The following is a 72,089-nucleotide window of genomic DNA, read 5'->3' as shown; positions in this document are numbered from 1 at the left end:
TGTCGCAAAGATAGCTAGACATAAGCACTTGCCCACGGGCTCTTCCACAGTCAAAGCTACCTATCACTGGGTCTTTGTTGACACTATCTTACGCAAACATACGAAGCATCATGCCCAAGCGCGAATTAGTTTGCTCCCTGCTTGACGATAACGAATCTAATATTCTTGTTCTTACCGAAACTTGGCTAAATCCTGACATTACAGACGACGAAATTCTTCCTGATAACCATTCTTATAATATTTACCGCAAAGATCGAACTAGCAAGAGAGGCGGTGGCGTTCTGCTCGGTGTTAAAAAATCATTATCTTCTCTTATTATCGACTCGAACTCATCTCTTGAAATTGTGTGGGTTGAACTAATCATAAATACGACCAAACTACTGGTAGGTGCCTGTTACCGTCCACCTGACTACAGCACTTCTTTCGTTACAGAACTACGCAATAGCATAAACACGGCCCTCCAGCTCTGTCCAGCGCATTCTGTTTACTTATTCGGTGATTTTAACTTTCCGCTCATAAATTGGAGTAATCTATCATCATCCTGTCGAACATCAGTGGATTTTCTTAACTTAACTTTAGATCTTAACCTATTCCAGGTGGTTAACAAACCTACCCGTGGTACTAACATTCTAGACCTTATACTCACCAACACTCCTGAAACGATTGAATCCGTAATTCATCTAAACGGCTTTAGTGATCACGATCTACTTCAGGTAACAATCAGTGTTCCACTACCCTTTTCAGGGATCTCAAAGAAAATAATACGTGATTATAACAAAGCAAACTACTCTAAAATAAACGATGAACTTGAAGTATTTTTCAACCGCACGCTACTTCCTTCTTTTTATAGTCGCTCGGTGGAAGATAACTGGGTATGTTTCAAGAATAAAATGTCTGCTCTAATTAACAAATATATCCCGTTGATCTCGATAACAAATGACAAAACAAATCCTTGGTTTACTAAGGCCCTACGTAAGCTCAGGAATAAAAAGAAACGTCTGTAGAATACCGCTAAACGCGTCAATAATGCTCCTTCGTGGGAAAGGTACAGGATTTGCTTAAAAACGTACTGTTCCGCCTTAGCTGCAGCTAAAGATAAATATTTCTCCACAGATTTACCTTCTCTCTTACATTCGAATCCGAAAAAGTTTTGGCGGGTTATATCACCTGACCGTGACTCAAACCGGATAGCCTTACATAGCGATACAAATACTCCTCTCTCTGACAATGAATGCCCCTCTGCGTTTAATACGTTTTTTTCATCGATTTTCAGCCGCGAGGATCATACCAATGTACCTGATGTTGCTGATTATGACTGGCAATTCATGGAAGGTATTGAAATCTCGGTGGAGGGAGTTGCATGTCTTATTAATAATAATTTGAAGTTATCTACTTCATCTGGTATTGATAATATTAGTTCCAAGATATTAAAAAATACCATTTCTATATCCAGTAACATTCTGTACCATATATTCAAGCAGTCTTTGTCATCGGGACAGCTGCCCAATGACTGGAAAATGGCCAAAATTATACCCATATTTAAAACTAGGAATAAAAACTCCCCGGAAAATTACCGTCCCATTTCATTGACCTGCATTTGCTGCAAGATGCTCGAGCATATAATAGCTTCTCATATTTATAATCACCTAGAGTCCAATAATTTCTTTTTTCGCCATCAACATGGTTTCAGGAAAGGATTATCATGTGAGACACAGTTACTCGAATTCACGACTGACCTGCACCTTAACATGAACAATAACCAGCAGACCGATTGCATTTTTCTTGACTTTTCCAAAGCATTTGATCGTGTAGCTCATTGTCGCCTTATTGCAAAATTAACTGCACTTCGAATTGACTCCTTCACTCTAACATGGCTTCGTAATTTTCTTTCGAATCGTCAACAGTTCACAGTAGTTAACAATATCGCTTCGTCTCCTACTTACGTTACTTCTGGTGTGCCTCAGGGCAGCGTTTTGGGCCCTTTACTCTTCCTAATTTACATAAATGATTTGCCACTTAATGTTTCTTCTCACTTACGTATTTTCGCTGACGACTGCATTATTTACAGATCAATTAATAGTACTGACGCCCACCTGGCCCTTCAAAATGACCTTAGCCTAATTCATAATTGGTGTAACACCTGGTTAATAGCTTTAAATGTATCAAAATGTCAGGTAATTTCTTTTAGTCGTAAGCGTGACAACTCACATTTTTTATACAACGTCAATAATAAACAATTGTTACATACAGTATCGTATAAATATTTGGGTGTTCACCTAACCGAAAACCTCTCCTGGACAGACCACATTGCAGCCGTTTGCGCAAAAGCTTCAAGGACTTTGGGTTACCTACGTCGTAATCTGGGTAATTCACCTTCCAACATTCGCAAATTGGCTTATCAGACATTTGTTCGTCCACAGCTCGAGTATGCATCATCCATTTGGTCCCCGCATCTTACATACTTAATCGACATGCTTGAATCAGTCCAAAACCGAGCTGCCCGTTTCATTACACGTAATTATAGCCATCACTCCAGCGTAACGCAAATGAAACTCGATCATTCCATACAGCCTTTAGTTCTTCGCCGTAATATCGCTCTGTTATCCCTGTTTCACAAATATGTTTACAATGCCGCACAATCCACACTACATATCCAGATCGCCTCGAACACGTCTCGCCGATTGAATAACCACTTCAGTTTTGCGCGCATGTACGGTACGACACATGCTTTTAACTTTTCCGCGCTCCCTACGGCCATTCGCTTGTGGAACAATCTGCCTGATCACATTGCTTCCGAGTCAGATCAAGAAAAATTTCGTCATCTCCTACACGAGCATTTTTCATAATAGCACTTACAAATCACTTTATCTTGTTTCTTACCCTTGGCAATGTGCTTCGAATTTCTTGTGATTTTTTTTTATTGATGCATTGCTATCTCGCTCCTATGAATTGCTATTTTATGCTGCGCCACGTGTTCACTTGTATGCCTTGTATATATTATAGCTTTTTTTGCGTCTATTTCCCTAAATATCCCTTCAAGAATTGTACTCCCTGATATGTTCATTTGTCGTGTATTTTACTTTATAGTATTAGTACCTTACTTTGAGTTTTACTCGTGTTATTTCCTTAAGCGTACCTTTGTGGCCCTTCATTACTTCAGTTGTTCCTTTTACATGTTTTTGGTAGTAATGAGCCCTGCATTGAGGCGTATCTTTTGTATTACACTTTAGAAGGCTGTTTACTCTTTCTTTTCCCCCTTGATTTTGTACCCCCCTTACACAATGCCCGCATAGGGCCTGTAAGGTATTTTAAATAAATAAATAAATGTGTCTGTAACTCACACCCATCGGGTGTCGCTTACATAGATAACACCCCAAGGGTGTCAGTTATAGATACATTTACGCCCTTTTTCACTTTTCAGGGTGTAAATTATTTTACAGTGTAGAAGTGGTACGTATCGTTAGTCTCGACGTTAACCATTCTGGAACGGGATTCAGCTGGTTATGAAGAATCAGGAAAAGGCATCAATATCGACCCTGCAACTGAAACGAAGAATTGCCTCTCAAAATGGAAGAGCCCGTCCGGAGACGATAGACGAGATTGTACGATCTCTGCAGCAGCCACGAATGCCCCCACGAGGCTCACTTTCACCGGCTCACGCTGAAAATAGTGCGTGGAACTAGACTGAGCACATTCATCACGGCGTGATGAGGCCCCTCTCCCAGTCATTACTTTTCCATCGACTCAAAACAGGCGCAGCTGGATACCATAGCGCAAATGGCAACCCACCGTGAGCGTGCGCGCGAATTAAGGCGATAACACATAAAATTTGATATTCAACTCTTAGCCTACATGCACGGCACATCAATAGCGGTAACAAAACTCGATGAATGAACCACGCATTTATTATGTCTGAAGGCAGGCTGATGGAATAATATATATATATATATATATATATATATATATATATATATATATATATATATATATATATATATATATATATATATATATATATATATATACATATATATATATATATATATATATATATATATATATATATATATATATATATATATATATATATATATATATATATAAACGAGAAGAAAGGGGGTTAACCGAGGGGCCCGATTTTTGTAAGTCATATCATAAGAAGCCAACAAACACTGACACCAAGGGCAACATAGGGGAAATTACTTGTGCTTAATAAATGAAATGAAATGAAGAAACGATCAATTAATGGAAATTAAAGTGGATGAAAGAACAACTTGCCGCAGGTGGGACCCGAACCCACAACCTTCGCGTTTCGCGTGCGATGCTCTACCAATTGAGCTACCGCGGCGCTGTTTCCATTAATTTCCACTGCGCCATCCCCAGAAATCACTGTGCGAGCCGGAGGAGGCGCGATCCCGGTGGTGACCACCATCCGTGTACTAGGCCTCTTCATGCAAGCTCACGGGCGCAACGGCAACACAATTCATAAACTGGAAGCATGCGTTCAGCAGACGATGCGACTCATTTCAAGAATTGCCAACCGACACTCTGGCATGAAAGAAACCAACCTCATAAGGTTGGTACAAGCCTTCGTTCTCAGCCGCATCACCTACATCACCCCGTACCTCTGCCTCAAAGCGGCTGAGAGAGAGAAAATAGAGGGGATTATCCGGAGGGCCTATAAACAGGATCTTGGGCTACCTATAAGAACGGCCAACGCTAAATTGCTAGCCCTAGGTGTTCACAACACCCTCGATGAACTAGTAGAAGCGCACCTTATATCTCAATACGAAAGGCTAGCTCAGAGTGCCGCCGGGCGAAACATCCTCCAGAATCTCGGCATCAACTACGAGTCGATGCAAAGCATTAAAGTAGACATTTCTCACGATCAGAGGCGCCATCTCAAAATTAATCCACTCCCTAAAAACATGCACCCCGAATTCAACAAGGAAAGGAGGGCCGAGCGGTCCAAAGCCCTACATCAGAAATTCCACTCCTTCAAAGACGTAGTCTATGTCGACGCAGCAGAATACATAGAACGCAACTGTATGTCCCTTGCAGTGGTGGACTCCTCAGGTCAAATACGCGCTGGTGGTTCAATTCGCACCAGAAGCTCCGAAACAGCGGAAGAGGCGGCTATCGCTCTGGCAATAGCCTCCACACATTGTCATTACATTATTAGCGATTCCAGAGCAGCAGTACGCAATTTTGCGAAAGGTCGGGTCTCGGCTCCCGTAAAACGCATAATAGACACAAACCAACACCCACGACCAATCCAGATCATTTGGGCACCAGCACACTCCTCCCTACCCGGCAACGATGCCGCCCACACCGCCGCTCGAGGACTCGCCAACCGAGCACCCGGACGGCTCACGCTAGGGTCAGGGAGGGATCGCATGGTCAGTTACCAGGAAATAACTCAGCACTACAGGTTAGCCAGGGCAGAGTACCCGCCAGCACACAAATCGCTTAACAAGCGACAAGAAGTAGCTTGGAGACGACTTCAGACGAACACCTACCCCAACCCCGTAGCCTATCACTACTACTACCCGGACCAATACCCTAATACATGTAAGCATTGTAAGCAAAAAGCGGATCTATTCCATATTATGTGGTCGTGCCCAGCCGAAAATCACACAAATCACGAAATAAGTAGTACTGAGCAGTGGGAGGCCGTGTTGCTCAGCTCCGACCCTGACCTGCAGGCCAAGGTCATCCGTCAATACCTTGTTTTCAAATAAAGTCTTTACTCACTCACTCACTTCTTCATTTCATTTATTAAGCACAAGTAATTTCCCCTATGTTGACCTTGGTGTCAGTGTTTGTTGGCTTCTTATGATATATATATATATAAATATATATATGTGTATATATATATATATATATATATATATATATATATATATATATATATATATATATATATATATATATATATATAAGCGCAAAGCACCGCTATTCATTGACGTTATTTGGACAAATGCGTGGTATGCGCAGACACTTCTGTTACACATCATAGTGGAGGGAGAATTTTCATAAAAGACAAGAGATCAGCAATTAAACTGAAAGAGGCAAGTGATTATCTTGCAAATTTAAGCAGACAGACGTTTTGCGTCGGTAATGGATTTATAATTGAAACAATGGACCTGCAGACTCTACGGTGTTCCCACGAATTCCTCATTTTCCTTGCCGTGGCGAACTATCATCATCGTCATGTGCGCGTGAACGTGGCCTCGACCTCAAGACGTTCGATTTCGCTTCGCTGTCACCGTCCCTCTTGACTGCGTGCCACTTGCCGAAGCCCACTGGATACTTCAGGCCTGCCGTCGACGTGGCGTATGAACAAGGCTCTCCGACCAGCTTCACGATCAGGAGGACGCTATAAAGGCCTTGCAACCGCCAGCGGACGGGATCCTTAAGCGATCATCACGTTCAAGCAGCTAGGCTAGACGTCTTCCGCTGCAAAGCTTTGTTCCCTATTGCCTGCCACGGCTTGCAAGAAAACGAACCACTGGGCAATAAGCCATGAATCCAGGCAACATCAAACGATTGCGTCGAGGCTGTAGCTTGCCTCGATGTTCGCGCTTAAAGATCCGGCGCCACATCGCTCGGAGCCAGCTGTGGGCGGTGGCCGGATTCCGGAGCTGCCGACGGCGTTACCCTGGACAATGGGGGACAAATATCGCGGGTGCCAAGAAGCCAGCCTACGGCAGCAGATTTGGGTTCGAGATTTCGTCGCTGCTTTTGTGGATGAAACCCGTTTTCCACGGCAACGGCTCGCAACTTGAGGGCACTCAACGCCAAGCTAGAGTGAGAGTGCCACCCTCGCCGTACAAGCTACCACGCTGTTTTCAGAGCCTCACCGACCCACAGTTATGCTTCATGAAAAAGAACCTGCATTCGCCTCTAGAAAGTGGCCTCTATGAGACACCTCATCACATGACCGACTCACCCTCCGTGCAGTGGGGCTTTCTTCGGCTACGCGACAGGTCTCGGATGCCGTTTGCGACCAAAAAAGCTCCAGACGCTGCGGGTGTCGCCAACTCTGCAGAACGCGTTACCGTCTTTCCGGGCGAGATCTTCAAGAGGCGCGAGAGGAAGCCAAGGCTAGAAGACAACCAGACTACACAGGGTGCCGGAACGCTTGGATTGGAGACGACGCCACGGCTTTTGTTGTTTGTTTCGGGACCCGACAAGATGTCCCATTCTGTCTCCGTCAGCGCGTCGTCTGCCCTCGTGCTTCGAACCGGCTGCTTCCAACATCGAGGCGCTCGCGACTGCCGCTGCTTGTGGCTGCAGAGGAAGCACCCGCGTCGCTGCGCGCTGCTGCAGCGCATACGTCTCGTTCCGTGCCAGCCAGCCTCTGCGTTATCTGCGCCTTCAAGAGGGCTAGACTCCGCAGAGGCAGCCAGACGCTTCCGGGTGGCGCTGCTCCTGGCCACTGTCGCCGGCCTTCACGCCGCCGGTTTGCTTTGACGCAAGTCCTTCGGGTGCTGATTGCTGCAATTGATAGAGCCGGGCCGGCGCCGCGCAGGTGACGAATTCGCGAACTATGGCTCGTCTGTTCGCAGCATTGACCAGCAGTTGTAAACGTTGCAGCGGTTTCCATAGTACAACTTACGTTGGATTTTAGTGTTTCGAATTCGCCAAGATGTAATAAATGCTTTACGTAGCACGTGCATCGCTTACTTTGTGAACTGCACGCACCATCGACTAGACTGCGTTCTAAATACACTAGAACACATTACGAGTTAAGTTTAGACGCCATGGAAAGGAGCCTCTTAGTGAACCACGTGCGCTCGGCATGGAGAACGAGGAACATTAGAAGCGACAACTGTTCTGGCCAAGCTCCTTAAGGAGTTCCCGACGTTCAGCAACTTAACCTTCGCTGGGGCACTTCTCGCTTCTAGTATTTTCGACCCAGCCAGACAGATTCCTGCTCAGAGATGTTTTACACTTAAGCGCGAGAAACTGGTGTCACCAGGTAACAAAATGTGTCGCCCTCGCATGTATAGAGTCACGCGAAAGTAAAACCGACCTTCTGCAAGCCATTGGGAACAGACAGACCCACAGTGATAGCTCAGTGATCGCGTCGTTCTGCTTCCGTATATCTGTAAGAGTGCTTCTTGGGCTTGAATTTTAAGATCCCGATGCGTCCATGCTGCTTGCGCGACACGGAAGCGCTGCTCTCAAACACGCAGTCAATGCAGTGGCGGAGCTGCATGCGAGACGCGCTTGACACACCGATTTGACGGGGCGTTTCATATCCTGGTGCGGCTGACAGTGCGATCCAGGCTCTAACCTGTATACCTTAAATCATGGGCGCTCGACAGTTTGTGATCGCGATAAACAGCCAGACGACAACCGACTGTTCAGGAATCGCGAATCAAGGTCGTTTACTTACGACTGGAAGGACAGGATTCAAACTTAGAACACCGAACTATGCGTGAAACAGTAAACATTGCGCAAATTGAGAAGAAGTTAAAATTGAAGGTTTCTGATGTAAAATAGCCAAAACACACAATGAAAGAATAATGAAACATCTTGGTAAATTGGACAAAAGTAGTCGCCTTGTGTCCTTGATAAAGCTGTAAATGGCAACACAGGTCCTCGTATCGGTACATTATACGTGATTCGTTACGTTTTCCTTCACTGATGGCTTCTAGCCAGGCTTCCTCCTTTTCTTTGCCACGACAAGCTATCGTCATCGTAACATGCAACATGCTCCTTCTCCTGGTGGTGCGCGTGAACGTGGAACGAGACGTTCGATTCCACTTCACCGGCCAGGCTGCGTGGCGCTCATCCGAGGTCAAGGACCGCTGACGTCGAGTCCGAACAAGATCCTCCGAACACCGTCAGTATCAAGTGAACGTTGAAAGCACATCGCCATCATTACGCGATCCTTAGCAGCCACGCAAGACGTCCTTCGCCGACGAGTTCTGCTCTACTGCTCTGTTGCCAACTTACAAGGGTTCGGGACCTCGTCAAGCTGTCCAAGGTTTTAGTCCTGTACTCCTCCTTCTTTAAGGAAATAAATTGATTGATTGATTGATTTATTGATTGATTGATTGATTGATTGATTGATTGATTGATTGATTGATTGATTGATTGATTGATTGATTGATTGATTGATTGATTGATTGATTGATCGATTTCCACGGCTTGCACGAGAACTCCCCACTATGCGATCCCCGATCAAGCCATCTGGAAACCGCAAAGGAAAGGACTACCGCCAGGCGGAAGCCTGTTTCGGTGTACGCAGCTGAAGATGCGGCGCCACATCGCTTGGAGCCAATTGTGGGCAGTAGCTGAACGCCGGAGCTGCGCAAGGTGCTACAGTGAACGACTGGCAACTGCTTCCATGGGTGCTTCGAAAGTGTATGCTGGTGAATATCGCGTCGACACTCCATCGCATCCTCTCTGGGTCAAATCGACCACTCTTCACAGCAGCAGTATGACTCCACACAGTCTACGTGGAGCTTCGGGTAAAGCCACGACTTCGGGAAACGCGCTTCCGCGCTGTGTGCGGAGATCAACCACAAAGTTTTGCTTTCCTAAAGTGAGCACGCCGCCAACTCTGAAGCATGTGCTTTCAGCAGACGACCAACTCATTCTCCGATATGCGTGGCTTTGCTCAGCCAGCAATGCCAGGGAGACACGGCTCAGACGCAGCCGGTGACCGACTGCTGTCCGAAAAAGCACGGGACGCCGCGTGCGTCGCCATCTCTCTTGATACGTCATCAGTTTGGCGAGAGAGGTTGAGAAACGGCACGAAAGAAGCCAACAAGTAATGCTCGCCAGACAAGCGCAGAAGCATCACTTAGGGCTACATTCACTTTAGGCACACGACGAGCAAGCAACAAAGCCGAAGCCATCCAGACTGCACAGAGTGCGGGAGCGCTCGGACGTGCGAAGACGCCAGGACTGCTGCCGTCTGCTTCGGGCCACGACCATAAGGTAGATCCCGTCTGTATTGGGCAGCTCTTGTGCGTCGAGCCGGCTATTCCCGACTGCCGTACTCAAGGCTCGTGCCACTTGCTGCTTTTGGCACCAGGGCATGGCACGCGCGTCGCAACGATCAGCCACAGCGCATGCGTCGTGGAACCCCAACCCCTGCGTCTTCAAGAGGGCGAGACTGCGGAAGCCGCAAGAGGCAGCCGGGAATCGCCGCATCTCTTGGCCGCGGTTGTCAAATGAAGCTGTAGTGGTCTCCGACATAGTGACCAGCTGATGTACAGCGAGCCTAGGAACGGGCCGATCGGAACGTGCTTCCCATCATGCGCGATGAACTCAACATCCGCGATGAACTGCTTGCTGGTCGGGATAGAGGCATGTCAGCGCTCTCCGGACGCCGAACCCACGAACCACGGAGCGGCGGGACTCAGCGCCCCCAACGGTTTTGAAGACTGTACGTATTGATGTTTATAGTTATGTTTATCGGGAACGCTACGTTTACGTGATTTGCTGGATATAATAAACGCTTTGCTAAGCACATCCATCTTTCACTTCGTGAACTGCATGCGCAATTTACGGCGTCGCGCATATGTAAATGTGCATGCACGCCTTGTTGTAAAAGTGCTGTAACGGGAGCGGTATTCGTGAACCCTGACGTCCTGGCTGATAAAAAATGTTTGGCTCGTGTCGCTAAGATGCACATTACGAAAGGAATGGCAGTGCATTATAAGCGGCGTATAGTTTTAACTCCCGCAATGCAGTCGGAACAAAGTAAACTGCGACGTCACCCCAGTCATAACTCAGCGCGCTATCGCCGGCAGCTTTGATCGTGTTCTATTATTGACGCACGCTAAGGTTTATTCCTCAAGTAGCAAGCATGTCCATATTTTCCTATAGCGTTCCCGGGTCGCAGGCGAGAAATCACAAATTGATGTGATCAAGGGTTGGGAGTTTTAGAAACCGCGTCATTTCGAGGCCCTTGGTTTTTGCACAAACGCTGTATCATGGACAGCCTCTCACTATAGTGATGCCACCCAAAGTCATATTATCTGGGCCTGCCTGAAAGCCTCACCCACCAACACCCACCGCACTAATAATACACGCGTCATAAGTACAGCCGAGCAGTGGGAGACTTCGCTGCTCAGCTTGGACCTAGGAGAGCAGCTCTGGGCAGTCCGGATGGCCGAAGACGCCGCCACAAAGCAAGGACTAGCCGCCGTATGATCTCCCAACCCCGGCCACTCACGGACCCCATCAAGGATAAAATACAGGAGGCAAGCGCAAAAACCAGGAAGACGAACAGAGAAAGATCAGCAAACGTTCTGAGAGAATATGCCCACTCCTGCTGATCCCTCGTACCGCTTGTAAGCATGGGTAGCAGCTATATATTCAGTCTGAAGATACTTTTTGTGGACTGCTAAAAGACCACAAAGATACCTACTGGGCAGAAATTTAGCATTTTTTTAATGTATCGTGGAAACGAGTGCTGTGCGTTGTCGACGAGGTAACTTGAGGGGCGGCTCTACGTATATCTATGTTTATTGTACGTAATTGGCGCCCGCACAAAAATGACCTGTGGAAGGCGTAAAATATTTTTACTAAATATTAAGGTTTAATTCTGTGGTGTTACATGCCAAACCCACGATAGCATGATGAGGCATGCCATATTGGGGGACTGAATTAAGCTTGACCACCTGGGTTTCCTTAACGTGCACCCAATGCACGGTAAACGGTTGTTTTGCATTTCTCCCTTATCGAAATGTGGCATACTTGACCGGGATTTGATCCCGCACCTTAGCAGCACAACGTCTATAAGCCACTGCGCCTCCACGGCAGGCGGGTTGTGACATGTGCAGTCTTGACCATTTTAGATCAAGAATGTCATTCTATCATAATAAACACATATTTCGGTCTTCCCTGAGGATGTTCCTACCATATTTTAAATGTTTGTATAGTGAGTGTACAGAATCGATCTTCTATGGTATAGGTAAACGTGCTTCCTCGTATAGCACACTATTTACCGCAAACTCAGGAAGTCCCAGGCAAACGAGCAACAGTTGTTTTCTATTACTGCATAATTCGTTTCGTTTTCCTTTTTTGATGGCGCGTACACAAAAGCTCTGCCTCTTCTTTTTCTTCTCAAAGTAGTCACGCAGGTCTATTTATAACATAACAGCCCTTGGTACCTTCTCACGGGCAATCTTTGTCCAGCGGCGTGCCCCAAGCAGAGGACACGAATACGTTGCCGACGCCAGGAGCAGAACACTTCGTACGTTACACGTGTCCTTCCAGTATGGCGGACCTAAGGTTCAGGCGAAGTCCTGACCCGCATTCTCTTTAAGCAGACTTCGTTGTAGTTCCGAACTGCACCGCACTGCCTCCAGGTTTCCACCGCGTCGAACAAGTTTGCTTTTCGGCTGCAGTGTGGCTTCGCCCTCACGCCAGGCATGCTATAAACAAGCGTCAGACTTACACAAGATATCGAGCCGAGGCAAGCCAGCAAGACGTTTACGCTGACGGCGTCGCACATGCATGGCGGCCCCAAGTGAGCCCACAACTGCCCCGACTGCGAACGATCCGTGCGACCCACCGCCAAACACCTCATTTCGAAATGTCCGGCAGACGGAACGGCACGAAGGAAGGAAGTCTGTCAGCAAGAGATATACCGAGCTACGGCGGGCGACCTAGAGAATAGTCGCGCCACCCTGGACTCTATCCTGGCTTTTTGCCAGGGAGGTAGTGTCATGAAATTACCTACTAGGGGAGACCAAAAAGTTTTGCAACTTGGCTATAACCAAATATATCATATACCTTTTGTTTAGGTCATATCTGCAGCCTAGCAAGGTCTGAACATCAAGCCTTCCAGTTCGTTACTTGGTCTGCATCGGTCAGTCAAACACGGCAACCTCCCACGATTTCAAGCTCGAGTACCGAAGCGTTATCAATTTTTTTGTGCAAAGCGGAAGTTCGGCCAAAGAAATCCACAGTAGGATGGTGAATGTGTATGGCAGTGAATGTCCTTCATATGCGACAGTGACTCGGTGGTTCAATGAGTTTAAACGTGGCCGTGTGTACGTGGGAGACGACCCAAGGTCAGGGCGGCCGACCACTTCAACCGATTTGGACCATTCAGCTTTAGCAGAGAGCCTTATCGTATATAATCGCCGAATAAAGGTGTACGAAGTTGCCGGAGAATTGATCATTTCTTACAGCAGTGTTTTCACCATCATCCACGATGTTTTGGGTATGTCGAAGGTCTTGGCACGATAGGTGCCACGGAACCTCTCAGCGCAAGATCGACACCACCGCGTGTATTCATCAAGGGAATTTTTGCACCTCTATTCAAGCCACCCAGAAATTTTTTTTCTCCCGCTTTGTGACTGGTGATGAGACGTGGCTGTATCAGGGGAACCCATAAACAAAACAGCAGTCTATGCAGTGGAAGCATTCGGGATCCCCTCCCCCGAAAATATTCAAGACCCAACGCTCAGGGAGGAAAGTCATGGCGACACTATTTTGGGGCGCAAGGCTCATTGAGTATCTTGAAAGCAGTAGAACAGGTACAGGCGAATACTATGCCAACGTTCTTCGAAAATTGCGTAAAGCCATCGTGGAAAAAACGCCGAACATTGGTGACAAGAGCTCTCCTTCTCCTACACGACAACGCCCCGGTTCACAGGTCTCGTGTTGCCCAGGCTGCCATTCGAGAGTGCGGTTTTGAACAGCTGGACCACCCACCCTACAGTCCCGACCTGGGCCCGAGTGGCTTTTATTTATTTCCTAGTTTGAAGAAAGACTTCAATGGAAAGGGGTTTGACGACTTGAACTCGATTCAAACTGCGGCAGAGTGGCTCGGCAACGAGGAAGAAAGTTTCTTTTTGCAAGGTATCAAAAGCTTTCCAGGAAAATGGGAGAAGTGTATTAGTGTGAGGAGGGATTATGTTGAAAAAAATTGTTTCTGAGGTCTGGCAGTTTTCCTCATATGCGAGTTGCAAAACGTTTTGATAATCCCTCGTACCATGAAATTAAGGCTACCACCAAAAATTCAATGACTGTGAGCTGTGCAATGCGAATGAGACTATAGGTCATGTGCTGCGTGGCTTCCCTCAGTACGTGGAAGAGCGACAAAACTTGAGCAATGACCTTACGGGCGTGGACAGCCCGCCGTTGTCCGAGGACGTTATTTTAGGCCCTTGGTCAGACGTTAAATCTAGTTTTAAGGCCATGCAGGCCTTACTTTACTTCTTAAAAAATTATCAGCCCAAGCACTCCGTAGAGATTGGTAACAAGCGAAGCTGGAATGTGTGGCCTTGTTGTTTACCACTGGATAAATCCCGAGGGTGCAGCGGTGGCGTAGAGGTAGAACATCCGCCTCGCGAGCAAGAGGACCATGGTTCGAATCCCGGTGCCGCGCAATTATTCACTGGATTAAAAAAATCCGCGTGCTGATAAACTTGCATAACGAAGCCTGGAGTGTGGCCTGATCTCGGTGACCAGAACCGGTAACGCGCACTCTCTCACCAGAGCACGATTGGCCACCCTGGTGCAGTTTTTGGCCACAACCTCCTATATGAACACAACAATCAAAACCCGGCCCCTCAGTCCCCAGCAGCTGCGAAGCAACTGACCACGGCGGCGGTGAGACCTGCGACGCAGCAGGGGGTGCTAAGAATCCCTGGTTCCGGACAGGCCGCCATTGGAATCTGACCCTGGCAACGTTTAACGCTAGAACGTTATCTAGTGAGGCGAGTCTAGCAGTGCTATTGGACGAATTAGCGGGCAGTAAAGGGGATATAATAGGGCTCAGCGAAGTTAGGAGGACGAAAGAAGCACATACAGTGCTAAAATGCGGGCACGTCTTGTGCTATCGGGGCTTAGCGGAGAGACGAGAACTAGGAGTCGGATTCCTGAATAATAGGGATGTAGCTGGTGACATACAGGAATTATATAGCATTAACGAGAGGGTTGCAGGTCTTGTTGTGAAACTTGATAACAAATAGAAGGTCGCACAGGTACACGCCCCTACATCCAGTCATGATGACCAGGAAGGTGAAAGATTCTATGAAGACGTGGAATCGGCAATGGGTAAAGTCAAAGCAATATACACTATACTGATAGGCGACTTCAATGCCAGGGTAGGCAAGAAGCAGGCTGCAGTCCTCGATGTATCCAAAGCCGACGTAGTGCTGCTCGCTCAAGCCCTGCAGCCATGGCGGCAGCCCTGCCTGAGCAGCAAGCAAAGGAAGACACTGTGTGCCCAAACAAGGTACAGAATATTTTTAATCCTTTCCACTCCGCACGCCTCTAATGCGAAGGCCTATGCGATACTAAATAAAATCCATACTAAGTGCGGAGCCTACGAAGTCTCGGCGTACATCGCCGCCCCCGAAAGTACGTGCAAAGGCGTAGGCACATCGACCCCTGTCACGACGAAGGCACGCTTAGAAACATCATTGTGAACGAAAGAAATCCCACCGCACTAGAAGCCGGACGAATCAAGAACTCGCACGTAGTCGTGGTTTTATTCAGAGGCATGCGTGTGCACAACCATGTGATCTGCGGCACGGCCTTGCTGACATGTTCTATATACCGACATATATGGTCGAGGTAATAGCACCGACCTCCTGCCGCTGTACCTGTTATAGAGGCGAGCTGCTTATAGCGTAGTTAGTGTTATGGCCATGTATGCTATATTGGAATGTAACAATTAGGTTGGCGCTGAGGCATCACCGTACGGTAATATGGACTTGAAGGGTCGCGCATTACCTCCCGTGTGTGCAAACTTGTCGTGCGAAGTGGACTTATCGCATTGCTATCCCGGTTCGTCTTTTTGCAAGGAACGCCTGCGCAGGATCAAAACAAGTGGACTCAGTTGTGAGAAATTCACCATCGTAGTTTGTTTTTTCTGGTTAAGTATTTTCACATTGCGGGTGTTTTTCTGTGTACATGATGAATGAGCTGAAATAAGTTAGCCTCAATTTTTTTTCTCGAAATAAACGACTACTTGCGGAAACCTTTGTACAATACTGAACCTCAAGAACAGCCAGGGTTACTTCAATGGTAAGCAGCATACAACTCCGATCTCGTAATGTACAAAGCTAATTTTTTGGGGGTATGCCGGTCGCGCTTTCGAAACAGAGCAGATTTTTTTTGTATTTTTGCCTTTCGCGACGCGACAGGCTTGTTGTCTTCCGCCACAGTCGATTCCGGGAGTATTGACTGTCATACTGCCAACGAATGACAGCCGTGATCATTCAGCGACAGGATCTATAGACACATATGCTTCTTTAGCGTACACTTCGTTAAAAGTTCCAAATATCGCAGTTAAGATAGAGACGCAAGGCACTCACGACAAGTGGTAATATGCTAGCTGCATGATTTGTGAATGAGCAGTCTGCGATTTTATGTGTTTTCTCAGGATAACGGTGGATGCCGATCCTGTTGTTGAAGGACACGTGTGATAATGTAATGAAATTACAGCTGCTGTTCCTGTTGTACATGTGCTATCTGATGACTACGAATAAAGGAGAGAGAGAAAAAAAAAGCGGACTTGACAATCAATGACGCGTTACTGTCCCGACAACCTGCATCGCTATTTTTGAAGGGAAAAAGTGATATAGGAAATCTTAGCAACAGGAATTCTTTTTTCGGTTGGGGACTAGGCTTCCTGCTTTACTTTTGCTGCTTTTTTCCCTTTCAGCAATAAAAGAGAATCGGTAAGCTTGAAGAAAAAAAATGCAACTTAATAACTGAGTGTTATAGAGCGTCTAAAGAAGGAATACCTACTGTATTAATTTACAGTTCAGGCGAGACGGTTAACTTTCTTTTTTATTGAGGTTTGCATGCAACCATTCTATTCAGAATTCATTGGTATGACACAGAGCATTGTAAAATATATGATTGCTTTTTCTGGCTTTAAGTGGTACTAAAATATTCAATCATTAAAGTTACAAAATGTGTTTTTCATGCCAAGTTTCCGAATTGTAAACTTGATGGCTGAAGCTCTAGGAAATTGCAAGCCGTAGGCAACTTTTGTAAAATTAAAATAGCAGAAGGCCAAATAATCTGCTCGCAGAGCCATTATAATCTAACATTTTCGTGTTTTTTGCTTGCTTTTATTGTAGCAATATTATTTCTTTCATATACATGCAAAAGCACATTGGCTGGAACAGCTGACATGAAGTGATTCCTTCGCAGGCACAATACAAACACGAATGCTGCTAAGCGTGCCTAATCAAATTCGAACCTGCTGCAATCCAAGCGTCAGGCTGTGACTACGTAATGCTTGGTTATGCCAACGCCTCCTAGATGGCAGGACTGTGCACACTGCTTTATCACGGCACGCTACTTGGACTGAAATTTCTATTGCCAATTGGCAATGGAGATTTCGTCACGCCGGGCAACGAAAGCGGCGACGTCTAAATCGGCGTGGCTTATTCGGGAGCATCCCAATTAGACTATATGGCAATCAGGCAAGGTGACATGACGTCATGAATCGAAGCGCACCGGTCTTGTGCTACCAGGAAGGCGTTGGACACGCTGCCTACCTTGCCTCTCCCCCTTTCCATTTACATAGCTCCCAGTCGTCATAATCAACACTGCCGTCAGCAGCACATTTTACCCCACACCAGGACGACGACGCCCCCTCGACTGTACCAGGCTTCTGAATGGCAGCAGGCGTAACGGACCGCCCAAGCACAAATTATCTGCAGAAGTAGTACATCCTCTCCAGAAAGAAAGTTGCGGGGACGGGAGCTAGATATCGTTTTCCAAAATTATAGCTGTTGTGGCGGTTTCCATGCAACACTCATTCTGTCGTTCTAGCGCAGATACAAGCATTTCTCGGTTCCCACTTTCTTTTCAGCAAAGTTCAAATCAAGCTTCCTTCACTGACCCCCTTCTACGCCATCATCATCATCGTCACCTCCAGCTGCGTTGTTCCCCCTGGTGGTGCTCGCGATCGTGCCAAGAGACGTTCCATTTCGCTTCGCTGTCATCGCCTCTCCCGACTGCGTGGCGCATGTACCACAGGGTCACCGAGGACGTCAAGCCAGCCGCTCTCGTCACCTCCGAACGAGTCGCCACAGTAAGGTCGATAGCACGCTGTAACAGCCTGCACTCACCAACACCAGCGGACGGCGTCACCACGTAATCGCCACGCTTGATCAGCCACGCTTAAAGAACGTCCACCGCCGGCAAGTCGTGTTCACCGACCCACTGTGCTCGCACGAGAACACGCCAGCAAGTAAGCGATCCTCCATGGAGACCGGTGGCCTTAAGCGATTGTCATGGAACTCGAGCCTTCTTCGGGGTTCGCGGCCGAAGATCCAACGCCGTACCCCTTGGCGCCAGCTGTGGGTGTCCGCGGGATTCCGAAGCTGCCGACGGCGTTACCCTGGGCGTTACCCCCAGAGGCCCGTACCGTTGCGGTTCACCATGAAAGGAAAAGCGCAGTGGCCTCTGCAACCTGGCATGTACGGGACACATCAGCAGACGACCCACACGACGCACGGCTTTTCTCGGACACCGTGGCGAAGGCGACAGACATCGGGCGCCGCCACTGGCCAGCTGCTCTGCGTGCAGGCACGGGACGCCAAACGAATTCCCGATTGGAGACGCGTCGCTGCCTTGCCGAGTGAGATTACCGAGTCGCCCACGGCAAACCAACGCCAGAAGCCTCCCAGACTGCCCAGGAAGCCAGAACGCGGAGACGCCAGGGGACGCCAGGGCTGCTGTCGTCTGCTTCGGGGCAGGAAGACAAGATTCATCCTGGCTGTCTCCGCCAGCACGTCGGCTGCCCTCGCGCGTCGAACCGCCGTTTCCCAACTGGAGCGCTCGCGATTTCCAGTCGCTTCGCGCTTCTACAACGGATGCGTCGCGACCTCCGAGCGTCTGGGCCTTCGTGTGCGCGAAACTCCGCACAAATTGCCAAACGCCGTGAGGTCTCGCCGCACTTGGCCACTGCTGTCGGAGGATCCGAAAGTTGTTTCGAACATTGCTGACCAGCTGACACCACACGAAACCAGGAACGATCTGGGAAGACTGCATCCGGCGGCGCAGGACAGACTCGTGCTCGAACTACCAGCTCCCGGGCGAAGCACGTCTTCGTCAGACGCTCGCTCAACGCGGCTGGTCGCATGTCATGCGGTGGGTGCAGGTTTCCAGCAGCGAAAGAAGCATGCCCGCGACGTGGAGGTGACGAACTGACGACCTATAGGCCGGAGGCGCTCTGCGCTGATCGGCTCAAGTAAACTGTGCCGGGTTTTTGATCGTAGAACGCTTATGGAACGTTATGTTTTCGTAGTTGCGTAGTTACAATAAATTGTTAGCGTAGCACATGCAGCTCTTTCTTACTGACCTTGATGCACGATCGACTGGATCGCGCGTCGATGTAGGCCAGAGTAAACGCTTTCAGTTTCGACGTCCTGCACGGGAGAAACGCAAAACGTGACCTCACGCGAGCCACGCGAAACGACAGAAAATGACGGTGCACCGGACGTGGTCACTCGCCGGCAGAGCACGAGGTGGCTGGTTCAATTGCCGAGCGCGGCGGCTGGATTTCTATGGTTGCGAAGTGCGAGGCTATACACAGCGAACGCCAGTGGTTAAAAAAGTCCTTGAACAGATTTTCCCTTAACTAGAACCTGTCTCTCTACGCCCTCCACGTTCCACTGGTAATGTGGACAGACGCATGCTATAGATGTTTAGGTATTAGTACGATTGGCATAATTTCAGAACAATGGCCCATCTTCGATTTGTCCGTTTGCATGTAACCTATCTCACCTATTAAGCCTTGTTGTCTACTAGATTGTGTGCACTAGGTATGCGCTGGCGGCTGCCATTCCGCGCAGACAGCATGGCCTAATGGGCGTGCGCTCGAACTAGCGACATCGGTACGGCGTATGTGCGACCTTGCTATGTACCGATTATTAGGGAATCCTCTACATTGGGTGGGCCATGGTGGCCACAAGGGGTCAAAATTAATCAAGAGCCCCTTACTAGCGCGTGCTTTATAATCAGTTCGTTGTTTTGGCCACGTAAAACGCCAGAATGTATAGCTTTGTAATCACAGCTGCAATGCCCGTTTGTTTCAAAAGCGAACTGAATACCCGGAGGAAGCTTTACAGCGAAGCTGAAGGCGAGTTTAGTGGCAGTTTTCGGGGGATGAAAGCCTGGCCTGTGAAGACGTGCTGGACGCGCTTGGTATGAATCAACAAATTTTAGGTATTTATTCTTTTTTGACCCACCGCCGCCCGATTCATGCCCAATCCCCCGTATAGTGGGTTGTGCTATAACTACAGGCACCAAACCAAACCAAACCAAATCAACCCATGGCAGTGTCTCGAATTTTCGCTTTGAAACGTAACTACCAATAACTATAGGTATGTATACACCGGGTATTTCTACGAAGATTTTAGGTAATATTTTAAGATTACCGGGTGATACGCGGCAGTTATTCGCTAGTTAAGAAATACCTAATAAATGATTTTAACCTTTCAGTCGCAGCGGGCTCATGGTAATTTGGAAATTGAAGCAAACTCTCTCTACAAGCCATATCAACTTTCGCGTCTGGAACAATGCGCTTACCCGCGGAGCTACGACACGACGATACTTCAGCTATCGCAGCGCGTGAGATCGAAACTATGAAGCTGCAGCGAGCGCAAACCTGCGGCCCCTCGAGGCGACGTTCTGCTTACGTCACCCGGCAGGGGGCAGCCTGCGCGCTGCGGCTCCTTTGGGCTCAGTCCTAGCATTTTCACGTTTACAATGAATTGGTTCATCAGGTTGTCCAAGGATAACATCTCTGCGCCCTACTTGTGCCTCCGAATCGGGGGAAAGAAACAAAACACAGATGCGAAAATTCGGGAGCCTGACGTGGGTTGCTTTGCTGATTGATACCAAGCACGTCCAACATGTCTCCACACGCCGGGCTTTCGCCCCACCAAAACTGCCGCGAAACTCGCCTTCACCTTCGCTGTGAAACTTCCCCCTAGTATTGAGTTCGCTTTTGAAACGAACGCGTACATTGCAGCAATTGCAAATTTATACCTTCTGGCGTTTTACCTTGCCAAAACCACGATCTCATTATAATGCACGCGGTACGTAAGGGACTCCCGATAAATTTTGACCCCATGCGGTCATCATGGCCCATCCAATCTGAGGGATTCGCAAATAATCGGTACATAGCAAGGTCGCGCATACGCCGTGCCGATATCGTTTGCTCGGGCCATTGGCCCATTTATATATACCCCGAAAGGGAGCCGCCAGCGCATGCTTAGTGCCCATAATCTAGAAGACAAGGAGAGCGATAGTAGGTGAAGAGGTTAAATTCAAATGGACAAAGCGGAAAGGGGGCATTATACTAATTATATTAATAGCTAAGCATCTAGCAAGCGTCTGTCCATTTTACCGGTGGAACGTGGACGGCATAGATAGATCGTTAGGTTCTAGCAAAAGGAACATCTGACCAATGACTTATTGAACCACTGGTGTGTGCTGTGTCCCTTCTAACGTCGCTTGCATTGAAATCCTGCCGCCGCGCTAGGCAATCGAACCAGCCACCTCGTGCTCTGTCACAGAGTGACCACGATAGGTGCAGCGTCGTTTTCTATCGTTACACATAGCTCGCGAGAGGTCGCGTTTTGTGTTTCTCCCGTGCAGGACGTCGAACCTGAAAGCGTTTACTCTAGCCTATATTGATGCCCGACCCAGTCGATCGTGCACCAAGGTCACAAAGTAAGAGACGCATGTGCTACGCAAACAATTTATTGTAACTAAGCAACTACGAAGATATAACGTTCCATAAATGTTCTACGATCAAAACTCCGGCACACTTTGCTTGAGCTGATCAGCGCAGTGCACCTTCGGCCCAGACTTGGTTGATTCGTCACCTGCGCGTCGCGGGCATGCTTCTTTCGCTGCTGGCAAACCCGCACCCACCGCATGACTTCCGACCAGCTGCGTTGAGCCTTAGAGCTGCAGCGCGCAGGCATTCGAGGGCGTCCGACGAAGACCTGCTTCGCCCGAGAGCTGGTAGTCCGAGGACGAGTCTGTCATGCACCGCAGGACGCAGCCTCGTCCCAGCCCGTTCCCGGTTTCGTGTGGTGGGTCTGCGATGCACGAAACCACTTCCGGATACTCCGACAGCATTGGCCAAGAGCGGCCAGGCATGACGGCGTTTGGCAACTTGTGCGGAGTTTCGCGCACTCGAAGGCCCAGACGCTGGGATGTCGCGACGCATCCGTTGTAGAAGCGCGAAGCAACGCGAGCACTTCCTCCGGAGCTGCGAGCTCGAGCGACTGCAAATCGCCAACGGTCCAGTTGGGAATGGCCGGTTCGACGCGCGAGGGCAGCCGACGCGCTGGCGGAGACAGACGGGATGAATCTCGTCGTCGTGCCCCGAAGCAGACGAACGCGTCCTCTGAGGTCGACGCGTTCTGGCTTCCTGGGCAGTCTCGGATGCTTCTGGCGTTTGTTTGCTCTGGGCGATTCGGTAATCTCACTCGGCAAGGCAGGGACGCGTCTACAATCGGGAATTCGTTTGGCGTACCGTGACTCGACGCAGAGCAGTCGGCCAGTCGCGCCGGCCGATGTTTGTCGCCTTCGCAACGCTGTTTGAGAAAAGCCGCGTGTCGAGTCGGTCGTCTGCTGGGGTGTCCCGTACATGCCAGGTTGCAGAGGCCACTGCGTTCTTCCTTTCATGGTGAACCGCAACGGTGCGGGCCTCTGAGGGTAGCGCCCAGGGTAACGCCGTCGGCAGCTTCGGAATCCCGCGAACACCCACAGCTGGCGCCAAGTGGTACGGCGTTGGATCTTCGGCCGCGAACGTCGAAGAAGTCTCGAGCCCCATGGATATCGCTTAAGGCACCCGGTCTTCATGGACGATCGCTCACTTGCTGGCGTGTTTTCGTGCGAGGACTGTGGGGTGGCGAACCGGAGTTGCCGGCGGTGGATGTCTTTTAAACGTGGCTGCTTGAACGTGGCGATGGCGTGGTGACGCCGTCCGCTGGTGTTGGTGAGCGCAGGCAATTACAGCGTGCTATCGGCCCTACTGTGGCGACTCGTTCGGAGGTGACGAGAGCGGCTGGCTTGACATCCTCGGTGACCTTGTGCTACATGTGCCACGCAGTCGGGAGAGGCGATGACAGCGAAGCGAAATGGAACGTCTCGTGGCACGATCGCGAGCACCACCAGGGGGAAGAACGCAGCTGGAGGTGACGATGATGATGATGGTGTATAAGGGGGACATTGAAGGAAGCTTGATTTGATGAAAAGAAAGTGGAAAGGGAGACATTCTTGTATCAACACTATAACGACAGAATGAGTGTTGGAAACCGCGACAGCGGCTATCATTTGAAAATAATCATTAGTAAAAGGAAGACCCGAAATATCTAAATTTATGCAAGTGTCTGCTACCTTCCCCGAAAAAAACCTTGGCCGCCCAAGCGCAAAGTGTCTGGATAGGGTGCGCATCCTCTGCAGACGATTTCTGTTACGCCTGCTGTCATTCAGAGGTGTGGTGAAGTAGAGTGCGCGGCACTTGCTTGTGGAATTTGTCCCAGGTCAACAACCTCACGAGTGTAAATTCAGGACGACCTACTTTCATCAGAGGTCGGGCTGCTTCCACCCTAGACTTGACTTTCGCAAGCTGAAGCATGTCCTAGTCCGCCTGGTCGACTGTTGATTATGCGACAAATAGACCCCATGCCGGTCATTTTTGATTTTATACGTCCAGTAACCTCCTCAGTTTCTAATACGCGTACTTTCAAAATAACCGTAAATTTCAAAATTCCTTCCGATCCTCATTGGCGCCTTTGACAGATTGATGCTAGTTTCAGATCGAAAGCATTGGGCATTTGTTGGGCTTTAAGAGGGTCCCGTGAAAAACCTGAATCTGTGGCACAATCAGTTAAATAAATTTCACAATTCCTTGCGATCCTCCTTGGGCATTTGTTGTGCTTTAAGAGAGTCCCGGGAAAAACCTGAATTTGTGGCACAATCAGTTAAAACGAATTCTTCTCTTTGGTGGAATAACGATTGTTCGCATGACTACAGGCGAAGGAACGCAGCTTGGCAGAAACTATTTCATGATTAAAACTGTCAAAATTGGATTGACTATAAATTCTTTGCAGGTACTTTCAGACGTACAGTACTGAAGGGAAAGGATGAGTACGACATTCAGCATTTCGAATTTCTTTCTAAATCAAATAATAAACGCACACTGTATAGATTTCTGCGCGCCAAGAAAGTGATTCCGCGGCCGATAAATGCAGAATGCGCAGTTTTGTGTCACGAAGAAACAAAGGATTCATTTGAGGTAATCTCTAGAGGGTTAGAGCTTGGATTTTATCCCAACTTCCATTACCTACGTTGTTATCACCAACTAACGATGATTTGACGGAGATCCCCAAGTCTCAATTATCAGATGTTTTACAAGGCTTCCCATCAGCGGCTCCGTACCCCCACAGTACCACTTCGTCCACGTTGAAAATCTTATGCAAGGAATCACAAGTTTATTTATTAGACATCATCAATTGTTTCGTCAGATGGGCATGGCTTTCACTCTAGTGCAATATTGCCGAGGTCACCGTCACCCGGACTTGCATTTGCAAAGTCCGGGCGACGGTTACGTCTTAGATAATATTAGGCCCATCGCGTTACCCAAGTAGCCAGCAATTCTGGTCCAGAATGCGTACTTCAAGTTAATTTTTCACACCTTCACGGGAGGTGCCCCGTTGCCTCAAGTACACTGTAAAATAATTTACACCCTGAAAAGTGAAAAATGGTGTAAATGTGTCTGTAACTCACACCCATCGGGTGTCGCTAATATAGATAACACCCCAAGTGTGTCAGTTATAGATACATTTACACCATTTTTCACTTTTCAGGGTGTAAATTATTTTACAGTGTAGAAGTGGTACGTATCGTTAGTCTCGACGTTCACCATTCTGGAACGGGATTCAGCTGGTTATGAAGAATCAGGAAAAGGCATCAATATCGACCCTGCAACTGAAACGAAGAATTGCCCCTCAAAATGGAAGAGCACGTCCGGAGACGATAGACGAGATTGTACGATCTCTGCAGCAGCCACGAATGCCCCCTCGAGGCTCACTTTCGCCGGCTCACGCTGAAAATAGTGCGTGGAACTAGACTGAGCACATTCGTCACGGCCAGATGAGGCCCCTCTCCCAGTCATTACTTTTCCATCGACTCAAAACAGGCGCAGCTGATACCATAGCGCAAATGGCAACCCACCGTGAGCGCGCGCGCGAATTAAGGCGATAACATATACAATTTGATATGCAGCTCTTGGCCTACATGCGCGGCACATCAATGTCGGTACCACAACTCGATGAATTAAATACGCATTTATTATGTGTAAAGGCAGGCTGCCGTAATAACACACACACACACACACATATATATATATATATATATATATATATATATATATATATATATATATATATATATATATATATATAGTCATATCATAAGAAGTCAACAAACACACTGACACCAAGGACAACATAGGGGAAATTACTTGCGCTCAATAAATGAAATCAAGAAACGATAAATTAATGGAAATTAAAGCTGATGATAAAACAACTTGCCGCAGGTGGGAACCGAACCCACAACCTTCGCATTTCGCGTGCGATGCTCTACCAATTGAGCTACCGCGGCGCTGTTTTTCCATCCACTTTCTTGGGTATTTATGTGTATCCCACCTGCGTCAAGTTGTTTTGTCATCCACTTTAATTTCCATTAATTTATCGTTTCTTCATTTCATTTATTAAGCACAAGTAATTTCCCCTATGTTGCCCTTGGTGACAGTGTTTGTTGGCTTCTTATGATATATATATATATATATATATATATATAAGCGCAAAGCACCGCTAATCATTGACGTTATTTGGACAAATGCGTGGTATATGCAGACACTGCTGTTACACATCATAGTGGAGAGAGAATTTTCATAAAAGACAAGAGATCAGCAATTAAACTGACAGAGGCAAGTGATTATCTTGCAAAGTTGAGCAGACAGACGTTTTGCGTCGGTAATGGATTTATAATTGAAACAATGGACCTGCAGACTCTACGGAGTTCCCACGAATTCCTCATTTTCCTTGCCGTGGCGAACTATCATCATCGTCATGTGCGCGTGAACGTGGCCTCGACCTCAAGACGTTCGATTTCGCTTCGCTGTCACCGTCCCTCTTGACTGCGTGCCACTTGCCGAAGGCCACTGGATACTTCAGGCCCGCCGTCGACGTGGCGTATGAACAAGGCTCTCCGACCAGCTTCACGATCAGGAGGACGCTATAAAGGCCTTGCAACCGCCAGCGGACGGGATCCTTAAGCGATCATCACGTTCAAGCAGCTAGGCTAGACGTCTTCCGCTGCAAAGCTTTGTTCCCTATTGCCTGCCACGGCTTGCAAGAAAACGAACCACTGGGCAATAAGCCATGAATACAGGCAACATCAAACGATTGCATCGAGGCTGTAGCTTGCCTCGATGTTCACGCTTGAAGATCCGGCGCCACATCGCTCGGAGCCAGCTGTGGGCGGTGGCCGGATTCCGGAGCTGCCGACGGCGTTACCCTGGACAACGGGTGACAAATATCGCGGGTGCCAAGAAGCCAGCCTACGGCAGCAGATTTGGGTTCGAGATTTCGTCGCTGCTTTTGTGGATGAAACCTGTTTTCCACGGCAACGGCTCGCAACTTGAGGGCACTCAACGCCAAGCTAGAGTGAGAGTGCCACCCTCGCCGTCCAAGCTACCACGCTGTTTTCAGAGCCTCACCGACCCACAGTTATGCTTCATGAAAAAGAACCTGCATTCGCCTCTAGAAAGTGGCCTCTATGAGACACCTCATCACATGACCGACTCACCCTCCGTGCCGTGGGGCTTTCTTCGGCTACGCGACAGGTCTCGGATGCCGTTTGCGACCAAAAAAGCTCCAGACGCTGCGGGTGTCGCCAACTCTGCAGAACGCGTTACCGTCTTTCCGGGCGAGATCTTCAAGAGGCGCGAGAGGAAGCCAAGGCTAGAAGACAACCAGACTACACAGGGTGCCGGAACGCTTGGATTGGAAACGACGCCACGGCTTTTGTTGTTTGTTTCGGGACCCGACAAGATGTCCCATTCTGTCTCCGTCAGCGCGTCGTCTGCCCTCGTGCTTCGAACCGGCTGCTTCCAACATCGAGGCGCTCGCGACTGCCGCTGCTTGTGGCTGCAGAGGAAGCACCCGCGTCGCTGCGCGCTGCTGCAGCGCATGCGTCTCGTTCCGTGCCAGCCAGCCTCTGCGTTATCTGCGCCTTCAAGAGGGCGAGACTCCGCAGAGGCAGCCAGGCGCTTCCGGGTGGCGCTGCTCCTGGCCACTTTCGCCGGCCTTCACGTCGCCGGTTCGCTTTGACGGAAGTCCTTCAGGTGCTGGTTGCTGCAATTGATAGAGCCGGGCCGGCGACGCGCAGGTGACGAATTCGCGAACTATGGCTCGTCTGTTCGCAGCATCAACCAGCAGTTGTAAACGTTGCAGCGGTTTCCATAGTACAACTTGCGTTGGAATTTAGTGTTTCGAATTCACCCAGATGTAATAAATGCTTTACGTAGCACGTGCATCGCTTACTTTGTGAACTGAATGCACCATTGACTAGACTGCGTTCTAAATGCACTAGAACATATTACGAGTTGAGTTTAGACGCCATGGAAAGGAGCCTCTTAGTGAACCACGTGCGCTCAGCATGGAGAACGAGGAGCGTTAGAAGCGACAACGGTTCTAGCCAAGCTCCTTAAGGAGTTCCCGACGTTCAGGAACTTAACCTTCGCTGGGGCAGTTCTCGCTTCTAGTATTTCCGACCCAGCCAGACAGATTCCTGCTGAGAGATGTTTTTTAAGTGCGAGAAACTGGTGTCACCAGGTAGCAAGATGTGTCGCCCTCGCATGTATAGAGTCACGCGAAAGTAAAACCGATCTTCTGCAAGCCATACAGAAAGACCCACAGCGATAGCTCAGTGACCGCGTCGTTATACTTCCGTGTGTCTGTAACAGTGCTTCTTGGGCCTAAATTTTAAGATCCCGATGCGTCAATGTTGCTTGCGCAACACGGCAGCTCTGCTCTCAAACACGCAGTCAGTGCAGTGCGCGCTTGACACACCGATTTGATGGGGCGTTGCATATCCTGGTGCGGCTGACAGTGCGATCCAGGCTCTAACCTGTACCTTAAATCGTGGGCGCTCGACAGTTTGTGATCGTGATAAACAGCCAGACGAAAACCGACCGTTCAGGAATCGCGAACCGAGGTCCTTTACTCACTAGGGTGGTTGCTTGGGCTAGTTGGTAATTCATGATCAAAAATAACGTACAGCGCGAAGGACAAGGACAGCGACAGACGACATACACAGCGCTGACTTCCAACAATATTGTATTGCGTTGCCACATCGTGTGTATATATACAAGAAGAGGCATGCGCAGAAAATGTGTCGCTAAGATCGTGTCGCTAAGATGCACATTACGAAAGGAATGGCAGTGGCACATACATTATAAACGGCGTAATGTTTTAACTCCGCGCAATGCAACGGAACAAAGTAAAATGCGACGTCACCCCAGTCATAACTCGCCGCGTTATCGCCGGCAGCTTTGATCGTGTTCTATTATTGATGCACGCTAAAGGTTATTGCTCAAGTAGCAAACATATCCATATTTTCTTAGCGTTCCCGGGTCGCAGGCAAGAAATCATAAATTGATGTGATCAAGGGTTGGGAGTTTTAGAACCCGGGTCATTTCGAGGCTCTTGTTTTTTTGCACAAACGCTACATGATGGGCAGCCTCTCACTAGCGATGCCGCCCAAAGTCACATTATCTGGGCCTGTCTCAAAGCCTCACCCACCAACACCCACCGCACTAATACTACACGCGTCATAAGTAAAGCCGAGCAGTGGGAGACTTTGCTGCTTAGTTTAGACCTAGAAGAACAGCTCTGGGCCGTCCGGATGGCCGAAGACGCCGCCAGAAAGCAAGGACTGGCCGCCGTATGAGGAAGGGGGGGGGGGGACAGTGGGTTAGTCGCCCAAACACCGCCAACCGTGGACCCCATCAAGGATAAAATACAGGAGGCAGGCCCAAAAATTAGGAAGACGAAAAGAGAAAGATCAGCAAACGTGCTGAGAGAATATGCCCACTCCTGCTGATCCCTTGTCCCTCTAGTAAGCATGGGTAGCAACTATATATTCAGTCTGAAGGTACCTTTTGTGGTCTTCTAAAAGACCACAAAAATAACTACTGGGCAGAAATTTAGCATTTTTTTAAATGTATCGTGGAAACGAGTGGTGTGCCTTGTCGACGAGGTAACCTGAGGGGCGGCTCTACGTATATCTATGGTTATTGTACGTAATTGGCGCTCGCACAGAAATGACCTGTGGAAGGCGTAAAATATAGTTTTACTAAATATTAAGGTTTAATTCTGTGGTGTTACGTGCCAAACCCACGATAGCATGATGAGGCATGCCATATTGGGGGACTGGATTAAACTTGACCACCTGGGTTTCCTTAACGTGCACCCAATGCACGGTAAACGGTTGCTTTGCATTTCTCCCTTATCAAAATGTGGCATACGTGACCGGGATTTGATCCCGCGCCTTAGCAGCACAACGTCTATAAGCCATTACGCCTCCACGGCAGGCGGGTTGTGAAATGTGCAGTCTTGACCATTTTAGATCAAGAATGTCATTCTATCATAATAAACACATATTTCAATCTTCCCTGAGGATATTCCTACCATATTTTAAATGTTTGTATAGTGAGTGTACAGAATCTATCTTCTATGGTATAGCACACTATTTACCGCAAACTTGCGAAGTCCCAGGCAATCGCGCAGCAGTTGTTTTTCTATTACTGCATAATTCGTTTAGTTTTCTTTTTTTGATGGCGCGTATACACAAAAGCTCTGCCTCTTCTTTTTCTTCTCAAAGTAGTCACGCAGGTATATTTCTAACAGGCCTTGGTACCTTCTCACGGGCAATCTTTGTCCAGCGGCATGCCCCAAGCAGACGACACGAATCTGTTGCCGACGCCAGTAGCAGAACACTTCGCACGTTACACGTGTCCTTCCAGTATGGCGGACCTAAGGTTCAGGCGAAGTCCTGACCCGCAGTCTCTTTAAGCAGACTTCGTTGTACTACCAAACTGCCTCGCACTGCCTCCAGGTTTCCACCGCGTCGGACAAGTTTGTTTGTTTTTCGACTGCAGTGTGGCTTTGCCCACACGCCAGACGTGCTAAACAAGTGTCGGACTTACGCAAGACATCGAGCCGAGGCAAGCCAACAAGACGTTTACGCACACGGCGGCCCCAACTGAGGCCAGAACTGCCTCGGCTGCGAATGATTCGTACGGCTCACCGCCAAACACCTCAATTGGGATTGTCCGGCCGACGGAACGGCACGAAGGAAGGAAGTCTGTCAGCAAAGGACATACCGAGCTACGAAGGCCGGCGGGCGACCTAGAGTATAGTCGCGCCGCCCTGGAGTCTATCCTGACTTTTTTGCCAGGGAGGTAGGGTCATGAAATTGCCTACCATGCAGGCCGGAGATCGTCATCAACCAATAGAAGATCAAGACATCCGGCGCGACCGCTGAATTACTCTTTCTAGAGTAATAATGTTTACTTCCTCCTCCTCCTCCTACGAGGGGAGATCCAAAAGTTTTGCAACTTGGCTATAACCAAATATGTCCTCTACCTTTTGTATAGGTCATCTCTGCAGCCTACAAAGGTCTGAACATCAAGCCTTCCAGTTCGTTACTTGGTCTGCATCAGTCAGTCAAACATGGCGTCCTGCCACGATTTCAAGCTCGAGTACCGGAGCGTCATCGAATTTCTGTGCGAAGAAGGAAGTTCGGCCAGGGAAATCCACAGTAGGATGGTGAATGTGTATGGCGGTGAATGTCCTTCATACGCTACAGTGACTCGGTGGTTCAATGAGTTTAAATGTGGCCGTTTGCACGTGGAAGACGACTCAAGGTCAGGGCGGCCGACCACTTCAACCGATTTGGACCATTCAGTCTCAGCAGAGAGCCTTATCATGAATAATCGCCGATCAAGGTGTCCGAAGTTGCCGGAGAATTGAATATTTTTTACGGGAGTGCTTTCACCATGATCCACGATGTTTTGGGTATGCCGAAGGTCTTGGCACGATAGGTGCCACGGAACCTCTCAGCGCAAGATCGACACCACCTCGTGCATTCATCAAGGGAACTTTTGCATCTCTATTCAAGCCACCCAGAAAATTTTCTCTGCCGCCTTGTGACTGGGGATGAGACGTGGCTGTATCAGTGGCAACCAGAAACAAACCAGCAGCTTATACAGTGGAAGCATTCGGGATCCCCTCCCCCGAAAAAATTCAAGATCCCATGCTCAGGGAGGAAAGTCATGGCGATACTTTCTTTTGGGGGGGGGGGACGCAAAGGGGATCCTGCTCATTGAGTATTTTGAAAACAGTAGGACAGGTACAGGCGAATACTACGCCAACGTTGTTCGAAAACTGCGAAAAGCCATCGTGAAAAACACGCCGAGCATTAGTGCCAAGAGCTGTCCTGCTCCTGCTAGACAACGCCCCGATTTACATGTCTCGTGTTGCCCAAGCTGCCATTCGAGAGTGTGGTTTCGAACAGCTGGACCACCCACCCTACAGTCCCGACCTGGCCCCGAATGACTTTTATTTATTTCCGAATTTGAAGAAGCACCTCAAGGGAACGAGGTTTGATGACTTGAACTCACTTCAAACTGCCGCAGAGGAGTGGCTTGACAACCAGGAAGAAAGTTTTTTTTTTTTTTGCAAGGTATCAAAAGCTTTCCAGGAAAATGGGAGAAGTGTACTAGTGTGAGGAGAGATTATGTTGAAAAGAAATACTTTTTCCAAGGTCTGGTAGTTTTCCTGATATGCGAGTTGCAAAACCTTTTGATTACCCCGAGTACCATGAAATTAAGCCTGCCACCAAAAAATTCATAAACTGTGAGCTGTGCAATGTGAATGTGAATGTGAAATGTGAATGCAATGTGAATGTGCTGTGCGACTGCCTTCAGTACGTGGAAGAGTGACGAAAGTTGAGCAATTACCTTACGGGCCATGCCAGCCCACCGTTGTCGAAGGACGTTATTTAGGGCCCTTGGCCAGACGTTAAGACTACTTTTACGGTCAGCCAGGCTTTGTCTTTTTAAAAAATTATCAGACCAAGCACTCCGTACAGATAGGTAACCAGCGAAGCTAGAACGTGCGGTCTTGGTGTTTATCACTGGGTAAATCCCGACGGTTCATTAATGTACTTCTCAATTATTGGTTGCGTCGTTGTGTTTCTTAATAATTGATTAATCAATTAATGACGACGACGAAAGCGGCAGCAGTGGCACGAGCGCGTTCCCGCGGTAGCGCCTAGGGGTGCCAACGAGCCAGCTGTGGAAGAGGACGACGACGCTGGAACCAATCCTGATGATGATAGTTTTTTTCTGGATGGGGACACGATACTGGGGAAACTAGCCCTTAACAGCTTCGCTGTAAAAAGTGTGGGCTTGGAGTATAGGCGTTGAGTAGACCAAATTGCTTGCTATATGTTTTACAACCTCCTCCTCCTTTCGTCATCGTCACCCATCATGGGCCTCTTTCTTGCCTCTTTCTTATCCTCTTCCCCTTTGCCAAGAGCGGAGAAGCTGGCTAGAGGAAGGTACCTCAGGCCGACCTCTCTGCATTTCCTACCATTAAACTTTTCTCTTTCTCTCTTGCCAGGGAATGTCCAGGCCATTACACCTGTTGTAAACACTGCTCCTAGCATCGCGCCTTCCAATTCCGACGAACTTTTTCTCCCTTCCCATTCCTCGTAATAGGCCATAGAGCCATCCCGTACGTAAAAGATGTACTAAATCCGTCAAGCAGACTACATCTACACGAGAAAGACCTTGCGGTACAGATGGCAGTGGAGCCGCTTGCCTCATTTTCAGGTATTTTGCGAACAATTAAAATACCCTATTGAGGTTTGCATTTTTTGTCTACCACGCATAAGCAAATATTTTTATGAGAAGAACTCTAAGGGTTCCCAGCTCTCAATCTGCTTCCTTGACAGCACTACAAGTAGTTCTGGTTTCCAGTTTTAAATAATCTGCGCAGATCAGTCTTTTCTTTCATTTCTTTGCCGGGGCGAAGTAGCACCATCGTCATCCGCAACAACCTCATTCTCTCCCGGTGGCGCGCTAGAACGAGCCACGGGACGTTCCATTTCGCCTCGCTGTCATCGTTGCTGCAGGCGTCCGAGGCCACACAGCACTTCAAGCCCCTGCTGCGCGCGCTGCGTCGTAACCAGGCCTTCCGAGTCAAAAGGACGCGGTAAAAGGCGCGCCTACCACAGCCAGCGGATGGTATCTTTACGCGAACTCATCTTGAGTAAGCACGCGAGGCAGCTGCCACAGGCAAGTTCCGTTCTTCATCACTTCCCGCGACTTGCACGAAAACGCAGCCAAAGAGAGGTCCACGAACGATCCACCAAGAAGTCGGGGAACCGCAGACGATTGCCTCCAGGCTCCAGCTTTCATCAAGGCTCGCGGCTAAAGATACAGCGCCGTATCTCGTGGAATCGGCAACTGGTGGCGTCTGGCTTCTGCAGCTGCGGACGGCGTTACCCTGGACAACGGTTGGGAATTGCCATGTGTGCCACGAGGCCAGCGTACGGTGCTGGACTTGGCATGGAGACTCTGTCGCTTCCTGCATGGTTCAAATCAGTTCTCCACGGCAACAGCTCGCCGCGAGCGTGCACTCTACTCCGAGCTTCGAGGAAAATGGAGATACCGTGGGTCGCGCTACCACGCTGTCCTCAGAGACCCGTCCCGACGCAGTTGCGGTTCTCAATCAAAGTGAATGCACAGTCGCCTCCGAAATATCACGCGTACGGGACTCCTCAGCAAGCGACCGACTCAACCTCCGACACGCTCAGATTTGATGCCAAAGCGGAGGTATCGGACGCCGCCGCCTCACCCTCGGAGGAAGCGTGCAGCTGCGGGCGAGTCACCGAATCTGCTGGACGCGTCACTGTCTTGCCGATCGAGGTTATCAAGCGTCACGGAAGAAGCCAACACCGTGGGCCTCCCAGACTGCAGAAGGTACCGGAACGCTTGGAGGTGGTACGACGCCAGGGCTGTTGTCGTCTGCTTCTGGCCACGACCAGAAGGACGACGCCGTCTGTCTACACCAGCGTGTCGACAGCCCTCCTGCGTCCACGGCCGGTCGGAAGGGTGCGTCTCGCGTTTGCGCGCTCATTACCGGCCGTGCTGCATGTAACCAGCCATTTCCAGCGACAGTGGCAGCGACTATCGCCGCCTGCTGCCTTGACCTCCGCAGGAAGCAGCCTCGTCATTCTGCGCGGCTTCGGCGAATGCACCGTTCAGTACCAGCCTCTGAGTGTTCAAGTGGGCGAGACTCCGCAGAAGCCGCTAGGCGCCACCGGGTTGGGTTGGCTAGCCGGGTCCCGCTGCTCCTGGTCACTTTTGCCGGAGTAATTGAGTGTCGGCTCTGACGCCTCCGACCAGCTGCTGGTTTTTCAAACCGTGAGCGACCCCGGACGAGAGTGCGTCCTGTGACGCGCGACTGACTCGCCCTCCAACCGCCAGTCTCTGGGCGAAGCACATCACCGACAGGCACCCTCCGGAGCCTGCGCGTTTCAGTTCAAAGCCTCAACACTGATGGACGCAGATACTCGGTGGGGCGGTTGCTGGCAGTGGCAGAGGCAGGTGCGCGCCGTGCAGGTGACGAATTCGCGAACCACGGGCCGACGTGACAAAGAGCGCGCAAGCGCTTCTGATTGGTGTAGTGATTTTGATTGTTTAATTTTGCGGTGGCGTTAGTGTTTCTTTTTTTGTTAGATGCAATAAAGGCTTTGCGGAGCACCACGCGTCCCCTCACTTTCTTAAATGAATGCCGGATCAAAGCGATCGCATATCGAAACGCCAGAGTATCGTGTTCAGTTTAGACGTTCTGTAGGAGGTATATTTGTTAACCATGCTTGCTTAATGGACACAGGGAAGATGCAGAATTTGTGTCGAAAAGACGGAGATAACGAAACAAATTACGCTTGCACAAGAAGTCGGCAGTGACAGTGACAAGAACATTATTAGAGTGTCCTGAGGAACTTGATTGGGGGGAACCGAAGGCTCCCCAATCACGTTGGTGGCTCCGTCCACGACGGGACAGGGAGGTGGTGACTCTCCGCGACATCGCGGGCCCTCTGGACGGCCTGTAGTTGGTTCGTGAAATCGGAGCTCTTCAGCAAGGCGTCCCACTTGGACTTGTTATGAAAGTTGGAGCCCGCGAGCATGTGGTCGAAGGAGCAGCATGCGTGACCGCATTTGGAGCACGACACCGGGAAGTTGTGGTCTATCCAACTAAGCCCTCTGGGGCTGAGGTAGGATTTCGTCTGTAAAAGCCTGAAAGTAACAGCCTGAGCCCTATTCAGTTTCGGGTAGGGGAAAGGGAATTTACTCCGACTGTGTCTGCAATGCGACGTAATTTCACGAAAGGTGGCAAGATGATCTTTGAAGGGGCAATCCTGTGGGACAGCCGGACCGTTAGCTCGGGCGCGGTTTGTGAATTCACGCGCCAGGCAGTTGGCCCGCTCGTTAGGGTTGCAACCCGTTTGGTTAGTTACATCGTTCATGTAGACCGGGAACCACGCTATGGTATGACCTCCAGTTTCTTCTCCAGCAGTAATACGAAAGGATCTGTTGAAGATGCCGGCTGCGCGTTTAGAAACTAAAGCCAACGAGAAAGCCCTGACCGTCGTGAGCGAGTCGGAGAAAATGGTCGCCGGGCCTTTTGCGGCTTGAAGAGCCAAGGCTATCACGGTTTCCTCCGCCTCGTTCGCGTATTTAGTGTAGATTGACGCGGCGCTGATAAGTGTTCCGCGCGCGTCAACGACCGAGATTGCAAACCTGTCTTCGCTGCCATATTTGGCGGCGCCAACGAAGAATGCATCTGCCCCGTAAGGATTGATTCGTCGAAGGATGGTTCTAGCCCACGCTCTTCTGCGACCCTCGTTATATATTGGGTGGATGTTCATCGTTACGGGCTCAACCTTTATACCTTGCCGGGCTAATTTAGACAGCGGGCGTCTGTCGAGCGGTGCCTGTATAGGGAATATACCAGCTTGATCAAGTATATATCTTAATTCCCGGCTTAGTTGACGAAAGCCTGGAGATCTGTGCAATAAACTGTGCTTCAGTTATTTCGTTTGTGGTATTGTGAATTCCGAGTTCAAGTAGTTTTACCGTGCTAGCGGATTGTGGAATACTGAGTATTATTTTGACGCCAGACCTGATAAGCGTGTCGAGTTTGTTCTTTGCGATTTTGCTCCATTTGAGGTACGGTGTCGTGTAAGTAATATGACTGATGAAGAAAGCTTGGAAGACCCTGAGTAGATTGTCCTCCTTGAGTCCCCCCCCCCCTCCTTTTGCTTGCCATTCTGGTGATGAGTCTTAGTATATTTTGGCCTGCGCGCCTAGCTTGTTTAGAGCTTCTGCATTACACCCTTTGGAGTTGATTAAAAGTCCTAAAATTTTGATGCAGTTCGCCCTCGGAATGGGGTGCCCTTCTCGTGTTCTAATTTCGACTGGCATCGTTTCCAGAGGCTCGAGGTTCCTAACGCCCTGCCTCGATTGTCTGTATATAGAGGGAGTTCGGATTTGGTCGGTGACAGCTTGAGACCCGTGCATGTAACAAATTCTTTCGTTATATCTATGGCCGGCTGGAGAGATTGCTCCAGATCGGCCAGAGATCCCCCCGGGGACCAGATTGTAATATCGTCTGCATAGAATGCGTGGCCTATTTTTGGTAGTGCGGCCAGCCTTTCGGAGAGTTAATGCATGGCGATATTAAATAGTAGCGGGGATAGGACCGAGCCCTGAGGGGTTCTGCAGTTGCCCAATTCGTAAGGACCGCCCGAGATCGTGCCCAGTCGAAGAAAAGCTTTCCTTTCCGATAGGAACGAGAGAGTGAAGGATTTCCGCCCTATAGGTTGAGATAGGAAATTTCATTCAAGATGTGTTCATGAGCCACCTCATCAATGGCCTTAGCGAGGTCGAGTGCAATGACACTTCATGCGTCCCGCGTCTCGTTGTCGAATATGTATCTTTTCAGGGGGAGCATTGCGTCCTGCGTGGAGAGTCCCCTTCTAAAACCTATTAGATTTATTTATTTATTTATTTATTTATTTATTTATTTATTTATTTATTTATTTATTTATTTAAGATACTTTCAAGATTATACAAGATACAAGATTATGCCTAAATAGTTCGTGGTTTTCTACGTGTTCGACGACTCGATTGTGTATTGCATGTTCGGCCACTTTGCAAATGCACGATGTTAGAGAGATGGGACGCAGGTTATTTATGTGCTGAGGTTTCCCCCAGTTTGGGGATGAGCACCACCTTGGCGGTGCGCCATTCCTGACGGGACCTACCCCGAGCTCCACACCTCGTTTATCTCTGCCGTTAGGATTTTGATGGCCTTGTCATCCAGGTTCCGGAGGAGCTTGTTGGTGATTCCGCCTGGCCCCGGGGCGGATCTTCCATTTAAGTTGAAAAGTACGTGTCTGATTCCTGAAATTGTAAAAGGTTCGTCTAATTCTGGCCTGTCTAGCCCCGTGTAACCCGCTCTCGCGTTTATGCATTGCGAATCTCCATCCTTGACGGGTAGGTAAATTCGCGCCAGGTAGTTGACAATTATTTCGTTTGTGAGGCCCGAGGTGACCTGCTTATGTATGAGCCTATCGACGGCGAGATTTAACGCATTCCTGGACTGTTTGTCGTTGGGGAGGCTTTTAAGCAGATTCCACTTACTACCTCTTCTCATGCGACCGTCCGTTTCGTTGCACGTTTCGTCCCACTGTTGCAGGGCCAGTTGCTCGGAATAGCACTATATTTCCTTGTTTAGTGACGTTAGCTTTGCTCGTAGTCGGCGATTTCATTTCTGCATTTTCCACCTCTCTCCATGAGCGTGTTTAGCCTCCAGGAGATGCGCTAACCGCGAGTCCATTTTGGGGGCTTCAAGTTGTGTGCTGATTTCCTTGGTCGCGTTTTCGACGGCCTGTTTAAGATTGGTAATTATTTCTTTGAAGGATTCGCTTGAGGGGGCCGTTTCAGCTCGAATTTTCCGGTAATGATCCCAATCGACGTATCCATATTTGACCGGAGGTTTGTGTTTGACCTACACCGCGATTTCGAGAACGTAATGTTCATTACCCAAGTCCTCCTGGAGATTATCCCACGTGCCCTCGATATTTCGGAAGAATGCGAGGTCTGGCGTTGTGACTCGACTGACCGAATTACCCCTTCCAGTGGGAAACCTACGATCCGTAACAAGCGTGATGTTAAAATTGGCTGCACATCAGGCTAAGTTTGTGCCCTTCTTGCTGTTAAAGCCGTATCCCCATTCCGTGTTCGGAGCGTTGAACTCCCCCGCAATTAAGATGGGCGCGTTTCTGGCTGCCCTGATTGCGGAATGGAATAGTGCATTAAAGTCTCTGTTCCTATCCGCAGGCGAACTGTAGACGTTAAGAATAAAGACATTCGCGTTGCAAGATCTACTGGGCACGAGCTCGATCAGTTGTGCTTCTAGTCCGCTCCGATATTTTAGAACGGTGTGCTTCACAAAGGAGACACTCTCTTTAACTAAGGCGGCGATTCCTCTCCCCGTTTCGCCTTTGTATGCTATTGCGCGATACCCCGATAGAGTGATCTCCTTCTCCGCGAGCATCTCCTGCAGTAAGATGACTTGTGGCTTGTCTGTCACCGATCTGACGAGCTGACCTAACGGAGCCTTGCGCCTCTGGAAGCTAGCGCAGTTCTACTGCCAAATTTTAACGGTATTGTTATTTGTGATCGCCATCTTCTTTACTTTGAAATTTTTAGAAACCATTGGCGCCTCCGTCAGAATTTTATCCGGTTGGGAGCGGTTCAGTATGTGTTGTTTGTCTACTTTTGGGTTGAGCCCTAGACCTTTCTAGTAGTGTTACTCTCAGCTCTATGGCGGAGAGCATTTGCATAATCCTACTCAGGGTCTTTTCCAATTTACCCTCGTTTTTGACGGGGGAAGCCAAGGCGGCGGACTGGGTCTCATTGACCTCGGTTATGTCGCCCTCTTCATCCTCCTCCGTGTCGCTAAAAGGTTCCGGGTTGAGAACCTTGCGTTTCGACTGCCCGGCTAACGGACCTGGGTTACTGTTGCTAACCTCGTGCCGGTTTATGGATTCCTTAAGCTCTGCGAGCTCGCGTCTAAGTTCCCTATTTTCCGCTTCGAGCGCTCGGATTCGTACGAGGATCGATCCTATGCTCTGGCTGTGCCTGCTTTCATATTGTGTGCAAATAAACATATATTTAAAAAAAGAAGAAAAAGAAAGACATGTATGAGCATTACTCATGGCAGTGCTGCAGGGCCAAATACCACACTCATAATTCCGACAAGCGTCAGTTACAGTGCCGAGTTGGAAGGACAACTTTGCAAATATTTCTTCAGGAGTTCAAGCATCTGACCAGTAAGTATTTGAGCATGACTAGGAAAAATATAATCAATTTCACAAATAGCACCATTCCAAGGAACTGGCACACTGCATTGATTTTTCAGGTGACAACTATTTTTCTAAAAGCCTCTGTGCGTTAATACAGCCTGAGGCAGCTTAAATTTAGGTCACTTGGAATGGAAAAATAAAGCGGCAAGTGTAACGCTTAGATTTGCTATCTCGCGAACATGAGCGAAAATTTCAATTTGAAAAGGTTTGCTCGAAAGGAAAACTCACGGCCGTAACCCTGCTGCCAATCGCCAGTTGTAAGAACAGGGGAAAAAAAAGCCGCACTGAAAAAAGCAATAAGCTGCACGATGAATGCACACTTCGTCGATATTTGGAGCAGATTGTTAGTGGATATCAAGAAATGTGCAGTGGATAAGAGCGAAACATGTAACCAACTTACTGACGGAAGTAAGGCTCACATGATAAGTTTTCTCTATCTAACCGATAATGCAGCACGTATTGTGCAATTAAATCGCCCGCAATGCGCAGCAATTACCGCACTCGAAGTTGCTATCGCAGCGACGTGCCATTTATTTCAGGACCACGAAAAACAACGTATTCACCTAAGTACATTGGCGGTTTACCTGTCGGCAAGGTGCTAATTCACATAAGAAGCAAATGTCGCGGATTCCAAGCTCACGACTGCGCAAGTCAAACTGCACTCACGCGAACATCGCGCACGTTTGAGCCCTTTCGGCACGCACAAAAGCGCGCGCAGAACGTCTTGCAGCCGACACGACAGCAATGGCTAATCTACGTTCGAGAGTAGCTCTTTCAAAAAGTAAAAACAAGCAACAATGCGACGCCACATCCCGCGAAAAAGAGTTGTTTTCCTTTCTCATCTTCTCTCAGTTCACGCATGCGCAACGACCACGGACCTCTCGGGAGCGATGTTCAGAAGTCTCGCCTCTGGGGAAGGTGAAACAAGCCATCGATCCTGCGCGCCTTTCCCAGTTCCCTAGTTTCCCTAGTCTCAGTACCTAGACTGCCTAGACCTGCTGGATCGCGTCTCGTGCTTTGCCGCGCGCGTACGCCCCACTTTCTACGCCACTGCGCGCCAACCGGAGCGGAATTACGGCTGGGTAAGCCATTTGAATACCGGCGATTACAGAAAGCGATGCTTGCATAGCTGAATAACTGTCCCACCGCGCTGATGCGTTAACTCCTTACGGTTTCGTCGAGGCTGTGCTTGTTTGTTTCGCTTACAAACATGCTCCACTTTTTCATGTAAACAAACTCGCGGGGGTAAAACTACCACTTCCTTATAGAGTTCACCCACCAATCAAACGCAGTTTTTTTTTTTTTTTTTTTTTTTTTGGTGAGCGGGATTTCGATTTGTAAACGTGCGTTCTGTGTGGTGCAGGCGTAAGGTACCGCACGGGCTCGTAAATAAGAACGATCGAACCGCATCTGCAACGTACGTCAAAAATTCGTGTGCTCTGCGCGGGCAGTCCACGTACGTACACTTATCTAATCAATGCCCGTGAGTAAAAGTAAGTACTCTGTGGTCATCCGACAATAATATTTATCGAAACTCGACATATGCAGTGTCGTAAACAGCCAAAGAGGCGAGATAGCTTTGCACCGGTGTGCAAACGAAGTGACGGTGTGACCGCACCACTCGCTTGACACGCCAAAAAAGACACAAAAACGTAAGGGAACTAGCGACGCCCCCCTTTTAAGATTCCGCACTAGGTTGCCGTGACGTCACGGATTTGAGCAGTCTAGTTATGGTGGCTAATCCAATCGTCTGCACAGGTCTGATTATTGCTTATTGGCAAAAAAGTAAGGATTGTATACATTGCATTCTAAAATAGCCAGAGATTCAACTTTGAGAGTTTCGAGATTTCCCACGCCAACAGTTAGCAGCCCAAATATGTTTGAAATTTGCAACGTTACTGGTGTAGCACCTAAGAGCTTTCAGTGCGAAATTCTAAACAATGACGTTTGGTCCTAATTTTTCACCACTATTTGCAACGTTTTCCCTCTTACTAAGTGAAAACGTGGCCGTGAAATAATTACCAGCACAAATTGATTCAGTGTTGCTCTTAAGTCTAAGTCACTGCAGTGAGCTCAATGTTGGGCAATTAAGGTGCAGAGTATGGAACTCGGCCTACAATAACAGTTCACTACATTTTGCAGGGCAGGCAGACAGAGGCAGCTTTAGTTTAACTGTTTGTAACAACGAGCACCATGACTGCAGACCTATCCCATGCTGTGCTGGCTTTCGGTGTTGACCTCTACAAACAGCCCACCGTTAACGCAGGCAGAAATGCCAGGAATGTCGTCGCCTCACCGTTCAGCATCGCAACCTCCTTGTCTATGACTTTAGCAGGAGCCAGGGGACATACCGCAGATGAAATTGCAAACTCCCTCCACACCAAAAATTCTGAAGACATCCACAGCCACTTCTGCAACTTCCTCACACAGCTCTTGGGCTGTGCACCCGAAGTGACACTCCAAATTGCAAACCGTCTCTACTGCGAGAAGGCATTTAATGTGCTTGAAGAGCATACTAGCATGCTGAAGAAGTTCTACGGTAGTGCTGTCGTACCCGCTAACTTCAAGACAGAACCTGAAGAGGCAAGACTCACCATTAATGCGTGGGTCGAGGAGGCCACAAAATCAAAGATCAAAGACGTCCTTCCAGGGAGCATAATTGACTCTGATACGGTGCTTGTCCTAGTCAATGCCATTTACTTCAAAGGTACATGGAAAAACCAGTTTGACACCTTGGCCACATCCCCAGGCAACTTTCACGTGTCCAAGGGCAAGGTCAAGACGGTGGACATGATGCACAATGAGGCACGGTATCGATTTTCCAAGTGTGATGACCTCAAGGCAGGCGCCATCGAGCTTCCATACAAGGGTGGCAAGGCATCCATGTTGATACTGCTTCCAGATGATGTGGAAGGGCTGGCAGACCTGGAGGCTTCATTGACTGCAACAAAGCTGGAAGACGTCATGGCTGCACTCCAAGGCCCTGCGAAGTCTGCCAACCTCAGCCTGCCGCGGTTCAAGGTCGAGCAAGCCACAGACTTGAAGACGACCTTGCACTGCATGGGAATCAAGGACCTTTTCTCAGATGGTGCAGACCTCTCTGGGATCAATGGAAAGAAGGAGTTAGTGATTTCAGCGGCCATTCACAAGGCCTTTGTTGAGGTCAGTGAGGAAGGCACTGAAGCGGCAGCTGCGACCATCATGGCCGCAAGCAATAGCTGTGCCAGGTTTGCGACCAACTTCACCGTGGATCACCCATTCATGTTCCTGATTAGGTGGCATGACCCCAGTATTATTCTGTTCATGGGATCTGTGCGTGACATTATTACTTAAGCGTATTAACAGCTACCTTAACAAATTTAGCTTGTTGAAACTTTGTCAATTTGTTCTTTTGTTCAGGAAGATCGACTAACTTGGCTTTGCTAACATGAACTGATTATATCAGCCATTCACGTGATCTCGATTAATTTGGTAGCTCAGTTTTCTTGGACGTTACTAAAGCTTTTGATACAATACACCATAACATTTTGTTTATCAATCTCCTGTCTATCGGAATAACTGGTCCAGCACTGGATCTTAAAGACCTACCTGTTTAGTTGCAAACTAACACTGTCTGCAGGTGGGGCTTTTTCTGAAAGTAAAATTATTAACCAAGGAGAGCCCCAGGGCTCTATTTTAGCTCCACTGTTATTTTGCATTTATATGAATGATTTACATGACTGCCTCAATTATACGCTACCTATACTACATTCAGATGATACAATTGCTTCCCCCCTTAGCTAAATCATTACATTAATTAATTCTGAAGCTAAATAATGACCTGCCTAAGATTGCTGAATGGTGTAATGCTGATTTTCAAATTATATATACAAAAAAATTCAATTCATGATATTCAGGTCATCAAAGAAATCATTTCCTTGCTCTCCAGCAACAATCCTCAATAGCCCATGATTCCCCATTTTCATTTCTGTGTGCACCAGAGCACTCCATGACTTGGCACTAAGCGGTGGAAGGAGCATAGCAATGAGGGTACAGGTGGAAATATTGTGGGGTCAGCCACCTCCTCCCGACCCCCATTAGAGCTCCTCGTCGTAGCCTACAGGATCATCTTTCATTATAGGATACCTGCGTTATAAATTGTATTTGCCACCTGAAGTAAAACCAATGTTGAAGTTAAGTCGGAGCGGGTATTATGTTAGTTTCCCTAAAAGCAGACAGCCCTACATGTTCACCAAGTGATAGTGGGAATATTGTTCTAGGTGAAAGCTTAACAGGCCATTCTTGTAAAAACAAGCAGAACTTATGGTATATACGTTATACACATCACAAACATGACTGTTTGTGATGCGAGATATAGATGATACAGAGTAAATAAAAGTGTTGGTCAACGAACTGGCCACGTCATTGCACACTTCGAACCACATAAATACTTAGTTTTTCAATGATGCCATAACCTGTGATGACCTTATGATGGCTCGGTATATGTGTGTTTCTTGCAGCAGTTTCCTACCAAGATTACAAATGAATAAATGGCATTGGACTTGTTCAGCCACCATGTGAATCATTGGACGTGGAATCGTGGAGAGAGCTCATATAGCAGCTTCTTTTATTATTTTTGTGGTCCAGTTGGACTGCATGATAGCATGGCAAAGGTTCTTTCAAGCAGTTAAGAATTTTACATTCAGAACTGACTCATATTATTGCATAACATTCCACCCGCTTCTGGACCAGTGCAAGTCTTATCACATTTGCTGGCCATGTTTAAGAGCCATGACATTACAGCTCCATCCATCAAGTCTGTTAGAATATGTGTGGGAATTAACTAATTAAACCGAATCTCTTCCAGATTAGCTTGAAAGATTAGCTGGATGGTGATGTCATTTATCAGAGACTTTAGTAAAGTAACACGAGTTGGTAAAGCTAATGTATCGAGTCCTGGGACAACATTTGTCTGACCTATTTAAAACCCTCAGTTCAATTACAGAAACGAGCTCTTAGAATTACTATGCACTCCAAGTACACGCACCTTAGCAGACCTCTAATTCAGGCTTCCCACATTTTACCCATAAAATCAATATACATGCTACGTGTAGCTTGTACAATTCATCATACACAGAAGGTTATTACCCTCTATCGTACAGTGTCTTTACAACACCCAAAAGGAACACAAGGGCTGTCAAAGAAAATAAGTTTAACTTACCTATATGCCAAAATAATGACGGTGAAAGACTACTATAATTTAGTGGCACTAATGTGTGGAATGAAATTGCCAATAATGCCAAGTAAGAGGGTTGTGCAATCATTCAGGCGTTATTAGAAGTAAAAAGATATTTCACATGTTTGACAAAAATGCAAATTACCATTTTCACTTATTTAATGTATGTTCCTAATATTTCAGCCCGGGTGACAAGCCTGAGCCAGTGTTATTTTCAGGGGTTGTTTCCATATTTTTGCTTTCATATATTGATATGTAAATCCCTCTTGTCGTTGAATTTGTGTGCCTATTTTGCTATGAACCCTGTACTAGCCCTGTGGCTATGGATCCAGACACTTGTATGCTTTCATTTTGTGTGCAAATAAACATACATTAAAAAAAAGACATGTATGAGCATTACTCATGGTGCTTGCCTTGACCTATTCCATGTGCCGTCATAAAATTTATTTGTGCTTAGTTTTCCAGTCAACATGGCCACGGCCTGCAGTTTAAAAAATGTTTCACATCCACTGCCATGGGTGCGAGTGTCATTGCCTAACATTCCCACGGCTATATTTCATACATGTACAGAAACAATGAAGAAAGTGGACAGGAAGACAGCGTCCACATTAGCGCAATAGTACATATGTAATGTGGAAGATGTAGATTTGTTTGCCACCTGTAGTGTGTTGTCTTTTTGTGCGCCTTCCATTTCCCTTTTGTTTCTTGTTTCTACAGCTAAATTAAAGAGAGCAGTTAATTTCCCGTACACTTTCCCTGGCTTCATCTGACTGTTATTAAGAATAACTAAACCTTTGGGAGTTGCAATTATAGACGGCTGCATAAGGCTGTGAAGATCACGTGATGAACATTCCTGATGAGAAGGCAGTCCGGAGTATAGAACAAATTGGGAACGTCCTAAATGCTTTCCGATCCACCGAATCAAAAGCGATTCTGCAGTGGTTCTTGATAGTGCAAAGGAAAAGGCAGGAATCCACTAAAAAGAGATCCAAGTTTTCAGACAAAAAGCATGAAAGCAGCAGGCTACAATAAGTTGTTTACCTGTGAGTATATGCTTGTTGGAGCACAAGACCAACAAAAAGGACCAGTAGCACACAGATTAGCAGCCTGTGCATAATTTTGTACACTCAAGCTGATATGCTCCACATGATACAGTGTTAGGAGTATACATGCAACACAGGGGTGAAACATTTTAATTTATGGGTATAGGTTCAATGCAGCACATAAGCTCCACAATATAGCAGTGAGGTCAGTCAGTCAGTCAGTCAGTCAGTCAGTCAGTCAGTTTTATTTGCAGGAAAATCACATCATCCTGCGGGTGGCAGAGACTAAAGGCATGATTGCCTGACGAGGTCTCTGCCCCTGTAACAAAAGGAGCAGTCTACAGCAGTACAGCAGAGAGCTGGTAACAAAAGAGAGGCGGCATTACAAATAGTACACGCATACAACCTACATCATACATTCTATACAATATGGGTGTACTTAAACACTATGGGCAGTTTATTTTTTAAAAATCACATTGAAGATTCGCTCATATCACAAAAATACTTAAAAGGAAGTAAACAATTGAAACGGAAATTTACATTTGTCATTGTAACTTAACAATTTCAACCAAAAACAGAGTCGACGGAAAACAAAATGAACCGCAGTTCACGTTTGAACGTTTTTCTGGGTAGGCAGAAATCCAGAATAGAAGCACAGTTATTTAACATGTCTATTACCTGATATTCCAGATCCTGTTTTCCATAATTTGTTCTGACTTTTTTATTTCTGCGGTTGGGGTTACGGATGTCATATTGCGCCAAGACAGGTGTGTAAATATTGTGGAGTTTCTGTTTATATATTCGCTGTGCCAGTGTCCATAAATATACTTTATTTGCAGGTAAAACATCAAATCTAAGAAAAAGTGGTTGTGTCGGCAACAAACTAATAGGGCCGGTGTGGTTCACAAAAATCCGGAGGACACGTTTTTGCAGCAGCTGTAGCCTATCGTAGTTCCCTTTTGTCGTTGTCCCCCAGACCAGAATGCCATACAAAAGTTTAGAATAGAACAGGGAGTAATACAGTGATTGCTTTAGCCAAAGGGGTAGAAGAGGAGCTATTTTTCTAATACATCCAACAGACTTCGTGAGTTCGGAGAGCAGATAATTGACATGGGGGGTCCAAGACAACTCTTCACTAAACCATACACCAAGGAACTTTTGTACACTTACTTGTTCTAAGTTATGTCCTCTGTAGTGTAAGTTAGTCATTTTTGTATGCTTATTGATTGGCTTAAATATCATGTACTTTGTTTTTACTGCATTCAACTGAAGTTTGTTTTGTTGCAACCATGCGGATAAATCATTTAAATACAGATTGGCCGAATGCTCAATGTCATGCAGTGTTCTACCTGTAAAGAATAAACTAGTGTCATCTGCAAACATGGTTATTGTGGGTGTTCTTTGTAGTTCCGTAATGTCATTAACATATAAAAGGAAAAGTAACGGGCCTAATATCGAACCTTGCGGGACACCTAGTTTAATGTCAAGCTGTTTTGAAGAACTGCAGTCTATTTTACAATGATTACAAATCACTTACAATGTGAAGCATTGTAAGTGCCACTACATCCTGGGTGCGCAAGATATTTGAGAACATAATGACGACTTCCCAAGTAGCAAAGATATTTCAGACTAGAACCGATCTATATTCATTTCAATTGTTTACATCATGTGTTTCGCCGCTGAATAAAACTGTTGAATAAAACTCTGTAAAGCCTCAACTACTGACTAAATGCGGCTCTGATTATGGCTGCAAGCTCTAATCAGATAGTGCACACTGATTGTCGGCGGTGGTTCTGCAAAGTCAACCTTTAGCGAGTTTTTATTTATGTTTATTTATTTATTACATACTGCAGACCCTTGGGTCCAAGCAGGTGGGTAGCTTTAAAAACCGTCATAATACAAAAAAACTACAGTACAAACTGTTTGAAGAAATAACATAGATAATAAAACACAAAATGTCAAACACAAAAGCATGGTGTGGATGTTAGTCTTTCTCTGAGTGTGCCTCATAATCTAGCAGAATAGCAAGTTGGGCACCAGGACTCCACACAGAGGGTGACATGGCACCAGAAGTTCACAGCTAGTCACTCCTGCAGGGTTGCCCAGCACCTGCACATGGAAGCAAGTGTAAATCCATTGCTCGGGAGTGACACCTAATGACACCGTGCACCAAAAGCTTGGAAATTATTGACTCTACCACTTCAAGCTGCTACACAGTGGCCCATCTTTGACCTTTCAGTGTTCTCGCTCATCATTGCCTCCAACTGCTTGAGAAACTCGATCGCCTGAATGACGTCTGACCATTACCAGAGCTTATTTGCCTGTCATGGATGACGATCGGCTGTAAAATGTTATCTCGCCCCGAAAGGAAAGGATTTAGTGGCATATGAAAAAGTGGTGATCCGAAGTCACTGTGACTGGCGTATAAGACCACTAAGACAACAAATGGTCAGACTGGAAGCTGATACTCTCAAATAAATGTGCTAGGTAGGTGACAGACGGATCGGTGAAAGAGAAATTAAGCGCTTAAATAGATGGGGCGAGAATGTTAATGTCTATGGTGATTCAAAGCTATGTAGTCTAATACATAACGCACCCTGCATATGCAAATTATAGACCAGCACTTAGAGCCCTGACGAACTCTGGCAATTTTCAATGCTGCTGTGTGTTTCCTTGTTCGTTTGTTTCTTTATACCACAAGCCTACAAAAGGGTCATCACAGGAATGATAACACAGAGCATAAAACATGAGATAGTCTCACTTTCGTGTAAAATATAATTTATCCGCCCTTAGCACAAACAAGACAGTAAAAGCTCACAGTGCGAACAAAACAGATAAGGGCCATAGTGGCCATTTTCAACATACTAACAAGAACAGAAAGCAGAAATTTTAGGAAGCTGCAGCATCAGAATAAATAAGTGAATTAACCTACGTAAGTGCGTTCACAGAAGACGTTACCATTAACAAGCACAAAAGTGCAGCGCTAGCTTCTGATACTATTTTTCCTTGAACAGTGTAACCCTGCAATGGACAGCTGCAGCTGGCAAAGACATGCATTGTGGCCTTTTCAGAATATGCCACCTTTTTCTTTTTTTCTTCAAACATAAAAAAAAATTGGCTGTGGCAAATGACGCAGTTCAGCTTATCCAGTTGGTTTATTGGAAAAGGCAGACATCACTTGCGCAACTAGATCACAATTTTTGTTTGCTGATTAACAAGTTTCACTAACATAAATAAATGAACTCCTGTTGTTTCTTACAGAAAGATAAGAATATATTTTTATACATGCGTGATCCCAGAACCTTTTCAAGGGCTGTAACAGGGGTCCATTTGCTGTCATAGTTAGCAAGGAGGTGACATACAAATAAAAATACATATATTGCAATAATTTTTTGTTGAGCATGACGTAAACACATGAAATTTTTATTACTGAATTTAGGACACACATTATAATTGCAGGAATGAAACCCGGCTAATAATGGAGTTATACGCATTTCATAGAAATCCAGAAAATGGTACGAGTTCAGGGATATCTGGTTCCAAAATCTGCCACCCAGAAAAGATACACTGCCATTCCAGCTAGTTTCTTCCTGCACAGCTTGAAGGAGGGTTTTGGAAAACTAGTATGTGGAATGGAAATTTATCTTTGCGGTTGAAAATCTCGAGACTGGCTGTCTTAAAAGGATATTACTTTTCCTCGCTTTTGCATTTACAACTGCCCTCAAGCACATCATTAAGTTAATTACACAACTAACACATAGACCTTTTATGCAGGTAATGTTTGCGTCTTCCTGTGTGCCACTTGAAGAAGATGAATTGCATTATCTAGCTTCCACAGGAAATTAAGAAAAAAAATCTGGCGGCAGAATAAGCAAATTTCAACTCCTGTTCAAAAGTGTTTAGATAAACTTGAAAAAGAAAAAGACACAGTATAGCTCTGCTTTGTAAGTGGCATGGCTAGATAAGTACATTAAGTGTCGTCTTGCTATTAGAGGCAGGAGAGAGGGAAATAAAGTGGTGAGCTGCACGAGCAAGCTACATACTAGCCAAAAGGAAACGAAAAAACAAGAATCGTGAACAGTGTTGGAATGTAGATGACATCAGGGCTTCCTACTGCAGGCGTGAGGACGTCGTCAAAATTTAAGAGTGCCCAGGACACCGCGCCCCATTGCGCACTTGTACCTTCATAAACTCTTGGCATTAGGAAATGCCAAGGTTACCATAGGCTCTTGTGTACATCTCTGCAGACTCATTATGCTTACTTGTTAGCCTTAAAAGGAAGTTAAAGAAAAGTACAAGAGCTAAATTTATAAATTGAGCTACTAGTAATAATGAATGTGTCATTTGTAGTGAAAACAGAGCTTTTGTACGCAAGAAAATGATGGAAATGAGGAATAGACTATGGCACATCTCAGGTGACATAGCACAGGCTGATTCACAGAGAGGGAGAGGACACATGCAAATTATGTAATTTCATCCGTTTTGGCACAGGCGATTCAAATTGAGGGGCAGCAGTAGGACCTGCAGTGGTGGTTTCTCCTCCTTTTTGTTCGTCAAAATGTACTTCTCCTCCTCTTCCCTTGCACACAAAAAATTCATATACTGGCACAGAGAAATGTTGATATATGGACTTCTTGACAAATAATCCGTCTAACTCGGCTTAAAATGACATGCGCGAGTGACCCATATACAATGTATAAAAGCTTTGTGCACATGTGTACATTAGGTGGAGAAAAGTAGAGGAGTCTTTCACATTACGGTAATTGCAAGTAGTAGTTATAACAAAGAAAAGAAGATGTAAAAGGAAAGTGCGATGGCTCAGAATTGAACAGGAATAAAAGTTTTGCATATTTAAGAAAAGAGAAAACTAGAAATAGGTACGCATAATGACGCATAATGGAAGCCTTGTGAACAAGTGCGATTAGACAAGAATATGAAAAAGAGTCTGGGTGTTTGTTTTGTCACATATATGTTGGGAAAGATGGCTAGGAGTAGAAGAAAGTGAAGAATAAAGAAAATGTGGAAGACTGTTAACTGAAGGAATTTAGAGGTCAGGACAAAGTGCACACCCTAAAACGTCCGCCCGGAGTGCTCTGTTGCCGAAGAAGCGACGTCCGTGGCAGGTGAATTGATTAGCATGAACACAGTGAGGTGTTTATTGGCCTCTTCTGCATGTCATTCGTGTCTGTCAATACCAGCGAGGAATTGAGGGACACTCGTGCCAAGAGATGTGGATGGTTTGCGACTGTGCACTTCTCCGCAACAGGTAAGCAGGATGGAATCTGAGTGAACTGCCACCGTGATGTGCTCAGGCACAAAATAAGGCTTCCGATCCTGGGCCCAATGCAAGACGCTCCCCTGGGCCGAGGCAACCTGCGGTCCACCTACAAGGTATCCCCTGACAACCGGCACTGACTGTCATAAGTTTCATATATACTTACCTCTCCTATGTGTCACCTTTCTCCTGCAGGTTCCATCTAGGTTGCAATCTGCCTAACAATGTCATTGACTAGAAATGAGCTGGCATTGCAAGTGAACAAGCAGAGTGGTGTGACTGGGCTTACCTGCTGTACTTTATGCTACATTTCCTCTCATTTATGTCGCATATTTTCCTAAGCTACTGTAATTCATTCCTGTGCATGCAATGCCTCATCGCTGTGACCTGCATTTCTGGGTTGTATTTATGCATGTTTGTGAGTCACTGCTTTGCCCTCTTCCCTCTACCAGTGCCACCACTTAGTGTGGCGATTCCTGACTTCTTGCACTCATTGAGGGGTGTGCTATCAACAACCACCCCTGGCAAATTAGAATAAGAAATCTATAGTAGCCTAAAAGGTTACTGACAAATTTAATAATCGGGACATTCAAAACACTTTGTTTGCATGCACACAGGTGAAAAGAAGGACAGGGAAAAGTTGAGGGTCAGAAACATGGTTTGTTTTACCTAAGGCAACAGCACAAAACAGAGTGCTGAAATGCGACTTGGTCCCAGTGACAGCAGAAGAGCAAGCAAAACACTACTGAGTCCTATGGATCACTAACATCATCCTTGTGCACCTGGGTAACTGTCGCACGCTTCATGCTCTAGCACTAGCAAGAAACGAAATGTGAATAATTGTCTCACAGTTCATCAACAGTGGTGCAGAGATGGGTCGAGACTGAGGAGACGGGCCAGTTAAAGGGCAAGCTGAGCCTTCAGTAGCGCATGTCACCAGTAGCTTGCTGTAGGTGGCTCACACGCAGTGGCAGGGTAACAGAATGGTAGCAGAATCTGGATAGAAGGCCCGGGTGTTCCCCTGGGCCGGCTTCTACCTTCTTGTTAGTCTGAGCAGCACAATCCAGGCAAACAGGCAGTGGGTGGATCGGGAGGGACGCCCTGGTTGCAGGCACTGTATCGGCAACGCCACGGTCAGTTAGCACTGGTACTGCATTTTCTGAGACCTTCAACCTAATCACGGCCCACCAACATCCACTTTGTATATATTTCAGTATATGTATACCCCGTGCCTTGCTATATGACAGGCAGTGTACACGGATTATATTGCCACAGCATTCTATCACTAAAGTTGCTCATACGTTGCCTTACATTCTTGACAAAGTTATTCCTCGAAATTTTGAGAATGACAGAAGACAAACAAACATCATGAAAGAAACCACCGACAGTGCATGCCTTTTATGTTAAATATTCTCAGACTGAAATATTAAAAGTGCAAAACAACAGAAACCTGAAAATGATGTAATTTTTTGACACGGCTGTGCACTATTTTCAAAATCGGCTCATGGAAGAGGCCGTATTTCTGCCAGAAAGCTCGCCTTCGTGCATAGTGTTCACCGCCAGCATTTCCCGGTAAGCACTACGGTTACATAAGATGCAGTCAGGGATCTTTTAATGCCGTCACATTCCACTCTTAAAGGTGAAGCTTAAGCATCCTCCAATTTTTTAGTGTGCTTAGGAAGGCGGCGAGTTGAACAGATATCGTCGTTTAATGAATCCCACCTTTTCTTGTTGTTGTTGCTGGAGACATTATTCACTGTACTTGCTTGTATTCACGAGAAGGTCCCATGTGCTTTCGCTTAGGCCAGCTTTGAGTCTATCGAATTTGTAGATGAAGTAGTTTTTGCGTTATTCTCGTTCCCCTGCAGCCCCACTGATAATAATAATAGGTTGTATAAGCATCATGTCGAAGTGTGCATGATAGTGTACAGGAGTCCCGCATAAAAAGCTGCAAGATGAAAAGCCTGACAAGAATGCAGGCCACCGCATTCACACCTTTGCTGCAACAGAAAAGCAAAGGTGGAACTAAGGAAAATCTTGGTGCCGCCTCTATTCCGTCGGACTCAAAAAGGGAACCTGCTTTGTCCACAAGTTTGGAACATGCTGACGGAATGTCAACAGTAACGGGCAATTTCTCATTTCTTAGAACAGTTGATCAAAGTCGAGAGCTTGGAAATATCATGCATAGCTAACTGAACATACATAGGGCTACAGGGCGAACTGGGCAGCCAGTTTAAGGAAATAAGTATTAAAAATATGGTGACTGTGCTGTTCCATTTTCCGTACTTCAGATGGTCTAAAGTGTGCCAACAGAACAAACGACTGAATGGCTACAGGCTGTCGGTCCACAAGCTGTGCTTGGACAGCATACCCGTGCGGACACCAAATAATCCAGCAAATACCCTTAACTTTGTACCCATTCCCCTTCTATCAACCTGCCTGCACCAAGCTTGTATGTAACAAACTACATGTGATTAATTATCTGTAATCAATTACAGTTTTGGTAGTTTTGTGATTTATAGATAACTTTGTTTACTCGGTAAAGTTCACTGTGATCCAACCACTTTTTCATTGACCAGTTACATGTAACCAGTTATACTTGATTCACGAAACAACCTGTAACACGGGACGCATCTTTGAGTACTTCAATTTAGCATGAATTACAGTAAAACTCCCGCGGTCTGCATGTGACATTGTCCAAGCAGATGAAAACTTCAGCATTGGTTTGCGCTTTCCTCTACAGTCAATGTCCCAATGTTCCATTAATATCTGATGGACATGCAGATAAGCCCGAATGTCCACATCCAGCAGAGGGCATTCATAGACACCTGAATAAGGTACGAATGCTGACGTCCAGCACAGAATGTCCACTGATATCCACTGGACATACAGATAAGATCTGAACATTCCAGTCCCATACTATGGGGGCTAGAAGTGGAGGCAGAAGCATCACCCGCCGCAGAGTGTAGCAACAGATCATGGCAGCAGCGGAGGTGCTGTCGTGACTTTTTAGACCGGTTGGCCGCGGCGGACGCCTTGCGGCTGAGTTGGCCAGGTGCGCCGCAATCAAGGTGGGAGGTATCTGTGGAGCTTCCAAACACCTGGTTATGAGTGGAATCTGGCAGAGTATTGTACTAGCTGGTGGGATGCTTTACACAGAGATGCAAGTACGGAGTGTAGCGATGCCAATGAGCTATTGCTAGTGCCATGCAAACCTTGGAGGTAGCACCCAAGAGCTGGTTTGCTCCGCGATCAGACTGCTTCATAAACCGTTGCAAACTTAGATGCAGAAGCGAGTGTATGCTCACATTTACAAAAGGTTGTAACTTCCTCTAACCATTTTAAAGCATATGCAGCATTCAAGGGCAGTTTATTATTTCCTTTACTTTGCGTTTTTTCACTTTCTGTCTATCAGATAAAAGTTTCGTGTTTGGTAGATTTTCCACATCTCGACTCGCGCATATACAGACACAGCATGCAGAGAGTTGAAAGGTTGCATGTTTATTTTTGTACATCATCACAAATCTCAAGCAAAAAGCAGTTCTAAATCACAGAGGAAAGCATAAGTCCAGGCATGTTCATGTAACTCGACGAAGATTTAAATAGCGCATTCACTGCCGTTTGCCCTCACGTGGCTTGTTTTCTACTTTTACTATGAAATGTAGCCCTGCCTTTGCATAAAACTTGATGAGGCTGTTGGTTACATCTGTCGAGTGTTGTTTGCAGCCAACATGGTTCAGTGAAATTCTTGCTAGCACAGAAGTCAGGTCCATTATGCAATTTGCTTTCAGTTTGCTGAAGCTGAAGCAGTATATGAATGAGTCTTCCATCTTTGCAATAAAAGTCTGAAGTTCATCAAATGGCTAAAGCAGTCCTCCTCTGTCTACTTTTTTGATTAAACAAGCATTCACAGGCAATTCAGAATAACCCGCTGTGGTTGGTTAGCGGCTATGTTGTTGGGCTGCTAAGCACGAGGTTGCGGGATTGAATCCCGGCCACGGCGACTGCATTTCGAGGGGGGCGAAATGCGAAAACACCCATGTGCTTAGATTTAGGTGCACGTTAAAGAACCCCAGTTTCTGAACCTGGGGTTCTTGAACATGCACCTAAATTTAACATGCACCGAACGTGGTCAAAATTTCCAGTCACCCACTACGGCATGCCTCTTAATCAGATCGTGGTTTTGGCATGTAAAATGACACAATTTAATTTTTTTTTTTAATTTCAGAATCAGGTGGATGAAGGAGCGCTTTTGCACATATCATCACATTTGGTTTTTCTGATCAACCCTCTTGCAACATATTCTGTGACGTAATAAATTACTCGGGAGTCACTTCTTGCTGAAGCAATCGCGCCGTAATCCATTGGGATGCTGGATGATGCGAGTATTTCATGGACTTCATTGAGAAACCCAATGTCCATGAGCTCATCAAGCTTCTTCTGGACCTCTCTTTGGTCCTTCCAGCTCCTATCTATGAGGTTCTTCAGCATTAATGGAGACACATTTCCACTTGCAGGTGCCTTTGCTAAACTACAGCGCGGGACAGTTTGCTGAAAGTATAGAAACTGTGTCGGCGTCAGACGATTGTTGCTTCCAGACATTTGCCTCAAGATTCTGAACACATTCTCCAGAGGATCCTGACTTAGTTGTGAAGTTAGCAAGTACTGATAGCCAAGTTTTGCTGTTACATAGTATTCGAAAATAGACACACTGCTTGCCAGAGTAACATGAAGCCCTTCTGCAGAACTGTGGCTGAGGAAACCTAGCTTTCTAATTACTTTTTTTTTCTTTTTTTTCTTAAAGACCCCACACGGGGGTATTACATAAGGGGTGGGATTACAACAATAGTTAAGGTGAAAGAATCGATGACACTTCTTCCGTGAATGCAGATGAACTGGTGATGGCAGCGATGTAAGGAAGGCCGTTCCAGTCTACAAATGCACGAGGGAAAAACAAGGATGAAAAAGTGACAGTGTGCGTTTTGCTGCGAGCGACACTTAATGAATGACCAGTACAACGTGATGTTTGTGCCAGCGGTGAAATGTATGGTGCGATGGCGAGCGGACTGTAAAAAATATTTGTGAAATAATGATAAACTGGCGATGCGTCGGCAATACGAAAGAGTTGGTAAACTGGAGTCTGCTTTTAAGGTTGATGCACTCATGTTGTAAGGATATGCTGAGGGAATGAACCTAGCAGCGCAATTCCGTACGGCTTCAAGGGTGTTAATAAGGTAAATTTACTGGATAGCAGAAGCGTATTAAAGGTTAGGTCTGATGAACGATTTGTGGGCTAGTAGTTTTACGTGGGGAGGAGCTTTTCGTAAGTGGCGTTTAAAGGGACACTAAAGGTTACCAGAAACTCAAGTTAAAGTGGTAGAGCAATGTTCTAGAATGTCTAAGGCGTCAATATAATCGCGAACAGAGCTTTAGTAACCGAGAAATTGAGGTAAATGCATGACACGATTTGAGACCCCCCAGCAACATTCCGGTACTAGCCCGATGACGAAAGGACTCCTCATAATTTGTGTTACTAATACTCAACTACTCGTATTAAAAATATCATTTCATTCGATTATAAGACGGAAAAATATGCTACTTGTCTACGTCTATTGGATTCTAAGAAAAAATAACATTTTTGACGTTGCCCTTCAGTAATATGGGTGTTCGAAAGGTTTCGTTTTCGCTCGACTCTGCGCGCTCGACTCTGCGCCGCGCACGCTTTGGAGTTTCAGTAGTTTCGTTATCGCGTCGTGCTGTGAGGGTTCTGCTGGCTCGCGAAACTTTCATTTGGAACAAGCAGCGAGAATGCCACGTCCATGTGATGTCGTGGGAAGCCCTCGTTGCTTTCCCGCTCCGGAGAGCCAGTGTCTCGAGGCCGCCGTCGTAGTACGCAACGACGCCGGCAGTGTGAGCCCTCAGCAGCAGGTCGCGCTCGTCGGTGCTCAAATCGCTGAAGTTGAGCCCACCATCGCGAGCCAATCTGTCGGTGTCAGGGTCCATTGCGACGAGCGTCGAAGTTAGCGTCATAGAATGAAGTACCAGCTTATGGGCGTCTTGCGCTGGAGTTTGAGGTATAGTAGCGGCGCCTGGTGGCGGTGCGGGAAACGACATCTGGGTCGTGCCAGCTTGGGTCGTATTGAGCCCTGGCTGTGGCGAAGCATGTTTCTAGGCCGAGTTTTGTGTCGATTCGCACATTTTTATGCCCTGCTGCGAGTGCGAAAAGGCTTGTCGCTTCTCATAGACCACGCCGACCACGCTGCGAGCTCGCCGCAGCCTATAGTTTAACGAAAACGGACTCTCCGTGTGCCGTGGGACGTAATGTGGGACGTAATTCGTTTCTCCTTCCGCTAGCCACCATACTCCCGCTTTCGCTCTACTGTCGGCTCTGTCTTGGCTCTGTTTCTGGCCGCGCGTTCGCGTTTTGCGCAGAAAAGCCGTAGCGCCGTCTGCGGACGCCGTTCTACTCACCGATGGCGCAACGTCACTATGAGACCATGATGTCAGTACTCCTCGATCGGAGGGCGGGCGATTTGAACTGCGCTAGAGGTACGCGGACGCTTCAGAACGCATTTTCTCTTAAAATAAGTCTCTCCTTGGCACGAAACAAGCGTTTCGAGGTTTCTGTGATGGTATTTCAACAGTCCACGTTGACTTAATAGTAACCTTTAGTGTCCCTTTAAAGAAAACAGCTTTTTGTTAGCAGATGCTATAATGTTATTCACGTGTGAACACCAGTCAAGGTCGCGAGAAATAGTGATGCCTAAGTATTGGAAAGATTTAACTGGTTCAATAGGCTTGTTTTCGATTACATAAGAGAATACAAGAAGATTTCGACGGCGGGTTACTGACATTACTTAGCATTTAGAAGGACTAAGTAGCATTAGCTAGTCATCACACCAATTTTGAATATTGTTGAGGTCGTTCTGAAGCAATATTTGGTCAATGATGTTAGTTACGGTGCTGTAGACAACACAATCGTCAGCAAATACGTGGATGTGACTACAGACATTGAGTGGTAGGTCATTAATATATATTAAGAACAGGAGGGGTCCTAGCACAGAGCCCTGTTGAATGCCTGATGTTACAGGAAGTGGGGTTAGAAGCACTATTATTGATTTGCACAAACTGTGAGCGATTAGTAAGAAATCTTGTTATCCATCTTAGAATGTTAGGGTGAATATTCAACTGTGAAAGTTTGAGAAGCAGGCGTTGATGAGCTACTTTGTCAAAGTCTTTTGCGAAATCGAGGAAAATTGCCTCAGTCTGTGTATTAGTATATAGGTTTGAATGCAGATCATGAAGAAAGATGGCCAACTGAGTTTCACAAGAAAGTCTCTTGCGGAAACCGTGCTGTGATGAATGAAAAAAATCGTTCGAGTTGAGAAAGTCCATTAATTGTGAGAAAATGACATGTTCCATGATTTTGCAAGGGACGCTTGTTATGAAAACTGGGCAGTAGTTTAGTGGTGAGTTCCTATTAACTGATTTGTAGACCGGAACGACCTTGCCCACATTCCATTCGATCAGTATGTTACTTGCGGTTAATGATTGGGAAAACAGCAAGATTAAAAAAAGAAGCAGAAATGATTTAAGTGCTTTTTAGGAGTTTTGAAGTAATTTTATCAGGGCCAGCAGACGATGACATCTTGAAGTTTGCTATTATGCTGCAGATACCGTTTAATGAATAAATGATGGCAGGCATTTATGACATAGCAGGAGCAGAAATGCTTTGAATGGGTGTATTGGATTCCATGGTGAAAACTGAAGAAGATGTGTTAAAAATGTTAGTGCAGTCAGCGTCTGATAAAGGATCACCCATTTCCTTTGGGATACTGATAGTATGGGGTGCGTGGGGATTAATGATGTGCCAAAATTTTGTTGGGTTATCCGTTATCATGCGGTTAAGGTCGTTGTGATAAAACGAGTGCTTATGTCTGCGGACAGCATCCAAGTAAACATGCTCAGACTCGTCGTATCTTTCCCAGGCACCGGGGCTTGATTACATTCTTACGGATCGAAAAAGACGTTTCTTTTTGTTCTCGAGAGTTTTAAGTGTTTTGTTAAACCATGGCTGATGTCGGTTAGCACGATTAACCGGTCGTGCTCACCGACAGCTGGAATGTACAGGAATGTACCGAAGCTGGAATGTACTTCTCTGCTAGGGCGTTAAGTTAGTTCAGAAAGAGAGACCAGTTGTTTTCCACAGAGCACAAATGAAAATTTGATTCGAAATTTCATAAAAGTCGTGTAGTTCTTGATTTATTGCAGCGCAGTTGCCTTTGTCGTAGAGGGGGATGACTTTTTGTGAGAACGGTGTAAGCTGGGAATAAAGGTGAAGGTGGCACGGATTACTTTATGAACACTAATTTCGCGAAGGTAGTTAATGGTTGACAGACTTTTGGGATGAGTGGTTAGATTACGATCTAAAATGTTCTCAGTAGCCTGTGTTAAGCGTGTTGGTTTAGTTACTAATTGCATTAAGTTAAAGTTCAAGCAAACATCAAGGAAGTCCTTAGCACCTGATTGATTTGAACGTAGTTGTGCAGAAGACCAGTCAATGTTTGGATAGTTGAAATCTCTGAAGAGCAAGATACATGCATTGGAGTACTTTTTGGCTAAGTGGACCAGGATATTGTTAAGTTTGAGAGGAAAATCAGCAGGGCTGTTAGGGGGGCAATAACATACACCGAGAAGTAGCAGCTCTGGATTAACATTGAATTTTATCCATAGGATTTCTAGTTCAGATGCTACATCAATCATGGAGCAGGATAGCTGCTTATTCACAACAATAAGAACACTTCCCCCTCTAGACCTCGCCTATTTTTGCGTAACACAGCAAAATTAGGAAAGTCGATGAGGATTAATTTTTCTACGTCAGAAACGTCATCAAAAAGCCATGTTTCGGTGAGTACGAGAAGATTACTTTCAGATGATGACAGAAGGTTTGATATGATATTACGTTTAGGAAGAAAACTGCATATGTTAGAAAAAATGACAGATAAAGAAAAGAGCGGTTCGGGAACAGGTGTAGAACATTGAACCGTCTGTCAGTTGTTGCATGGTAGCTATAATTCCTTGACTTGTTGGGATGACTCGTCATAAAGAATCGCTTGGGTCCAACATGCAAGGTTTTATACCAAAGTGAAAAAGGTACGGCTTTGCTTTTCGAATATGCATGTGATAAGGTGCTTGTGCGCGGTTTGAGTTTGTTTGGAAAAATCTTCGCCAATGCCGAATGCTGTACCCTTCAACTTTAGGCCGTTTACCAAAATTGCCTCTTTTGTTTTAAAATTGCAAAATTTAATGATAATGGAACGGTTTTGGCCGGGAATTTGGCGTCCAAGGTGATGCGCACGCTTGATTTCATCAGGTTTTGCACTTAAGTTTAGGTACTCGGAGCAGTGGCGAATTATTTCCTCTGAGCGTGCGAAGAATTCGAAAGAAGTGTCAGATATGCCATAAAATGTCAGATTACTTCATATAGAGCAGTTTTCGGCATCCTCTAGTCGGCTTTCCAGTGTACAGACACGACAAACAGTGTGAACGATGTCGGTTTGTACGCACTGCAGCTGCTGTCACATGGGTTCCATATGCTGAGAGCTAGTTTGCACAGTGGCTAGTCTCTTACTCAGGTCCGAAAGGGCATTGGTTGTTTCTTTCAATTGTGTTTTTAAGTCTTTCACCTCGCCCAGCAATTTAGACTGTCCTGCAGACAGCTTTTTTAATTCTGCAAGAATGGCAGCCGTGTCAGGACCAGGATCTGTCTCGATATCTCCAGCGCGCAGCAAAAGGGTGTACAACCGATATGCAACCACCAACAGTAATTAGAAAACACTGCAGGCTTGGCAGCTGGACCAGAAAGTAATTATTAGATGTTTTAGTAAATAGGCTGTATGGTGGCCTAACCTGCATAACGGGAGGAAGCTAGTCAGATTTCTGTTTAGCAGCACAGCCAACAAGCCCACAGAGGGATGTAGAAGGGTGAGGCAGTTTTAAAGCCGGCGTTCCCAGGAGTTGCTGTCGATGGTTTCTGCCACGATGAAATGAGGACCACAGGCTCAGATAGTGGTGTTGTTTCCCACTCCCAAGCACCAGAAACTGGTAGGACTGATGCACAGAAAGTGCACCCGTCATTGCCATGGGATGGCAGCCTGAATACGGGCATCGTTGTTGGCCAAGTTGAGGCAAAAGTAGCTGACAAATCCGGCATACTCGTTGAAGCACAGTGCTGTACGGCGCTGTCGCAGGGTGGCACCACGCATGCGGGCAGGGAGCAAGTCAAAGAAGGGTAGATGACAGGAATGAGCGTCAAGATGACTATTCGGACGAACACCTGCATAAAGGGAGGAAGCTGGTGAGATGTCTGTTTAGCAGCACAGCCACCAAGTTGAGGCAAAAGTAGCAGGCAAATCTGGCATACCCGTACCTCCCACACATATAAGTAGGCAACAAAATCCTTCACTTCAGCCAAGACTGGTGAACTTGGGCGCATGGCATCACGGCTACAGCGGGAAGTCATGGGTGCAATAAGCTTAGCCATTCTTCTGATAAAGCGTATAGTTGCTTTCCTGGAGCCGATATCCCATGTTCCCTCGATCTCTTCCCTATATGCATACAGGCCTCTGATTATCTCATCACTGAAAAAAGTGACAGCATAGTTTAATTTTTCAAACCTATTTGGTTCGATGACAACTCTTGTAACACGAGGCATTGCTTTGAGCCGTACAATGTCCCTATTGTCACACTTCCATGCCTTCAACCTCCAACCCTTCCTTAAGGCACCTGGAGACCCACTGACATAACCCTGTTGTGGCCGTAATTCATGAGGTGCGGGAAGTCCGGTAAGAAGTGCAGGCTTCTGCTGTGATCTGCAGAGTGCTTTACTTTGCAAACAATTGAGCTTGAAGTTCCTTTGACGCCACTTCTATTCCGGGATGCACCATCTGTGGTCACAAAAGCGACAAAAAGGCCACACTAGCTAGTGTTGTATCAACTAGGATCTTCGCAAGAACATCTGCGTTAATGCTTCCATGTGACCAAAAGACTCCCAAGATCTGCTGAAAATTGCCTGAAAATGGCTGGTACAACACTAACAGACCATGATCACATGTTTGCGTGCTTTGGCCTCGAGAAGTGTTTTTACCCAAATCAACGAAGCCTTCAATAGATCCGCTGCTTGTCACTTTAAGGCTCTCCAAATGCTTCATCTCGTCAATCAAGAGACCTCAGAGCCTCTGCAACTTGTGCATAGTTTTGGCTTTTTTCTGCGATGACAGCAAAGACGTTTTCATTGAACCCAAAGTTGCTTTTATGGTTTCTCACGTATTTGTTCAAACAGCTCTTGCAGGGCAGAACCATTATTTTGTGCTTTCAAATATGTTCATATAACTTTGGACTCTTCATCCTTGTTATAATGCAGTTCAGAAGCCACTCATCACTGTACTTCATTCCTTGTGTACCTCTCCTTTTCGTTGCTATAAACCACCTTTGTATTTGCTGCCACTGCTTCTCAGGCAGCTCAGACAGACACTCCTGAAGGTTTGACTCAGAGAGGGCAGAATTAACTTCCTTCATCTTGGCAAGCAATGTTTCCATTTGATTACCTTTTGCCCGTTCCGCCTCAGCTGCCTTCTCTGCTGAATCAGTTTCCTTGAAGTACGCCAACCAGTAGCCACTCTTCCTTTCCTCTTCTTATAGGACGCTTGGTTAAAAAACAGCCTCCTTAGATACCTGCAGTGGGTACAGGGCCTCTGATCTTGAAAAATCCCTGAGCAGTTCTTGCTGTGCAATTTATTTCCATGCACTCTGTGCTTTGATTGAATGGAGCTCTGGCATTGCTACTGTGGAATAGCACTTTGCTTAAACTCTGAGCACACATTCATCTCATTAAGAAAATGGAGCAGGCTCTCCATAGATTCCGCATCAAGCACGTCCACTTTCTTCACAGTGACCACTTGTACAAACCCAGAACAGTGGTAACAAGCATCCTCAGCCAAACACAGGACGAGTTCCTTAAAGCACAAACTGTCATAGGTTTCCACAACAACAGTAAATACGACAGCCTCCGGGGCATCTGCAAGTAGGCACCTAGACCAGTATTTACTAAGAAGCTTGTTGCCTTTCATTGACCCAGCCTTTCCGACGTACACACGCCGGGAACAGGTGCACAGTCCACTGCCCATCCGAGGGGCTGTCATTCTGCATCGAAGGTGGTTCAGTCTCATACATTTTTCTTTTCTTATTGAGCACTTCTCCTCATGGTGTCCTGGACTGGCACTTCTGGAGAATATTTTCCCCAGATAACACAGAGTGTCCAGGAAGGTTGTCGGTATTGCATCCTCAGTAAGCTATGGGCGCTTGCGAGGAATCATCACGACTTCTGCTTTCACGATGTCTGTGTAGTCTCTCACAATGAACCGTTGCTCGAAGTGCAGCTCACGCAGAACTGAAGTCTGGTCGAGAGGCTTGTCTCCAAGTGGAACGGCCCGCTGCCATGCTTTCAGCGGGTCCTCGTCATTCGGAACGGTAAAAACAGACTTTTTGATGCCTGCCTTTCTGGCTGAAACGTACCCAGTAGTTGAGCATCCGGGTGCAAAACGGTGCGTCTGGCGCTTCACAGGTTTGTCCACCATTATTTACGCCATGAGAACGCTTCAAAGTTTTGCCTAGGACAACACAAACACAGCAGCAGATGTGTACCACAGGAAACCTATGCGTGCGTATGTGCTATGCTTCTGCCCAAGGAAGGAGATAAAAAGAGATGTGTGTGCCACCTTCTCTTGGCACAAACAAGTGCTACACCTTTCGCCATCCGCTGCAGACTACGAAGTGCCCACCTGCCCTTCTAGCCACCATACCGACAGTAATACTATGGGTATGCTCTGTGGACAATTAGGTTATGAAGAGCTGATGAGTTTTATCCAGCGGATATTCTACGTATGTCATTACTATAGAATATTTGACACCGGACATTGCCTGGAGCTAGATTTTTTGGCCTCAGAGAGACAATCGAATGTTGGTATATGATATGTAGCGTGTTTTCTCTTCTCAACTGTCTAGTGTACAGTAAACGTTTCACGCTACGCAAGTACCCATGGAGGAAGGGAAAATATAGGAGGGAGCATTACACCCCCAGCCATGGCAAGTGAACGCTCCATGAAGCCACAGCAGTGGCCCAACACGTGATCTCTTTCGTCGAGATCACGGTGGAAGAATCGAGATTTGCTGGTTCCCAGTAGCTATATGCCAATAGTTTTTATTCGATGCATGCTTGTTCAGCTTCACTGCTGTGGCTCTGCCTGCAGAGCGGGAACACTAAAACTAACTGCAAACTTTGATGTGCATTCATGTGTTGGGCCACCAGGTTGGCTTCAATCCCATTGCGGCATGCTCCCTTCTATCATTTTCCTTCCTCCATGTCACTACTCATGCTAGTACAGGTAACCTGTATGTGACAAAGCAAATGTTTTTGGTGGTGATACAGCTTATGCTTTGTCATTTAAGAGAATACCAGAAACTTAATTCTTCAATTAGCACAAAAAATGTGCCAGCCAGTCTTTACGTGCTAATTTTGCGTTCGTAGTTGCCGCATCGCGGCTCCGCGCTGCCAAACTACATCCCTACCATGCGGAGGCGCACAGCCAAGTAGTCTGGATATCAACACTAACGTTGTCGGTAGTGCCCGTGCATTTCGTTACAGCCATTCGTGTCTTTGCCAAAATTGAACCAGAAGAACGAATGGTAAGTGAAGCGATTGTAATGAATTTTGCATGCTCTATATATTTGATTGTGTGTTGACAGGAGCTCTCCATAACAGCTGGCCATCACAACGGAAGTGACATTACATCCGTGACTGATGAACCTTTGCAACAAAGTCAGACACGCTCACGGATCCTTGTCGTGTTCAAAGTTATTTGACACATAAAATTGTCTTTATACTGTGGAGATGTTGCCGTGCATGCAGATAGCCCACTTTGTTTGCGTCTCGAGTATATAACTGAGCTGTTTCGCCGTTGCAGGAATGCGGTGGCCAGCTATTTGCTATGTGCAGTTGTAACTGCACTATGTGCAGTCGAAAGTCATTGCCGTGTCTAAAATTGGAATGCACAGGGTACAATACTATGACTCAAAGTGTTACAATTGGTATTCAGCAAAGCGTCATGAAAGGCATTAAAATAATGTATGAAAATTTCAAACAATGCAGGACAAATCAGGTTTGTGCACCTGTCATTTGGGCATTTATATAGTTCTGTTCAATTGTTGTATTGCGGCTAGGGCTTGGCTTAAATTATAGGAGATTACATTTTTCTGTTTTGTGTTGAAACATGTATTAGTAAGCTGTAAAAAATAATTTGCATGTTTGCCTCAGTATGTTCAACGTGCATGATTGCATGGTTCATTAAGAGTACTTTTTTTAATCGGCAATGTTCAGGATGGATCAATATACCTGATGTTTCAGATGTAGATTGACTGAAGTATCACTGAAAAGGAAACAGGTCATTGAAGATGGCCATACGGCATTGTCCGGAGACAACCAGCCTATAGAAGACCCCAGTTTGCTGACCTTTTCATACATGTCACATAACTTCCGCAGTAGCCAAGGCCTACTTTACTGAAGAACATTTATGTGATGATTGCCCACAGTTGCTTATAAGTGCTGTAGTGTCTAGCTCGCAGCCTGACATCTGGAAGCGTGTATGTTGACTGTGGTGTGTTGCTTTTGTATCCCAAATAAATTTTAAAGATGCTGTAAAAGTGTCTGTTCCTAGCTGTTTACCAGTATGATGGGTTTTCATTAAAATCAGTGCCTTAATTGTTTGTGTGTTACAGCACTTATATTGCAGTAAAAAAAGACATGCATGTGAATGTTATAACAGCATTGATGTTATGGCATTGGCCTGAGTGGCAGAAGACCACATCTGGCGCTGGCATATATGCAATGAAATAAAAAAAATGGACATCCCTCGGGCATCCCATATTTGCCATATATGTATGCTTGGATGTCCTGTGGACATTCTGAAAGAGCGAATAGCCTGTTGTATACATCCTTAGGACATCCAAATATCCAGCTTTGACATCCACGGGACATTTGCTGCACGGCCCTCTTGGTTGCACTTTAAGCTCCTAGGATGTCGTTAGTACACCCGGCAAATATGGGCAGATAACAGCTGGACCTCTGAATGTGCACCAATTGCTGTCCCCTGGATATCTGGTGGTCATTCGTGGTCCAGTGGGGTCTTGCAGATATGCACTGATCGCCTTAACATGGCAGGCTTGCAGATTTGCACACACTTCTACAAGTGCGACCTCCCAGCTTTCTTTTCAGAGTGCAGCCATTCCTGCATTAAAGGTAAACTAAACTGCAACGAAATTTCACATGGACTAAAGTGACTATAAATGCCTAGCGTATACTCTCAAGGAATCTTGGCAAAGCCGCGGGGCTGGTAATTGCCTAATTTTGCTATTAGCAGCTATTAAACAGTGCCTATGCAGACGGCGCGTGCACCTGGCGGCAAAGCGGTAGCGATGCGGATATGGCGCATACTGAAGAATCGTACGCAACTGCTGATCACTCAGTTGCGCCACGTTGCACCTAGGCAACCAGGCGCGTTGCTTGCTCGTCATAATTGCGAGTTGACGGACGTCTCTCTCGGCGTGCGTTGTCCCGGTTGCGCACGTGATTTGAGCTGTTGCAAGAATGCCGATGCGTTGCGTGGCCGTCGGGTGCTCGAATACGTACTCGAGCATGCGCAATGGCTGTGCAGTACGCAACGCTGAGTAAAAGAAGGCCCAACATATCTTTCGTGTCCCAGCTTTCCGAGCGCAAGCGCGCACCGCGGCGCGGCAGGCAAGTGCGACGCGGACCAGCCAACGCACACAAAGCATGTGAACTGCAGTAGACGAAGCTGCACTTCAACAGCACAGTCGCTGACCCATCACGACTGCTTGGCAAACGCTTTCTCGAGTTCACTATAATTGCTATATGCCGCGACGGCGCACGAAAACCAAAGGTAACGTTCAAAGGTAAGTCGTATTCAAGGGCGACATTCTCGAGCGATCAATTCCGGTAGTGCATCATTATGATGTTTCGCGCGTCTGTACATCGGCCACGTCGAAGTACACGTAGGAAATCCTTTCTGACACAGAGCCAGGAACGAGCAGGAACCGCACATTGCATGTCACGATGGAGAGCGCGACGCGGCGACAATGGTGTAGATGGGGCGGCAAGTCATGCAGGAATGCAATGCTGCCAGAACGAAATAGCCGAAGCTTGACCATGGCCGCTGCGCGGCCTGTCTGGCCGCGAGTTTATGCAGACCGAACCCCTTCAAGCAGGTCGTGCGAAGCCCAGTGCTTTATCTATAAGCCTAAGCTAATTATCACCCTCTACTACAGATGGTGAGAAGCCAACAGACACCAAGGACAACATAGCGGAAATTACTTTTCCTTACTAAGTGAATTAATGAAACGATAAATTAAGGGCAATGAAAGTGGATGAAAAAAACTTGCCGCAGGTGCGGAACGATCCCGTCTTCGCATTACGCGTGCGATGCCCCTATTTTGTCCTGCGATCGTGTCTTCTCATGATACGATTAATAAAAATCGGGCCCTTCGGTTAACCCCCCTTTCTTCTCATTTTTACTACAGATGGCGGTAGTTGTCTGGCCGGTCTAAGGTCCCTCTTTAGGTCGGTCTTGTCGGTCTAAGGTCGGTCTGATCGGTCGCCGAGCCCGGCGTTTCAGCGTGCCAGGCAGCTGCCGGTAAGTCGGAGACGTCATGCCGGAGACGGTAAGATCGCTAAAATTTTATACTGCGCTTTAAACGGGAACCCGCAGCAGCGCGGCGATCAGGTGTTGCCGCAGCGCTAGCGGACAAGTGCGCGTCGAGCGAGCGCTCATCTGCAGTTGTCGAAGGCGCAAACGCAACACGATCGCTTCAGTGAACCCGAACAGTAAGCTGCTGATCAGCCAAGCTAGCGCGCGGTGCGCAGTGTTCCAGCTACTCCGGCGTGCGGTAGGACATATTCTGTTTCCTACACAAGACTGTAGAGCGTGTTGTTTTCGCCGATGTAGCGTAACTGCGCCACGCGTGGATCGTGGCCTTGTCCACTCCAATACGCTCTTCTAGCGGAGGCAGAACGCATCGAGGCCATGCTGTTGAACGCAGATAGCCAGATAGATAAAGCCGGCTGTACTCGGAGAATACCTCGCATTAAAAGAACATCGCGGGCGCGCAGCAGCCTCGTCACAGCGCACGAAGCAGCTAAGAAAGTATGCTAACTCTGTGACTAGCAGACATTGTTAAGAATGGCGAGCTGCAATGCAGGATTGGCACCCAATTACGACTGGGGAACAAGACGCGCATCCCCCACTCTCCGTCGCTTCAGCTAGGATGCGTTCGATGAAGCGGGCTTTGTGCTGAAACCGCCGCCATCCTCTAGCCCCATCGCCGTTGTGACGGAATGAGTTCGGCGGGCGAACTATTGTGCCCGAACTCCCCAGTGCGGACCTGATCTGCTACGCGTGCGCGAGCTGCCGCGGGAAAGCCGTTTTTTGTTGCTTCCCACGCGCCGACCGGGACGCAGGACAACGAGCTACCCAGAATGGCTCCGAGCTACCCGGAACGGCTCCCCTCTGACGACGGTTCCAGACATTCGCCCGTGGGTGCCTTTGTGTGTGTAAACTGTCCTGCGGGGCGGCGGCGAGTTTACAATGAGTAAGCGAACGTTCGCATCACCTTGTATCGCGGGAGGACCGAGTGTTTAAAAACTGCTGTGGTGCGAATGCTCGACACACTTTTCTTAAGCAGTCATGTTGGACTGACACTCTTTTTCTTAAGCAGTCATGTTAGATTGATTTAAATACCGTAAATAAACCCATATTCCTCGTTCTCGATGAGAAGCAGTTCTTCCCTTCATCAACGTCCTCAGCGTGGATAAGTTGGACGACGGCATGGGCCAGCTACCTTCGAATTCATGCCGGACTCCAATCTTGACAACGGATCACGAGCGATGGGATTGAGCCCCCAATCCTAACAACATGCAGGACCTGTTCACTGACACACCGGAACGTAATACAAGCAAGGAAAGCAGACAGCACGGGCGCTGGTTCACCACACTCTTCACTGTATACGTCACGCCGGGCGATAATGGCATCGTTATTTCCAATTTCGGTATGAAAAACATCGATTTTCGCGAGCTCTTGGTGACGGATTGAGCTGCATTTCAAGCGTAAGATTTTGCGCAGAGGCTACTGCATGTCTAAACCATCCGAAACTAGGATTTTTACGCGGTGGAAAATTTCGTTGCAGTTGGCTTTTTTTAAGCGTCGGCGTCCCTCGGCGTAACCGAGCGAACGAGCACAGCGAAGGATGAAAGAGCGAGCGCAGTGGGGGATGAAGCAATACCATGTAGACGGCGATGGCGAAGAGAGCGCGAGGAGGAAAGCAGAGGAGGAGGCTACGGTGAAAGCATGAAGCGGAAAGCGGAGGAGTAGAGTATGACGAAAGGGTGAGGGGAAAGCAAAGTGCCGCACGAGACTGCAAGATGGCGCCATACTATTTGTAATCTGATTGTATGCACGGCGCGAATTGTGTAGTACTTCTAGAAGCCACGCGCGCACAAGTGATTACACTGGAACCTTTGACGAGTCATGTATTGACACTTTTCGCGGAGATCCCGTGGGCGCTGCCATGTTTGATCACGTGGTGACGCGTCAGTTGCTTGCCTCAACTGCCTCCGAGTTTACAAAGGGTGTGTATGACGCCGGTGCGGTTTTGCAAGCCTCTCTTTCAAGAGATATCGTAGACGGTGACTGGGTGGACGACACGAAGCTTTGACCACAGCTTCAGAAAACATGCAAAAGCGCTTTCGGAGCTGATTAAGCTATGTCCAAACGGCGCGAGCAGCGCATATGGTGCTCATTCTAAAAGCGGGGCTAAATATGTATTCCATGCTATCCAAAATTTGCGCTCACGAATTGAATGAGGATTAGTGTATTTTGGTCTTCGTTCTTTAGTTGGCAAATATTTTGAGGCAGCGGCTTGTCACATTTCTGACTCATTCCTCGGTGCTGTGGCTACCTGATTAACTTTCTGCCTAATCGCTTGCAGGTGTGTTCAGTTCCGATAGATTTCTTCTTGCTGCGCGCAAAGGTTTGAAACGTAGCTGTTTTGTGCGTTGTAATACATTGCAGAAAAGATGTAGTATCGCTAGTAACTCGCTTACTCTTGTGGACCGTCACGAAACATTCAGCTTGGACCACTTGTGGGCTATCGGTGTAGTCCGTCATTTATTGTGCTTATATGGTGCGTATATATTCAGCTGCACGCCCATTCACTCACTGACACGTTGGCAATATAGTCTGCGTAAGTTTTCGTGCCAGTTGTGGTGCATGCGTCTTGATACTGTGCGCGAAACTTACTACGACAGGACGCTGGGCTACTTCCCTTTGTCATTGTTTAACGAGTGGTACTCACTCCTGCCGACGTTCGGGGCTGAAGCACTTTCTTTGAAAGTTAGCGATACAACGCTGCCGGATTGGCAAATTTTTGTATCCTCGAGGAAAACTGTACTACATCTCGAAGTGCCGGTAAGACGTACGAACAGTACGAGCAGGAGCGGTCCCCGAACTTGGCCACACAGATTCATTCCATTCCTTAATGTGCCAGTCACTATTTTTGCAACCAACTATACGCTCTAAGAACAGTTTACACCCTTTGGCGTGCCCCTTCTGCCACACAACGATAATCGTCATCTGCCTTGATGCGTTTCCTTTCTTTAACGCTGCGAGCCCGGAACTTTCCAGTAACGAACGGCACGCGCTTTATCAGCATAGAACAGTTTACACCCTTTGGAGTACCCCTTCTGATCTTTTTGACAGGTGACTCATGTACGCCTGTTGTACAGGAAAGCTGTTAGCCTCTCGGTCGTCGGCATTTTAACGCGATAGGGCGCCGTGCCAGAGAAAATCCGGTGTCGGCGTCTGCCGTCGGCGGCATTGTCCGCCAGAAAAAAAAATCATGCCGAACTACAGCCACGCAGGCGCTCCGCGTGGCGTACAGGCCTTATTCCTCAAATTAAAATGCGTCAGAAAATTCGCAAAGTCCGAATTACACTCAACCTACATACATGATAGTGTCGGATTCTAATTTGAATATACGAGAAAACAATTTTGTTACGCGGAAACTCAAACATAAACCACCTAGCTTTTCCTTGATTACAGGGGTATGAGCCATTGATGAGTCACTACTTGTAGCCTCTGCTTTACGGAGGTATGAGCAACTGCTCTGTCCTGCATTGCCACCCAGGTGGGCCCACCATTGCTTTCTGTCGGGTCCACTGTCGCAGAATATCCGGTGTCGGCGTAGACAGGATCCGATAACGCTATCGTGCTGCGCTCTTAAAGGCGAAGGTTAAGCGTCCTCCAAGTTTCTTTTTTTCCGTGTCCGGCCGTGATAAAAAATTATCGTCATCAGCAATGGCTCATACCCCCTTAAGCAAGCGATGGATGGATGGATGGAAAAACTTTATTTTCGTCAGAACGCATGTGCGGACGATTCCGTGCTAGATGGCCATCAGCTCATGGCTGACGGCGACCTGGGTGGCCCACTCCACGGCCCTGGTCTGGACGACCGGGTCGGAGCTGGCCAACACGGCCTCCCACTGCTCGAGAGAAGGATCACGCATAATATCCGCCGGTGGCGGCGCTATGCTACAGCTCCATAATATGTGGTCATAGGTGGCCAGTTCCTGGCACCATTTGCATTCCGGATGAATGTCCGGGTAGATTTTGTTTAACACGTATGGGTTATAGAAAGATCTCGTCTGCAATCTTCGCCAGACGCTTTCCTGCGCCTTCACCAATTGCTTGTCCGGTGGAGGGTAAATTCTCCGCTCAAGTTTATAATGGTTAGTAATGTCGTGAAAGGACACCAGCCCATCTCTCGTGGACCTCCCTGGAACGTCCGGCTCACCTGCTCGGCTGACGAAACCTCGAGCATTCAT

At 47.1% G+C, this 72,089-nt stretch overlaps 1 protein-coding gene and 1 long non-coding RNA gene across 2 annotated transcripts; one reads left to right on the top strand and one right to left on the bottom strand.

Annotated features, from left to right (window-relative positions):
- The first annotated feature begins 40,525 nt into the window (after nt 1-40,525).
- Nucleotides 40,526-45,163, top strand: LOC142587723 (iris-like). The gene is made up of 2 exons (XM_075698924.1): nt 40,526-40,631; nt 41,692-45,163. The coding sequence occupies exon 2, from the start codon at nt 41,743-41,745 to the stop codon at nt 42,880-42,882; it is 1,140 nt and encodes a 379-aa protein (XP_075555039.1). The 5' UTR covers nt 40,526-40,631; nt 41,692-41,742; the 3' UTR covers nt 42,883-45,163.
- A 1,272-nt stretch (nt 45,164-46,435) lies between these two features.
- Nucleotides 46,436-67,740, bottom strand: LOC142587724 (uncharacterized). Its single transcript, XR_012829614.1, has 3 exons — nt 67,595-67,740; nt 51,932-52,196; nt 46,436-47,916 (listed from the first exon to the last, which is right to left on the bottom strand). It is a non-coding gene; the product is annotated as an uncharacterized LOC142587724 (long non-coding RNA).
- Nucleotides 67,741-72,089: the final 4,349 nt, after the last annotated feature.

This window comes from Dermacentor variabilis, chromosome 7 (assembly GCF_050947875.1).
Source record: "Dermacentor variabilis isolate Ectoservices chromosome 7, ASM5094787v1, whole genome shotgun sequence".
Lineage (NCBI taxonomy): Eukaryota > Metazoa > Arthropoda > Arachnida > Ixodida > Ixodidae > Dermacentor > Dermacentor variabilis.
Note: the sequence above shows the minus strand (reverse complement) of the source record. Positions and strands in the feature narration are given on the sequence as shown.

Excerpts from the sequence above, each read along its gene's own strand:
- LOC142587723 (XM_075698924.1), top strand. The coding sequence starts at position 41,743 with ATGACTGCAGACCTATCCCATGCTGTGCTGGCTTTCGGTGTTGACCTC.